Source organism: Schistocerca gregaria, chromosome 4, assembly GCF_023897955.1.
Source record: "Schistocerca gregaria isolate iqSchGreg1 chromosome 4, iqSchGreg1.2, whole genome shotgun sequence".
NCBI lineage: Eukaryota > Metazoa > Arthropoda > Insecta > Orthoptera > Acrididae > Schistocerca > Schistocerca gregaria.
Genome location: NC_064923.1, coordinates 479,322,797 through 479,394,885, shown reverse-complemented (window position 1 = coordinate 479,394,885; position 72,089 = coordinate 479,322,797).

The window sequence follows — 72,089 nt, the reverse complement described above, 5'->3', positions numbered from 1 at the left end:
TGCTGCCGAGATGGATAGCCCAGATGGACGCAGGCGATAGGCGGGCACCCGCGCCCCCGGCACTTTGCACAACAGTCCGCATTAATCAGCGGCGTGGCGCGCAGCGGGGGCAATTAGTGGGGGCGCTGAGATTGCGAAACCGGCCCCTCCCCCGCACTGTCTATTAACTGGCTCATTAGCCAAGGCAGCCACGCCGGGTGACTTCTGCCAGACGGTGTACTGTTTATCTGTTTTGTGTGGAGTTGCAGAAGGAAGTTGGGGGTGCAAAAAGCTCTGACGAATGGAAGTTTCCAAAGGTACGGCGTAAAATCCCATTCACATGTCTCTAGATCCGTCATTACATCTGAAAAGTCAAGTAAACTTAACCTCATCAGCAGACAGGTTCTTAGTACTTTGTGTATGAAAAACAGAATTTCATAACTTTTGAAAATTATTTAATTGCTTGTTCCACTGACTTCACATATTTTTTTAATGACAGCATTAGGAGAGGACGCTATCGAAGAGCTGACTCCTTCAATGTGCTGGCTAGATTTATCTGTGGGAGTTGACAATATGCGCACACTACCGGTTACGGAATGTACCCTGTCTTACCAAAAAATTCCCCATTTAGCTGGGAGTTGTTCCACAAAGACAATGAATAATAGTGAAAAAAGGTAGGATTGGCACGATGTTTTTGCAGTTGACTGGTACTAATGATTCATACATCTTACTGATAAGGGATAGTGATTAAATTCCTCCAACCCTCACTGGAAAGTACGAGCAGTTTCTACTACTTTGTCGTATCCACTATGGACGGAGACTAGGTATTGTTACGCGATGCAGTTCCATTTGCCTTGAATGAACCATCTCGAATTTCGTCTAACCTTACCCCTAGGGCAGGCCACTATGAAAAAATATTAAGTAACGATTTTCATTACTTGTTTTGTCATAGTTTGTAAGGCTATTGATAATTAGTCAAACGTTCCTTTTCTTCACTTTGTAAGGTCACATCCTTACTTATAGCCACCTCGGTTCCGATTACATGTTATTCGGTTTCAGATGACACACACACACACACACACACACACGCGCGCGCGCGCGCGCGCGCGCTCATAAATTAAGGATTATTCTGATACATGGTGAAACAACGCTCTGGTGAGCGGTTTGCGGGCTTAAATCACCTCGGGGTATGGCCATGCGGTGCATTTGACCTGCGGTCGTCACACGGTGGCGCTGGCACCAGAGGTGTGTTGGTGTATGTCAGAGTACGGTGCAGCGAGTAAGTGTGCAGACGTTTTCAGACTTGCTAATGGTGACTGTGTGTTGAAAATGTCAAGAACACATATGGATGACGTTATGAAGGGTAGAATATTAGGGCGGCTGGAGGCTGGTCAAACACAGCACGTCGTAGTACGGGCTCTACATGTGGCACAAAACGTGATCTCAAGATTAGGGCAACGGTTCCAGCACACAGGAAGCGTGTCCAGGCGCTACAGTACGATACGTCCACAGTGTGCAACACCACAAGAAGACCGATATCTCACCATCAGTGCCCGCAGACGGCCACGGAGTTCTGCAGCTAGCCTAACTCGGGACCTGGAACAGTAGTCTCCAGACAAATAGTCTACAGGCGACTGAACAGACATGGTTTATTCTCCAGGAAACCTGCAAGGTGCATTACACTGACACCTGGTCACAGAAGAGCCCGTAAAGCCTGGTGTCAAGAACACAGTACAAGGTCATTGAAACAGTGGTCCCGGGTTATGTTCACGGACGAGCCCAGGTATAGTCTGAACAGTGATTATCCCCGTGTTTTCATCTGGCGTGAACCAGGAACCAGATACCAACCCCCTAATGTCCTTCAAAGGCACCTGTACGGAGGTCATGCTTTGATAGTGCGGGGTGGGATTATGATTGGTGCACGTACACCCCTGCATGTCTTTGACAGAGGAACTGTAACAGGTCAGGTGTATCGGGACGTCATTTTGTACCATGATGTCCGCCTTTTCAGGGGTGCAGCGGGTCTCACATTCCTCCTCATAGATGATAACACACGGCCCCACCGAGCTGCCAAAGTTTAGGAGTACCTTGAAATAGAAGATACCAAGCGAATCGAGTGGCCTGCCTGTTCTCCAGACCTAACCCCATCGAGCACATTTGGGATGCTCTCGGTCGACGTATCGCTGCACGTCTTCAAACCCCTGCGACACTTCAGGAGCTCCGACAAACCGTGGTGCAAGAATGGGAGGCTATACCCCAGCAGCTGCTCGACCACTTGATCCAGAGTATGCCAACCCCTTGCGCGGCCTGTGTACATGGGCATCGTGGTAATATCCCATATTGATGTCGGGGTACATGCGCAGGAAACAGTGGCTTTTTGTAGCACACGTGTTTCGGGACGGTTTTCTCAACTTATCACCAGTACCGTGGACTTACAGGTCTGTGTCGTATGTGTTCCCTATGTGCCTATACTATTAGCATCAGTTTTGTGTAGTGCCACGTTGTGTGGCACAACATTCTGGAATTGTCCTTAATTTATAGCATGAGTGTATGTATAAACCTCCTACAATAAAAAATAGATACTTTGACACTTATTTAGATATGTGTAGTATTTAACAGCTGATTCAGTATAGTACGTTCACGAAAACTGCATGCTCCAATGAAGGGAAATAGTTGGTTTGTTTGGGCCGATGAGACACGTTTTCATTTTGTAAGTAGACTGTTTAGGTTTTCTTATTGGTAACGCCACGTAGCGCTCTGTATGAAAATCAGTGGCTGTACTGTGTGCAGTCTGTGGCTGGTTTGTATTCTTGTTTGCTATTGTAGTGTTGGGCAGCTGCATGTTAACAGCGCGTGGCGTTGCGCAGTTGGAGGTACGCCGCCAGCAGTGGTGGATGTGGGGAAGTGAGATGCCGGATTTTGAGAATGGATAATCTGGATGTGTGTCCATTAGCAACAGTACATTTGTAAGAATGGATGTCATGAGCTGCTATATATATTATGACTATAAAGGTAAAGACATTGTTTGTTCTCTATTAAAATCTTTCATTTGCTAACTATGCCTATCAGTAGTTAGTGCCTTCCGTAGTTTGAATGTTTTATTTAGCTGGCAGTAGTGGCGCTCTCTGTATTGCAGTAGTTCGAGTAACGAAGATTTTTGTGAGGTAAGTGATTTGTGAAAGGTGTAGATTAATGTTAGTCAGAGCCATTCTTTTTTAGGGAATATTGAAAGTCAGACTGCGTTGCGCTAAAAAAAATATTGTGTGTCAGTTTAAGCACAGTAATATATAATTTTTCTAAGGGGACGTTTCAGTTTTTAGAATATTTCATTAAGTGTGAATATTTGTGACTTCTGAGCCTACTAGAGTAAAATGGCACGCAACTCGTAGTCGTGCGGTAGCGTTCTCGCTTCCCACGCCCGGGTACCCGGGTTCGATTCCCGGCGGGATCAGGGATTTTAAATGCCTCGTGATAGCTGAGTGTTGTGTGATGTTCTTAGGTTAGTTCGCGTTAAGTAGTTCTAAGTTTTAGGGGACTGATGACCATCGATGTTAAGTCCCATAGTGCTCAGAGCAATTTTGAACAGTAAAATGCAAAAGATAAGGTTCTAGTTACGCTGTGAATAAAATGCTTATTACAATATCTGAGGATTTAATTACGCATTTTCTCCGATGGCCCATTGATAGCAAGCTTCACCTGTTCCTCTAAGACTATAATTGCCGTCAGAAATATTTATTTACAGCGCACTCTAGGCCAGTTTTGTCTTCAGAATAATTTTCAGATGGTCCTACAATAAAACACTACTAAGACATTGTTCTCGTATTCACGAAAATGATTTAGACTAAATTTTTACCCAAACATCCATCATAAAAAAGCTTGCTAATGCACAACTGGGCTTTTAATTCGTCTCCTAAACTAAATTTACTTTTGCCACGCTGTCGGGATGCGGTAGATAGGAATGGCAACAAAATAACAAAAGTTCTATCATCATTCGTTTTACATTACTCTTTTCATTATGCACTATCGTTTAATTATTACTAAGTGAGACGCCAAACAAATGAGACTACCAGATGCTTGCACTGTAGCATTTCATAGAACTGAGCTTTACAATTTCTTTCAAAAAATGATCGAAGTTAATTTATCTTATTTAAATGCTTTCCTGAAACCTACCAACTGTGGCTTACGATCATGAGAATGTACCACCCAAACTATCACATTTGCAACTCATAATTAAGTAATCAATTATACTCAGCATTTGTATTTCTCTCATAATGATCATAACAGTTCAGCGGCGGTGAGGCAAGCTACCATAGGTCTGGACCAATCTGCATCTATCTGACTAAAATAGAACAACTAAACCAAACCATAATTTATACAGAACAATCAAAATTTATCACTTTGTAATAAATATGATTTCTATTCCCACTTATTCTAAAAAAATCTAAGCTTTTATTCTCCCATATACATTAGCCAGCATATACAATGCCAAGCACTTCGTATCAAAACCTATCACAAAGAAAATATATCTAAAAACACATATAATCCACAAATTCATTTTCATTATGCATCCACATCGTAATACACATAACACAATAGTCGACAAGCATTTTAATGAGCAACAACTACAGTGTGCCGTGTTGACCGCACTTGGCACGAAATGTACAAGCCCTCGGAGGAGGAGATTAGTGTTTAACGTCCCGTCGACAACGAGGTCATTAGAGACGGAGCACAAGCTCGGATTAGGGAAGGATGGGGAAGTAAATCGACAGTGCCCATTCAAAGGGACCATCCCGGCATTTGCCTGAAGTGATCTAGGGAAATCACGGAAAACCTAAATCAGGAAGGCCGGACGCGGTATTGAACCGTCGTCCTCCAGAATGTGAGTCCAGTGTGCTAACCGCTGCTCCACCTCGCTCGGTACCAGTCCTCGCTCCACAAAGACAGCTATCTCCAAATTCAAACAAAATTTCTCCGAAATAATTCAACACTACTCTGAGCTAAACACTTATTATAGCGGGTTATTCAACTTTATCTCAGAAAATTCCGAAATTAAGTTTTCGTTACACCCACGTGCTGCGATACATTGAACACCACCACACAGCAAGGAAAACTGCAAAAATATGAAAACTGGTCCTGAATCGCTAGTTTCTACCCGTTTAATACACATCTAAAGTCGGCAACTAAATTAGAAATTCCACACTGTAACCCACAAACCCAAAAAAGCGCATTATAAACACATGTACAACTACTACACAAATAAAATATTGATAAATTTGGGAAAAAATCACATAACCATGCATCAGAATGAGACATTTTATTTCCGTGTTTTCTTATTGGACATTCAGCTTAATTTTACCCATACACAAAGCTCCCAGCTGAGGACCTCCACCACATTAAGTTACAAAGTGCTAACTAGCTAAACAATCAAAGTTATGAAAATTACACCATCTTCTGATATTTCCCTGTAAACACTGACCTTAATAAACACATTTCTACCCTGATCAACGGTGGTGTTGCTCATTTTGCTACAGCATTGTATTACCGAACCGATATTCTGCGTGGAGGCGGCTCCACACTTCAGCTTCCGGTGACAGTGACGAACAAGCCCAACTGGATGCCAACATACCCCTCTTTCAGAAACTGAGGACGGAGAATAGCCCTCACTGGCTCAGAGGCTTAACTCCCTCTAGACTATTGATACAGACCGAAGCCTCTGCTAGCCTGTTCGCTCAACCTTCCTTTCTACTCTATGTTTGTAAGCTAACATCTTCTACACATCTTTTTAGTCATGTGCTAGCTGTATGAACACATACCTTCTTTCACTCATTCATACACCTGGCTGGAGGTAAGGGACAAAATCAAATGGCTCTGAGAACTATGGGACTTAACATCTGAGTCATCAGTCCCCTAGAACTTAAAAGTACTTAAACCTAACTAACCTAAGGACATCACACACATCCATGCCCGAGGCAGGATTCGAACCTGCAACATTAGCGGTCACGCGGTTCCAGGCTGAAGTGCCTAGAACCGCTCGACCACATCGGCCTGCAGGTAAGGGACAGAATGAAGGAACTGTGACAAAATAGATAAGGAAAAACACTGTATGCAGACATTTCCACAGTCTACTGGCCACCTTGTGATGAAGTACAGCTTTCCAGCTTGCCTTTTTGCTACTAAAATTGTCATCATACAAAATCGCTTACAAATACACTCCTGGAAATGGAAAAAAGAACACATTGACACCGGTGAGTCAGATCCACCATACGTGCTCCGGACACTGCGAGAGGGCTGTACAAGCAATGATCACACGCACGGCTCAGCGGACACACCAGGAACCGCGGTGTTGGCCGTCGAATGGCGCTAGCTGCGCAGCATTTGTGTACCGCCGCCATCAGTGTCAGCCATTTTCCCGTGGCATACGGAGCTCCATCGCAGTCTTTAACACTGGTAGCATGCCGCGACAGCGTGGACGTGAATCGTATGTGCAGTTGACGGACTTTGAGCGAGGGCGTATAGTGAGCATGCGGGAGGCCGGGTGGACGTACCGCCGAATTGCTCAACACGTGGGGCGTGAGGTCTCCACAGTACATCGATGTTGTCGCCAGTGGTCGGCGGAAGGTGCACGTGCCCGTCGACCTGGGACCGGACCGCAGCGACGCACGGATGCACGCCAAGACCGTAGGAATCTACGCAGTGCCGTAGGGGACCGCACCGCCACTTCCCAGCAAATTAGGGACACTGTTGCTCCTGGGGTATCGGCGAGGACCATTCGCAACCGTCTCCATGAAGCTGGGCTACGGTCCCGCACACCGTTAGCCCGTCTTCCGCTCACGCCCCAACATCGTGCAGCCCGCCTCCAGTGGTGTCGCGACAGGCGTGAATGGAGGAACGAATGGAGACGTGTCGTCTTCAGCGATGAGAGTCGCTTCTGCCTTGGTGCCAATGATGGTCGTATGCGTGTTTGACGCCGTGCAGGTGAGCGCCACAGTCAGGACTGCATACGACCGAGGCACACAGGGACAGTACCCGGCATCATGGTGTGGGGAGCGATCTCCTACACTGTCCGTACACCTCTGGTGATCGTCGAGGGGACACTGAATAGTGCACGGTACATCCAAACCGTCATCGAACCCATCTTTCTACCATTCCTAGACCGGCAAGGGAACTTGCTGTTCCAACAGGACAATGCACGTCCATGCCACCCAACGTGCTCTAGAAGGTGTAAGTCAACTACCCTGGCCAGCAAGATCTCCGGATCTGTCTCCCATTGAACATGTTTGGGACTGGATGAAGCGTCGTCTCAAGCGGCCTGCACGTCCAGCACGAACGCTGGTCCAACTGAGGCGCCAGGTGGAAATGGCATGGCAAGCCGTTCCACAGGACTACATCCAGCATCTCTACGATCGTCTCCATGGGAGAATAGCAGCCTGCATTGCTGCGAAAGGTGGATATACACTGTACTAGTGCCGACATTGTGCATTCTCTGTTGCCTGTGTCTATGTGCCTGTGGTTCTGTCAGTGTGATCATGTGATGTATCTGACCCCAGGAATGTGTCAATAAAGTTTCCCCTTCCTGGGACAATGAATTCACGGTGTTCTTATTTCAATTTCCAGGAGTGTATTTAAACGGAGCTTACTTCCAGTACCGCTTCAGACAGGAGCACCTTAAAGTTCAATGTTTTTGTTGCTACATATACCCAGACAACATGGTCGGATTTCCATGACATTTCGAACACGTACATTGTATCATCCGGTAAAAAAATGATTAGAGGTACAATTCTCAGTAACAGGTAGAGTGGTTACGAGACTACATTGGCGTCCAGTGGTGTTACGAGGCATGGTAGGATATGTAAGCGCCATGAACAGCGTCAGATGTTAAGTCATCACTGTGAAGGACAGGGTGATAATGCGTACTAGTACGAGACAGCATCATCAGCAACCCAGACATAGATCCACTTGGACGGCTGGTCGAATCGCACAATATTCAGATTTGTGTAGCTTTCGGATGTGATCTTGGCTCGATGTTGGACTGCATAGGAACGTGAGGTGAGACATACTCATCGTCTAAGTTCCGCTAGACCAACTATGGCCGCCTGACGGAGGATCGCCACATTGTGCACTGATAGCATCGAAACCTTCACACATCTGCGCCTGCCATTTGAGAACAAGTAATGGACCCGCTTCAACATTCTGTGGCGTCTCGCATAATTGGTCGGAAACTAATAGCAGCTAGACTAAGGAATTACCGTTCCATGCGTAGGCTGCCGTTAACAAAACATAAATGGCAGCGTTTGGTGTGGTGTCGTGACCGATGACCATGGATTACGGACGAATGGAGTCGCATTGTGTTCATCGATGAGTCGTAGCTCGGCAGTACCTCGGACGACCATCGCCAGCGAGGAAGGCGGCGATATGGGGAGACGTCTCATTCCTCCAGTGTTTCGAAAGAGCGTTACTCCTGACGTCGTGGTGTGTGGAGCCGTGGGGTGTGACTTGTCACGGCTAGTAGTGACTAAGGAAACTCTCACGGCACAACTGTGCATCGTAGTCTTTCTGCATCCTCATGTATGCCGGCCGCAGTGGCCGAGCGATTCTAGGTGCTACGGTCTGGAACTGCGCTGCCGCTACAGTCGCAGGTTCGAATCCTGCCTCGGGCATGGATTTGTGTGATGTCCTTAGGTTAGTTAGGTTTAAGCAGTTCTAGGTTCTAGAGGACTGATGACCTCAGAAGTTAAATCCCATAGTGCTCAGAGCCATTTGAACCACCCTCATGTATTATCTCTCATGTGACAATATCGTGAATGCCAGTTTTCAACAGGAAATAACATATCTACACATGCCACCTGTCACCGTGTCTGCATGATGTTGAGGTACTTCTGTGGGTGACAACATCCCCAAATCTCTTCCCGATAGAACATGTGCGACCAGCTCGGACGTCAATTCCGTCACAGTGCGGGTATCCAGGATTTCAGGGACCAGTGGCAACAGTTGTAGGCCAGTTTGTCTCAGAAGAAGATACAACTCTGTAAAAACCTCATCTATCATCTACGTAATGAATGGATGCATCCAAACCAGACACCGATAAGTGAGCTGATTCTGTTTAGTTCTTTGTAAATTTGACTGGATTTTGTACTCACTCTAATATATCAGATACCCTCCCAAACTGTGATTTTTTTCTTTCCGGAGAGCGTCTGTTTGTTTCCCATTAGAAGTAAAATGATTTTGTAAATAGAATTTTACATTTTCATGAGACAGAGCGATCTCAAATGAATAACGCCTTACTCAGATTCGCTATATGTATTAATAGGGACAGTAAATCACGAAGAATACCAGTAAGTACTCCAGCAGCGGCTGACCAGCGCTGCTGCATGGCCGCCGCAGGCAGCGCACGCCAGGGCGGTGCTGTCACTTGTAGAGAGGAGTGATTACGTAATATTTTGAACAGGAACACATGTCCGGAAACGTACTGTTTCCTTGCTAAAGCCTTTTGAAAACATGTTTCCTAGGTAGGTTTGCAACAGGGAAGCCATGCTGGCGGGTGCTTACGTCAGATTCGGTGATGTCATTTGACGTCCATCCTGTGCCTGTGAGTATTAGAGGTGGTATGTAATGTTGGAGGTGGTATGGATGCAGTTGCTGGTCATCCACAACATACCAGACGGTGCTGGGAGAAAGATCCATTCTACGCGCAATCCCTCGTGTTCTTGTTGGCGGATTCTCTTCAAAGTGATGCAGTTTGACCTCTTCCAGTTCGAGTGTGCGGCGTCTCCATTGGGCACCACAGTCACTCCAGCTGACGGAGAATGTACCCCTTTCCCTGCTGCGTTGGGTAATTGTGGCGACAAGGGTATGCGATGGAGTCGGACATTGTGCATAACGGTCTTGATAATGGCGACTAATAGTTCTTTCATTACCGTGGGTTTCGCATACAGAAGGGTCAGGTCGGTGTAGTCTGCAAACGTGTATCCAACGATGTAGCTCAAACTCCAGCAGACATGTGAATGACGTTCGAACGACGTCAGAGATGTAGGACAGAAGTTAAATGAGATCGGTGAGTTCGACGTAAGCACCTCCCACCATTATTACCCTGCTACAGAACTACGTAGCAAACATGTTTTCAATCCGCTGTAGCACGGAAACAGTATGTTTCCGGACAAGGGTTACTGTTCAAAATATTACGTATGGACTCCCCTCTACAAACCCTACAAGCCTGTAATGGGAATTTCCAAACACCCTTCAGTCAGAAGCGGGGCATTAACCATGTGCCTATTTCTTCTGTAACATGTTTTAGAAACAAGAATGTTCGCGAGGCCACTGCGGCGCGGCGGGGTCGGTCCTCTGCGTTTTTTCTTTTTTCTTTTTTTGTGTTGCTATCGTTCTGTTCACCTACCTAGATAGGATTCTTGTCGATGTCCCTTCACTCTGTGGTAGCAGTTACGTGCTAAGCAGTGTAAAACAGAGTTAATGAAACCACCACGCAATACCTACCACACAGAGGCCGCGTAACTCTAGTTGAAAGTCAGTTCCTGAAAGTTCATGATTAAAAAATCGGGCGTTCGGGATCTTCAGTCTACTTACAGGAAAGTGTTTAAAATTAGATTAATTCTGCTTTTTATTCATATTGAAACACGTTAAATGGCTATCTAGTCCCTATTTAATATGGCATAATGTTATCATTCGAAGTTCATTGTGTGTATAACAAACATTCACTCGAAAAGCAGCCAGAATTTTAGTAAGAACGACCCGACTAATTTTCACGTTCTACCAGTCACATACCCACAATTATTCGCGAGTTAAACATTCTGTCGTTTCAATGGTATTCTTCGTAAGAGGTGCTCGGCAAAATATTCCGTACAAAGCAAGAAACACGTCACGCCGAGTTGTTACTACGACCAGCAAGTTCACATGCTCTTATCTCTCAAACAATTTAATTTAGAAACACCAAACTTTCATTAAATTGTTCGTAACTCCAGTCGCTTCAGTCACGATATGTTCGAACCGAAATTAGCTCACTATTTCCTCATCTTACAGAGTATTTTCAAGGAGCGATCTGACATCGTGTTAACCGTACACCGGCTAGCAAACCACTCCCCTCGAGGTACTCTCCTACATGCCCACTCCTCTTTTCGCGCGGGAGCAGCTTGATTCTGATTGGCTGTTGATCTAAATAACCAGTCAGAACCTTCCTTCCTGTACATTATCGCGGCAAATATTGTCTTAACCAATCAGTAATTTGATAGTAATTAATGTTAGCAAAACTTCAAATTCTTATATTTTGTTTAATAAAAATAAATGAAGCGCGAAATATTCTTCAAACTGATAAATAAACGTAGTTTGCCCGTAACATCCGTTCTGGCTACTTTTATACAAAAGCAAGAACACACCGACCTACGTCACCTGAATCGTTTGTACAACGTTTTACGTAAAATAAAATATTAAATTTTTACATATGTCCCACATACACTCTCTAATTCATTCTCACGCTCTCACACGGCAAAATATAATCAAATAATAATTTTGACCGATTTTTCTCGTACGTAATGCTCAGTGAATAAAGTTTTAAAAAGAACATTCTAATTAGTTGATTTTTATGCAGTGATAACTTTGGAATGGCTTCAAATAACAATGAAAGTCAATCTGTCATTGTTCCGAAATTGGTTTTAAAAAACAAGAGTAGGTTTTTGGAGTTTTAGGTAATTCTCTTTGTCACCAAAACTATAATAAATAAAAATCTGAAATTTTGACAGCATCATTCCATTAATAACAAAAGGCTGTACACCAGATTTGAACAACAATGGATGATAACTAATATGGATTATTTAGATTCGTAGAGGGTATGAATATTCGTATCGAATGAATTACGCTATGCAGTTCTCACGACAGGCAGCTATCCTGCAGCCAACGTACTAGACGGCAGCGTGCCTCACTGGAACGAAAGTCATCTCGTAATTACTTGCTGCGTTACAGACACCCAGCAGCCCAAAGCACTGGAGAATGTACTGTATTATCGGCCAGGACTGCGTGAGCGATTACAACAGGGCAACAATCATTTGGCCACCATGGTGCATCGGGGCGCCACTGCTGCCAATCAAGATGTTAAACGAGCATTGTTTATTGTTAATTCGTCAGTCATAGCATTGTGTAATTCGAGCTCTGACGTAACGCTCTGTGTTGCGTCAGGTCAGTCCTTTTATTGCACTGAATCTTGAACTAAATTGAAATATTTGAAACACACACAAGAGACAGCAAAGGACTTGGAAGAGCAGTTAAATGGAATGGAAAGTGTCTTGAAAGGAGGATATAAGATCAACATCAACAAAAGCAAAACGAGGATAATGGAATGTAATCGAATTAAGTCAGGTGATGCTGAGGGAATTAGATTAGGAAATGAGACACTTAAAGTAGTAAAGGAGTTTTGCTATTTGGGGAGGAAAATAACTGACGATGGTCAAAGTAGAGAGGATATAAAATATAGACCGGCAATGGCAAGGAAATCGTTTCTGAAGAAAGAGAAATTTGTTAGCATCGAGTATAGATTTAAGTGTCAGGAAGTCGTTTCTGAAAGTATTTGTATGGAGTGTAGCCATGTGTGGAAGTGAAACGTGGACGATAAATAGTTTAGACAAGAAGAGAATAGAAGCTTTCGAAATGTGGTGCTACAGAAGAATACTGAAGATTAGATGGCTAGATCACGTAACTAATGAGGAGGTATTGAACAGAATTGGGGAGAAGAGGAGTTTGTGGCACAACGTGACTAGAAGAAGGGACCGGTTGGTAGGACATGTTCTGAGGCATTAAGGGATCACCAATTTAGTATTGGAGGGCAGCGTGGAGGGTAAAAATCGTAGAGGGAGACCAAGAGATGAATACACTGAGCAGATTCAGAAGGATGTAGGTTGCAGTACGTACTGGGAGATGAAGAAGCTTGCACAGGATAGAGTAGCATGGAGAGCTGCATCAAATCATTCTCAGGACTGAAGACCACAACAACAACAGGAAAATACGAGGTGCAGTGTTCGAAATATTTTTCTGTGGTGTGTGTGTTTTAATCAAGTACTGTGAATCTGATCTGTGATTATTAATTAGTGCACCATTTAATTTCAGTTGAAAAATTATTTAGCAAAATAGAGTGGAATATTTATTCTTTGAAAGCTGAATCTTACAATCGCGAAGGGAAGAATTGATTTTAGCACGCAGCCAGATATAAATATCAGGCTATGTAATTGAACGTTTCAATTTAATAATCTATTGAGCATGTTCTGGCGGTTCAAATGTTACGTCCCTGTCGCTGGTAATTTCACCTGGATCGGAATTACGCTATTCTATGAGCGTCCAGGACTCGGAATGTGTGAACAGACAAGAAACAGTTTAAAATAATTCCTACACACTTTCCGATTGGAGAAAAGCCACAGCATTATACCTTTGAAATGAATCGGTCATTTTAAGAACATTTCGTAAACAGTGTAATACTTTAGGATAAATCAGGTCTACGTTATTCTGGGACTCGTGCTGTAGTAACTCAGAAGTCAAGAGCATTTGCCCAAAAAACAAACATCAGGTTTCAAGTACTGTTTCGTCAGGTACTACTACCACCTTGAAATAAGCGCTCGCTACACTGTAGATTCAACCTCAGCATTAATCACAAACACAAATTTGTATTCGGATTTCCACGGGGAAGTTGCGCTAGTGCAAAACCCGTGGCTTTCTTTGATGTGGTCGCCTAGTGAGATTCAAGGCTAAATCGCCCCGATGCATCCTGAAACACGACGGTTTGGTGCTTACCGGGATAAGACACTGAAGAAATCTACCTGCAGGAGCAATGTGATTGGGAAGAAGGGAGTGGAATGGGTGAGGAGGTACTTTTGGGCTGTGGAGGAGTACGTGTCTTAGATTACAGGCATTAACTGGAAAAGCTCAAAAGACAGTGTACAATCAGATTACGATAAGCACGTCATTATTAATTGATTTCTAGAGGGAAAAGTTTCCTGTTTTGGAACGTAATATTTAATATCAACGTATGGATGTAAGTGCGTGGGCTGAATCTCTCCAGGTGCACTGTAGCAATATATATGTGACAAAATATTGCGGAAAATAATTGTAGTGGTACATGTTTTGTGACACGATGTCGATCGTTCGTGACATCAGCGGCAAAGACTGATAACTGCTATTGATGCCACAATAGTGATTCGCGTCATCCGCGAGCAGAAATAAGAAAAACTTCGACAAGGAGACTCGCAGAAGTAAAGCAGAGAGGTACTGTGTGACTGGTACTTGATGTAATCTTACAGACCATATTCACACCGATGTCGAATTGTTCTTTAGGAAGCACTCACATCCGAGTTATTCGGTTCTACGGAGGTAAACATGATTTAACTGCGCTACAACAGCCTACTACACTGCCAGAAATTCATTCCTGCCTTTTGAACTTATGGAAAGGGAATAAATGCTCGAAGGATAAACACAATTGTGGAAAGACGTATTTATACCATCGACGTTTAAGACGTATAGAATCTTATTGTTAATCAATGGACAGCTAAAAGCTCTGAAATGTGTATTATTATATACAAGCTGTAAATAACGGGCGGTGGTAGGGTTCGGCCACCCCTTACCCCCGCGTATGGGCGGGGTGCCCTTGGTTTCTAGTAGCAGTTGGTTTACTTCTGGGATCTCCCAAACTCTGAGAATCCTGGTACTGTGACGGAACGCCTTGTTTCTTTTGAAGAACTGTAATTTTTTTCGTTCAATGAATACTTTTATTTTAAATCATAACTAATAGCACAGAAATCATAAAAAATTAAAAAAATATATTATCGTTAAACTCTAAAAAAAAAAAAAAAAACGTTATCATAAGTTTTTCGCAGAGGTCCACGGAACACAGTTTTTAGGAGCTCCGATTTATTTGAGTCCATGACAAATTCTGACTTTTCATTTCGTATTTACGTCAATGTTAGAACACTGTAATGATTTTTTGTGAGACAAAACTGATAACACAGCCCAATATATCACTTGCAGTTCATGCTTTATTAATAGTGTTTACAGATGAGGAGTAACTAGTTTCACATGATGCAGAAATCTGGTTTTCAAGTTAGTAACTTCAGTTTCGTCTACCGTGAGTTCAAGGGCGATGGGTTTCCGGGGTCGGTCGAGATAAAATTAGTTCACAAAGATACTTGAGATATTACTTTATTATTACTTATTTTTTGTCTAACATTTCAGAGCCAGTAATATCATCGTAATTAATATCTACTCGTTTTTGGAGTATCTCATAACCAGTAGTATTATCACAGTTCAGTGTTCCCCTCTAATGGAGTAGGAACGAATATTAAAGAAACTTAAATGTTTTGTATATTTCTCGTATGTTCGTCAAAGTCACATCCTTAGTTCTCCACGATATTTCGGTAAACAGATATGTTGCCGTCTTTAGGTGCTTCATCGCGATTATTACCGAGCATTTTCTTTTACTTTTTTTATTTTTTATTGCTCTTCTTCCTCTTATGTAGAAGAACGGCTGCTCTTTTCAAGAATTTCTAGTGAAGTTATTCTGTTCCGCATTTTCATTTTTGGTTTCTGCCGATACCTGATGTTGCTCTGCTCGTGTCGGTTTCCAACATAAGTCGGCCGTTACCTCCTCCACCACTCTTTTCCGTGCAGCCGCCGAGGTAGGGGTTGGCGGTGAAGACCTGCAAACTGCTGTCATCAGTCTCCGCGCAACCGGCCAATGGGTGTTGACCTCACTATGCGGGAACACTTGGGTTTTTCTCGTTAACTCATGGGCGAGAAACTCGACAATGATTTGACGAGACTCAACCTACAGTACTTCCTGTTCGATGGAAACTATTGTGAATAGACGGACAGTGTAACCATGGAGCGTCACCTGTCACCGGTTGCAGTGAATTCGTTCATGTAATATTTCGAAAAGAAGACCCTCGTACAAGCTCAGTTAAAACAAACCTGGATGACATGTGAGTCGGTTGAGCTCATGGACGGGACACCTTGGATGAATTTCTGAATTTCTCCATCAGGTCAACTCGTTCCACCTCATCATACAACTGACCATGGAGGTGGAAGAAAGAGCGACCAATCTGCGACCAAGACAACCTCCCAACAGAGCTGAAGCTCCAGTAGAAACTATGCCAAAAGAATGAGTACAGCAACAAACATATAAGGAGTGTGTTTAGACGTACCTAGGCAACAGGAGGAAGATCAAGTGGTGCCCTTCTGACGGCAATACCTCCAAAAAAAAGACAGCAGAATCTTAGAGTGACACTATTACAACTGTATAACTATATTTCGTCCAACCCTTCAGACCTCGACAGTAATAGGTTCAGTAAAGACTGATCTAGGCCTTCGTAAACCAGGTGTCTAACAAGTTCCATGCCTTGCGGCAATGCACACGCTGGGGAAATGTACACAAGGCAGATAAAAGGAGCCGTCAATATAGATGGGGAAATGAATGATGCTAGACCACCAAATTAGTCGTGGCTGTTCATAGTACAATATCTGACCATACTATAGATTACAATAAAACCAAGTGACTTAGGCAGTCGTCCTCCTTCTGGAATTGCGTGACTGAAGAGGCCATTAAAATTACGATACGAGACGGTGTAATTAACAAAAATAACTGCCTAGAATTAAGCCAGGCGTGGAACCCTGCATGGAGTCGGGGAAAAACGAAATATTTCCGAACGGTCTGGTCCACACCCGAGCAGCTGGGCACCACAAAAATGGTTCATATGGCTCTAAGCACTATGGGACTTAACATCTGATGTCATCATTCCCCTAGACTTAGAACTACTTAAACCTAACTAACCTAAGGACATCACACACATCCACGGCCGACACAGGATTCGAACCGGCGACCGTAGCAGCAGCGCGATTCCGAACTGAAGCACCTAGAACCGCCCGGTCACAGCGGACGGCTGGGGACCACAGTTCGCAGACTTGACCGCCTCCTCCAATTGCGGTAGCTGCACGGACTGCTACAGGGTCGGAGTGGAGGTTGAGGTGTGAGGTAAGTGGAGACTAACGTATATAGGACGCCAAACCGAGCACAGCTGCAATCATCAGGAATCACATAAAGATGACAGCAACCAAATAAGTAAAGCATTAACATTTTGCGACTGTTGTTATGGATTCTAAAATTTTTGCTCGTCTGCGGTGAAATTTATTCATCACAAATTTTTGAAGCTCACTGTTCCTTCGAAAAAATTTCCAAATAAAAGGTTATAAATGATCTATGTGGAATCAAGGAATTGGAAATTTTACTATAGAGGTTCTAATAGTAGTTTACTTCGGTTCGTGGGTAAAACAACTCTGACAGGTCTTAATCAGTGTTATTCCATCCATAGAAAGAGAAAAACCTTTCTAATACAAGAAATGTTCGGGCGATCAGAAGAAATGTCTTCCCACATTCATCCGAAGCAAAATAAATCCAGCGTTGTGAAGATGTTAAACAACATGCAATAAATCTAAAGTCTGACTAGTCTAATTTCGAATTTTGTTACAGAATAAAATTTTCTCTCAATATTTTAATGGATTCTCACTGTTACAGTATAACAAATTAGAATTTTAGATGGATAGCTATAGCCTAGAAAAACACCCCTTCTCTGAGTAATATACAGACGTTCTGTGACATTCGGTTTCCACATCTGGCCTTGGTACGAATGCTTCAGAAACGTGAGCGGACTTTGACGAGAAAATTCGCAGAGTAAGAGATCATAAATATGCAAGATGTGCGATATTCCCACATGCGAAGATTCTACCTTCCGTAGTTTTCTGCAATTATTACATGTGTAATGCCGCTCATTACCCTTAGACGAAATGGAAGAAGATATACAGCATATTATTTTCAGTGGTATTTATCGCATTCTCACGTGTTTCATTTGTCACCGGACAACAGACACTCGATTTCAACCGTAAACTGCCTTCAGAAATGAGTCCCATTACTTTCTCGCTCTGTGTTTCATCCTCTGTACCAACTTACTGTTCCCCTCTTCACTTTTTTTTTTTCGCGATGTGGGGCACCTCATCTCTATCTTGTACTGTGCTTGCTGCCATAATTTTAAACAGCATAACTATTAACGAAAGTTTTAAAAGTAAGAAAATAAAAGAAACGATATTTCTAGCGAGAGGTTATATCTTGAAACTGTCTATGCTGACGACCTGCCACTTACACAGCTTTTACAACGGTCTGCATATGTATTTCTGTCATGTGACTTGACAAACGGTGTCAGTGTTCAGTGCGTTGTGATGGATAGAGCTAAGTGGTTGCCCAGTCAGCGCGATAACTCTCTTGACGTCAAACAGGATTAAGACCTGTTGCTCGTTACTGGGTTACCTTGGGTGAAATTGTGCAGGAACGAAGACAAATAACTAGGGGGACAACCTGTGACGAAGTTTCACTGAGACACGAAAACAAAAATTTATATTCGTGGGATCGCTATTTGGAGCCTCGTCGTAGTGATAATGGGCTAGTAACTGCTTCTTTCACTGAGTCGTGATTAAATAACCACGATCCACCAAGAGACAGGAAAAACTTTTGCGCGGTAACCGTCTTTCTAATTTGCGTTACTGGCCTGTTCTGTTTGCCTGCTTCGTTGTGTAGTGCACATTCTACTATCAAACAGTATTCTTATTTCCCCTATTGGATGCTCTGTTTGAATGTGAGTGATAATATTTCGTGTAGGTACGACACCGATTTTTTAATTATAGGTAAAACACTAGTGCACGAAACGGATAACAAAACACACACACACACAAAACCAACGTACTCAGTACCAGGGAAGGTAACCAAAAGCATTTTTTTCAGGCCTATGCCCATATTTCTACTGGGTTATCAAAAGCGGGAATGCTAGGTGATTTGAATTTTTTTACTAAGGTAATAAGGAGGTTCTTACTATTACATTTATGGATTTGAGCTTTGGGAGACGAGAGGTAATTGTGTGAAAATTCCAAATGTGCCTTTTTCTCTTTTAAATGACTGAAATTTTATTAGATATTTAGATGCTGTAATTGAACATAATCTAGATTCACAGGTCCATACTACACACATCAAAAAGGTTTTGCATTACCTCGGTTCCGAGAGTTTTTGGACCTGTGTAAGGTGTCAGGCAAATCCAACACCTTCCATGAAAACCCTGACATCATAAGCAAATCCAGTAGTATGTCACATAGCTCCGAATAAATCGTGACATTAAATTAACCAAAGTAATACGAGTAACGAGTGCCTAAATGCATTTCATACCTTCCCATCGTGAGGCAGACGCAGTTCCGAGGGGAGAAACGAGAACAGAAGCCGAGAGCAGAACCGTGTTAAGCTAGAAGGCCCTACGATAAGGGAGCCGCCAGCCTACCTGTACGACTACCACCCGCACGTTTTAGCGTGAGACTTTTTTGCGTCTCAGGTACGTCAAGGACTACCCCCCAGCCCATGTTAAAAGCTAGAGCCATCCAGAAAAACAGTATAGATCTTACGATAACACAAAAAGGGCCACTAGCACCCGCAAGTTTTAGCGTGAGACTTTTTCGCGTCTCAGGTACGTCAAGGACCACCCCCCAGCCCATGTTAAAAGATAGAGCCCTCCAGAAGAACAGTAGATCTTACGATAACGCTAAAAGGACCACACTAGCTGCAGGTTTTAGCGTGAGACTTTTTAGCGTCTCTCTTACGTTGCAAACTTTAAAAACATTGCCCCACCACGAAAAGTATAACGTTTCTCATTGGATAGACAGAATTTTTGTAGGCGGAGCTTAAGGTTAACATTGAGACCCTGATTGGTCAGATGAAAACACAGCCAGAAAGTTTTTTTTTTAAACCAACTTCGGTAAATGGTAGTAAAGAGAAGTGAGGAGAGGAAGAGTTGTTTTCGAGATGGCGAGGTAAGCGGAGCTGTGCTGCCCGCTGTCGCCCTGACGCTGCCTAATCACCGACAAGGTAATGAACACACGCGATTCCGCATTTTTGAGCACATAAAGCTTCACTCAGAACTGCAGAAGTCTCATCTGTTACACCCCCTTTTTTGTGTAATACTAGCGTCAATCGTAAATTAAATCTCATGGTGTTCACATTTGCTACTTGAATTAAAAATCTGAAATGCGATGATTTTTTTTGTTATATTGTTATTGAGAAGCCACATCAGCCACTGTAATTTACGACAAGTTAGATAAGTAATTAAAGATAATTGAGGGTCACTTTAGACCATTTTGATAATTTGCTCTTTTGTGAAATTTATTTTAAACCTAGATTATAGATGTGATGTGGCATAGGTCATCTTTCGATCCATTGTATAACTTGGAAACCCATTCAGGGAATATTCGTTCACATTTTTGTTGAACGCAGTTGGTTTTTACCATCCTGCATTAAAACACTTCCTTTTATCAATAGTGCAATTTATAAACAATGTTTTGTGACTAGAATAAAATTTTCAATGGTAAACTTAACTGCTTTTTCGACGTTATTTTACCAGTTAACTAAAAATAGGAAAGCCTTGAATCCCTTCCACTAAATTTAGTTCAAGAAATGGCTCTGAGCACTATGGGACTTAACATCTGTGGTCATTAGTCCCCTAGAACTTAGAACTACTTAAACCTAACTAACCTAAGGACATCACACACATCCATGCCCGAGGCAGGATTCGAACCTGCGACCGTAGCAGTCTCGCGGTTCCGGACTGAGCGCCTAGAACTGCTAGACCACCGCGGCCGGCACTGAATTTAGTTAGTATTAAGATTCTTTTACAGGGAGTGCAGTGGAGCTGACGCAGAAATAATTAAGTATTTGGTTATATCATCGCTAGTCTCACTGAACTCTTCTCAATTCTACATGTCATGCCTGGTCTGGCGTCTCCTTACCAGCAACAGGTCCCAGGTTCAAACTAGTCAATTCCCTAAAAAAAACACGCTCAGAGCGTCGTTGCGCGAAAGTGGTAGGGAGACACGATATAGAACAAACAGACACCACCATGAATGTTAGACCTGTACTGAAAATTGGAATAGAGATATACGTAAACATCAGTTCCGCCATTTTTATTGCTCATGAAAACCATACATTGCATGTTATACCATCACACAGCGAGGTCTTCAGAGGTGGTGGTCCAGACTGCTGTACACACCGGTACCTCTAATAACCAGTAGGACGTCCTCTTGCATTGATGCGTGCCTGTATTCGTCGTGACATACTATCCCTCAGAGTGGTTGGTGGGCCACGTAGCCCACAAGCAGCCCTTTTCAATCTATCCCAGGCATAGCGTTCATGTCTGGAGAACATGCTGGCCACTCTAGTAAAGCGATGTCGTTATCCTGAAGGACGTCATTCACAAGATGTACACGATGGGGGCGTAAACTGTCGTCCATGAAGACGAATGTCTCGCCAATATGCTGCCCATATGGCTGCATTATCGGTCGGATGATGGCATCCACGTATCGCACAGCCGTTACGGCGCCTTCCATGACCACCAGCAGTGTACTTTGGTCCCACATAATGCCACCCCAAAACAGCAGAGAACCTCCACCTTCCTGCACTTGCTGGACAATGTGTCTAAGGCGTTCAGCCTGACCGGGTTGCCTCCAAACACGTCTCCGATGATTTTGTGGTTGAAGGCATATGCGACAGTCATCGGTGAACAGAAGGTGATGCCAATCCTGAGCAGTCCATTCGGTATGTTGTTGGGCCAACCTGTGCCGCGCCGTATGGTGTCGTGGTTGCAAAGATGGACCTCACCATGGACTTCGGAAGTGAAGCTGCGCATTCTGCAGCCTATCGGGCACAATTTGAGTCGTAACACGACGCCCTGTGGCTGCACGAAAAGCATTATTCAACATGGTGGCGTTGCTGTCAGGGTTCCTCCTTAGGTACCGGTCATCCACTGCAGTAGAGGCCCTTGGGCTGCCTGAGCGAGGCATGTCATCGACAGTTCCTGCCTCTCTGCATCTCCTCCATGTCCGAACAACATCGCTTTCATTCACTCCGAGACGCTGGACACTTCTCTTGTTGAGAGCCCTTACTGGCACAAAGAAATAATGCGGGCGCTATCGAACCGCGGTATTGACCGTCTCGGCATGGCTGAAGTTGCGAGATCCCCTCGCTTCTAAAGTGATACTGTTATTACTCAGCTCATATGTGACGTACAGTACAACTGGTCAGCATTTCCACCCGTAATCTGCGAGTGTAAGTCGGACCTTCCTTGATCCGCCTTGGTGGGTCGTGTCGTCGGATTTCCTCCTACCTGTACGCGGTGCAGCTCTCGTAAATGTCGTCCCGTGCAGATTCTTCATTGGCGCAATTGATGTCGGTGGAGCTAATTATCTGAAATTGCTGTCGATCAACATTGGGGTATCTATTTATTCAGAATGCCGTAATATCACTTTTATTCCTATTAGATCAATAATGAAACACTCATGTCACAAACTACTCGTACCATCGAACAAGACAGGAAGAGCTCCAATTGCCGACTTTGGCGCGCAGTCGGTATCTCTTACTAGTTTCGTCACAGTTCGTGGATTTCCGATCAAGTTCGTAATTAATTTGTTGCATTTGTTAATGAACGGGTGTGAATTTTAACGATTCAAAATTATGATAAATTATTTTAAACATTCAGAGGCTCCTCCTAGTATTCATGTTGTCATAAATGACTTTAATTATTATATATAAATAAACAAAATCGGTGACTTTGGCACCAAGATGGCGGTACTTCCCGTCATGTATATTTCCCAGGCTGACGCTTTTTGCTACGGTCCAGCGCCGAGCCCCACCCCACTACGCGCGACATATGCTCGCTTCGTCACCTAGCCAGCCAGCGTTGGAAATAATCTCCGACTCATGGCCGGCTACGGACTACAGCACTTCCTAGCTATCGTGAATACATCAATAAGAGACAATAATTTATTAAAACTGGTAAAAATATCTTCCCCACGCAAGAGGCACCTTACAAAGTGCAGACAACACGAGCCGTGTACCTCCTTCCTGGTGGAATGACTGGAACTGATTGGCTGTTGACCTCCTCCGTCTAATAGGTGCAACTCATGCATGACTGTTTATGTCTTTGGGCGGGTTTAGTGACATTCTGAACAGTCAAAGGAACTGGGTCTGTGATAAAATATCCACGTCAGTCTTCCAGAGTTCTGGGAACCTGGGTGATAAAAAAATTTTTTTGATGTGTGTGTTATCGTTGCTGACAAGTATTGAAATCGCTAATTGGTCTCGTATTATCAGCCGATGAATTGTCCCACTATAGGGAGGTTGAAGGGAATTCATTATCAGACACCAGTCACAACCCTTCCATACGTCGCCATGCTTAAGCACTCCACGAAGAACTACGTGAAATGCCGCTACTACATAAATTATTCCACAAGCGCGACCGCGCAGAACTGGGATGCTACCCACAGAGATGCTTAAGCACACAGTTTTCAAGTACGTCCGTGAGGCGAGCGAAAGAGCGGAAGTCGGTTCGCGAACTGTATCTACTGTGATATATTGCATTTCACGTCTTATCACCTTCCAGATGGAGAGCCGGCACGATACCTCAGCGTGTTCGGTCAGAGGGTTAGCTACTCTCTGCAATAAAAAACTGAGTGAACTGATCAACGAAGAATTTTAACGTGTGTCATCGGACGTCCACCCCGAACAAATTCTACGAACAATAAAGGACAAAATGAGATCAATCAAACCTCCACCCTCTACACTCCTCAGAACCGATCTTCCCGAAATGCCTCAAGCAAACTCTGTGTTTGGCTTCCCTAGTTCCTCTTTTCAGAAGCCTACCGAATCTACTGAGTCCTTTTAAACAGCTTTTCACCTTTCTAAGTCCAACACATTCACACAGCATGCCGTCATAGATACTGTAAAGGTAAAGAGAGGACGAGGAAGTGTGACATATTGAAAAGTAACCGAAATAAAAAACTTCTACATGTCCGTTAGCTGGGTTATTCGTGAAGCGTACTCACAGTACCGCTTCACTTTTTGCAGTAATCTAGCGGCATCGGAGGTGCAAGTGAATTTCTCCGGGGTCAAAAGCCATCATCCATCGCTGCGTTTGCGACATGCGACCGCTCGCATCTTGAAAATTTTGGTTTGTGGTTTCACAGTATATGTTAGTTGTACTACGATAACCTCTGAAACAAAATACCGATCACAGTAACTTAGCAAATAGTTACTTCCGTCTCTCCTTTTTTTGCTGTGAAGACCATCTCTGTGCCATAGCCTGGTATTTACTTCAGATCCTGAATGCGACATTCATATTAAAATCCTGCCGACAATACAGCTTGGGTCACCTTGTAGCATTGTACCCCTGCAAGAAGTACAACGGCACTTAACCGAGTACACAGTTTCAGTCGCCTACAGTGATGAGCCAAAACATTATGTCCACTGTTTTTTAAAAGCATTGTTGGATTAAGCAGCGACCAGATCAGATAATTTCAAATAGTAATTAGTCTTGATAGCAATTTATTATTAAAAATTAAAAATCAGATGTCAATGTTAAATGGTTTTGATCATACTTAGATCATCATCAAACCATGTTCCTGAGAAAAAAATTACTTTGTAGGTTACCTGTAACTCAGAAAAACTAATTACCCTTTGAGGGTTCTCTGGAATGCAGAAAAATAATTTTCCTCTGGTATAAAAAAAGATTATCTTTAAAAAGTTTGTATGGAATTTGATGAAATAATTCGCTCAGTTTGTTTCCCTGGAATGTAAAAAATAATTCTACTTAGAGAATTATTTTTGCGTTCGAGATACATAGTCTGATGATGGTCTAGAAATGATCGAAACCGGTTACCATTGACATTTGATCTTTTATTTATAATTTTAAAAAGTTGCGATCGATACTGATTAGTGTTTAAAATTACTGCCACTGCGCCCTGCAAGACTGAATGCTGACTGGTGGACTTGCAGGCACAAGACGCGGTAAGGAAAGTAGACCATATTCGCGTAATCTGAACCTGATGGAACACATCTGGGGCACTATAGGACACCTGCTTCGCATGCACAAAGCACTGGCCCGTATTTCATGGGAACAGCGTCTCGTGTGCGTATACATCTGGCACTATATACCTCTTGAAGTAGCACATACCTCCGGAAATCCACCAGGGGCTCGCTGAATCCATGGCGAGCGGAATCGCTGCTGTGTTGCGTTTGAAAGACGGGCCATCATTCTATTGAGAAGGTCGTATTAAAGTTTTATTTACGTCTCATTTCCTCTATTACATACTGTACTGTTCGTGATTCTTGTGGGGTGCTGAGATGTCAGTGTGCCCAATAGCGTACTTGTGTTCTCCTTTATTGCCAGATTTAAAATTTTCCGCCAAGTTCTCCGACATATTTGACAGTCGCCATTTCGTGAAAAAAAGTTCTCTTGTTTTGATTTGGATTTGCACATTCACACTAACTACCTATACCAAACACAATCAATAAGGTACTTGGTTTTAATTCAATGTTTTTATATTAACCAGCCCTGACACACACACGCGTTAGTGCACGACCTTCTGCGTTTCGGGCATGTGCGCCAGATCCGAATGGAAAGCACCCAGCGGATTAACGACTAGGTCCATGGCGCTGGCGACCATGTATGTTGTTTTTAGGTGGTTTCCCACAACCGACTAGGCGAATAACGGGCTGGTACCCACGTCCTACCTCAGTTACACGATACGCTAACATTTCGAAAATCTACACACACTTTTAAGTGGGATAGTACCAGACGCAGACAGTTGGGGTGCACAAATTTCGTAATTACTCAGAAGAGTGACAAAATTTCAGTCACTCCTCTAAGAAATTTTTTATAATTTTTTAATCTCTTATTTCGTTTCATCTGTTATGTAAGGAAAATAATAGTAAATCTAATACAGCATCACAACACTGCAACATGCACCGTTTGAGTCTTGTACTACTGTAATAAACGTGTTACACAGTTTCAAAATGTAGTAGCAAATATGGAAATTTTTGGCCAATGGAGGAAACAAAAGTCATATGGTTAAACGCAGTTAATATGTTGCCAAACTTAATTTCTCTCATTTCCCTAGCTTTATCGTATTACCATCGCAAGAAATTACAGTCAACCTCGTCAAATCTAACAACTGTCCCGTTTTCTCACTGTTAGGTGCGAAACTGAAGCAGATGTAACATGCAGTTTAATAACACGGTCCTTGTAAATGAACTGTGGCTTCGAAACCCGTTGGAAACAGTCAGAAAATAAAATTTGTAACACATGACAAAACATTATTAATTAATAATGCACAGTCTGGAAATTACAGTCAAGGACAGTCCACGACTGAATGTCTCTTAATAACATGAAAGGAGCTTCAGAGGTAGGGAACTGCAGGGCAAGCTGGAGTTCCGAAACTACTCATCAGTGATGCAAATGCCCGTAACAGTAAAACGTGCTGTCAAACGCATAAAACCTGTCCTGCGGAGCAGTGGATTAAATTGGTTTGGTCGGATGAGTCTTGTTTCACACTGTTTTCAACTTCTGACTGAGTTTAAGTCCCAAGAGAGAAATCAGATGGGGGCTCGGTGACGATATGGGCAGTCATATCGTGGTATTCCATGGGCTCCATGGTTCCTCTGCGAGGTCGCATTACTGCAGAGGGTTATGTGACCATCGTGGCTGGAGAGTTTCATCCCATGGTACAAAGTTTTGATCCCCAATGATGACGCTGTGTTAAAGGCGACACGGCCCCTGTTCATACGGCTCGCATCGTCCAGGACAGGTTTTATGAGCACGAAGATGGGTTGTCGCATCTACTACCCTGGTCACCACAGTCGCTACATCTGAATATTATTGAGCCTGTCTGTTCTACTTTGGAGGGAACGGAATGTGACCGCAATCTACTTCCAACATCCTTACCTTAACTTGCCACAATTTTGCAGGAAGAATAAGACTCTCTTGAGAAACCTACAGCCGTGTACCTATCCATTCCGATACGACTGGTATCTCTTTTGACTGCGAATAATTTTTCTACGCCGTATTACGCATGGCGAAGTGTTAAGTTTTTTATCTTTCCATACTTCTGCCCATCCCCTGTGTAATTTCCCAGTTGTAATATAATATCTGCGTCTCCCTCAAGGTCTTACTGTGATGCGTAAACTACTTTCCACTGTTCTTTGTTTCTGTGGAAACGTTCCACACATTAAGTCAGGCAGCCGCTGCATTTGTCAGTGTGATGTGGCTATTCCGAGCAGTGGCCGTGATATGGAAATAAAGTTTACCAGCGTCATAGCCTTGGTGTTAGGAGTAGATATCGCTATAGTGTGAAATCCTCTTGAAACTCGTGACTGAAGATTATCGATTTAACACAGGCTTATCCGAGACGGATAAACGAATCTCTTAATAGCCACTCAGAGAAAAGTGTTATCACATGCTCAGAACACAATAGGACGATCTTTTTTGGTTTTACATGATGATTAAAATTAAATGTCGTGTGACTGGCCTCCCATCGGATAGACCGTTCGCAAGTCTTTCCATTTGACGCCACTTTGTGGCGACATGCCCGTCGATACATGATAATAATATGTAAGTATTTCGTCCTTGAAGGACGACCACATGAGAGATGTAACTGGTAATTAAATACACGTAAGTTTTGTGACAGTAAATTATTTGTTATATCTTTGACGTTTCAGTAGTTCACACTACAGACTGTTGGAGGAAAATTACAAAGTTACGTCAGCGAGGAGCACAAGCGCCTGTTCCCGACAGCAAACCAAGTGAACGGTACGAAATGTTTCGTCTTTTGTTAGTAATAGAAAAATGTAGTTACAAACTGCACTGCTAAAGTTAGAAACAGTAGTTATACAGCAGTAATGTGTAATCACAAACAAAGGGGAACCAAACAGATGCGATAAACTGATACTCGTTGGATCTTCTCTCGTCTATGCATGAGGTGCTGCGCTCTTTCTTAACTTTTTACAAAGGTGTCACAGATATCATAGATGTAACACTGTATTATACAAATACATTTGATAGTAAAGAATGAAAATAATGGTTAATATTATTAATTAATAGACCAATATTATTAATGAAGAACAGTATTAGAAACTAGATGGAAATTCGTAACAGGAAAAGATAATGAAGTGTAATACGGGACAATGCAGTGATAAAAACTTAAATATGTAAAGATTGCCCATGAATGGTAACTTATACCTCATCATATAGCAGAAATACAATAAATTTATGCTTCTCATGTACCATTAAAGAAACGTTAGCAGCAGTGTGTAGGAAGTTGCACGTAAGTGATGACCCGAGGTTTAGATCATACGCGTAGGATATTCATGTATTAATAGCATTTAAAATGTCGTACCACGAACAGCCGCTGCTAGAAAAGCATAGCGATAAATACACTCTAATTATAAAATGCACATGGAAGGGAGTTATGCATGTTTTGTAGTTACTATAGGCACAAAGAGACGTAAATGGCATTATTATTATTGTTATTATTCAAGCCAGAAATGTCTATCGGCTAGCAGATACTAATTGTATAGTTATGTTGCTGCTTGCAGGGAAGTGTTAGTACCAACTAGTGAATCTAAGGAGAGTGCAATTTTCCCAAATGGTCACCCCGTTAGAGAATGAAAAGCAAATGTGGCATCATCTAAAGATATTAAACCGATATCCGATTCCCACACTGACAATGAGAAAACGATTCTATCGCTAGGTCAGAAATATTAAGTAGGTCCTACCTCGCAAACATTTTTTTAGAAGAGCCGTTATTGCAGCTTAGATAACCCGACTTTTCTAGTAGGTAATCGATTTCATTACAGTCCCATTCTCTCACTCAGGCCATGCAGCCTGTCGAGAAAGTTTGTCTTCCATACGTACAAAACACTAATTGCACTACTGTTTATAGAATGTAAGAGAAATTGGATTCACAGTTTTCCTGTTTTTTAGGAAGAAGACTGAATGGAACTCCACTTCACTAGGCATGGACACTCGATTATGGCAGAAATGGTATCATCATGAGCTGGATAAGATATAAGAGAGTCCGAATAGTGTCTGCTTCATTAGGAACAAACATTTGAGTAAAAATCACAACATTCGATTGGACATCCGAAGATGGCCTACAAAAGTGGGCGATCGGAAGAAGACCGCACGGCAGTCCTAGAATACTTGGAACAGACTGATAGCGCTAGGACCCGTTCCAGATAAGCGTATTGTTTGACTGTCGGCTAAGAGCAAGACTGAAAAAATCACGTGGAGGGCGAATCCTAAAACCCGACGATACAAGCCAGGTGATTCAAAATGAAAGTACGGATTTCAGTTGTTTATCACAGACAAACTGTGAAAGAAAGAAACATATTGTCAACCTCACTGGACAGAGGAAAATTCAAAGCTTTATGTTCCCACAGAGAATACACCATACACGAAACATTAGCACCCTGCCTTGCTCGGGACGCATGGAAGCGGCAGTCCACTCCGTTCTACAAACAAATCAATAGGTACCTTTCTAATGAATCTACAGTTTTGACAATTTGATTTATCAGATCTTGAAGAGTAGCTACCGTAGGTGGGACAAAGACTCTGTATGTTATGTACTCCACAGAAAAAAAGTGCAAGATGTGACGTCTGGTGGCATGGGCGGCCAAAGATGAGGACCATGGGTTGCTCGAGAAACATCGAAAGGGTAGTCCATTTCATTCCACAAACAAATCAAATTCCAACACACCAAAATGATTTCTCTTGTGGTGCTGTCGCAGTGTTGCTACAAAGAAACAACAGCGCAGCTGTGTCAACAACTTCGAACCTTAATTTATCAAGTCAAATGCACAATGTACTGCTATCTTTCATACACTCCTGGATATGGAAAAAAGAACACATTGACACCGGTGTGTCAGACCCACCATACTTGCTCCGGACACTGCGAGAGGACTGTACAAGCAATGATCACACGCACGGCACAGCGGACACACCAGGAACCGCGGTGTTGGCCGTCGAATGGCGCTAGCTGCGCAGCATTTGTGCACCGCCGCCGTCAGTGTCAGCCAGTTTGCCGTGGCATACGGAGCTCCATCGCAGTCTTTAACACTGGTAGCATGCCGCAACAGCGTGGACGTGAACCGTATGTGCAGTTGACGGACATTGAGCGAGGGCGTATAGTGGGCATGCGGGAGGCCGGGTGGACGTACCGCCGAATTGCTCAACACGTGGGGCGTGAGGTCTCCACAGTACATCGATGTTGTCGCCAGTGGTCAGCGGAAGGACCGGACCGCAGCGACGCACGGATGCACGCCAAGACCGTAGGATCCTACGCAGTGCCGTAGGGGACCGCACCGCCACTTCCCAGCAAATTAGGGACACTGTTGCTCCTGGGGTATAGGCGAGGACCATTCGCAACCGTCTCCACGAAGCTGGGCTATGGTCCCGCACAACGTTAGGCCGTCTTCCGTTCACGCCCCAACATCGTGCAGCCCGCCTCCAGTGGTGTCGCGACAGGCGTGAATGGGGGGACGAATGGAGACGTGTCGTCTTCAGCGATGAGAGTCGCTTCTGCCTTGGTGCCAATGATGGTCGTATGCGTGTTTGGCGCCGTGCAGGTGAGCGCCACAATCAGGACTGCATACGACCTATGCACACAGGGCCAACACCCGGCATCATGGTGTGGGGAGCGATCTCCTACACTGGCCGTACACCTCTGGTGATCGTCAGGGGGCACTGAATAGTGCACGGTACATCCAAACCGTCATCGAACCCATCGTTCTACCATTCTTAGACCGGCAAGGGAACTTGCTATTCCAACAGGACAATGCACGTTCGCATGTATCCCGTGCCACCCAACATGCTCTAGAAGGTGTAAGTCAACTACCCTGGCCAGCAAGATCTCCGGATCTGTCCCCCATTGAGCATGTTTGGGACTGGATGAAGCGTCGTCTCACGCGGTCTGCACGTCCAGCACGAACGCTGGTCCAACTGAAGCGCCAGGTGGAAATGGCATGGCAAGCCGTTCCACAGGACTACATCCAGCATCTCTACGATCGTCTCCATTGGAGAATAGCAGCCTGCATTGCTGCGAAAGGTGGATATACACTGTACTAGTGCCGACATTGTGCATGCTCTGTTGCCTGTGTCTATGTGCCTGTGGTTCTGTCAGTGTGATCATGTGATGTATCTGACCCCAGGAACGTGTCAATAAAGTTTCCCCTTCCTGGGACAATGAATTCACGGTGTTCTTATTTCAATTTCCAGGAGTGTAGCTTGTCTGTAATAAACGATTGAAATCTGTTCTGTCTTTTTCAATCACCCTGTATAATGACAGTGTGTTGACGAATTTCGCTGTTTTTATTCAGTATGTAATTTACTGTTCGCTGCATGTGCGAAATTCAAGCTAATCTAATATACAGATAAACATATCGGACCAAAAAGAAATGTCAGCCTGGAAACTGGGAGTGTTCAGAGAATATTTATCATGAAGATGTAAAAGAAAGGGCAACTATTGTCACAGAGAATGTTGAAGCGAAAATGTTCACGGTCTCCTGAATCAGTGGATCCAAGTCACTTAATGAAACACCACAGAACACCACAACCGTAGTGTACTACAGCCTTCACACATTGTCGATTAAAGGTCTCATTGAGCCAACTTTGCATCTTTTGAAAGGAGCAAAATCGCTACTCGTCGGACAACATTACATCCCCCTAATCAGCTCATGTCTAGGATCAGTACCGAACGAGGAGGCGCAGTGGTTAGCACACTGCACTCGCATTCGGGAGGACGATGATTCAATCCCGCGTCCGGCATCCTGATTTAGGTTTCCCTTGATTCCCTAAATCGCTCCAGGCACACGCCGGGGTGGTTCCTTTGAAAGGGCACGGCCGACTTTCTCCCCCGTCCTTCCCTAAACCGATGAGACCGATGACCACACAGTTTGGTCTCCTCCCTAAATCAACCCCCGCAACTCTAGGATCTGGGTTGTTTGGCCCATTGAAGACACCCAGCCTTCTGTGACACTGACAGCAACGGCACCTTGCGAGGTACCTGACACCAAATGTCAACTACATGAAGGTGCATCGTCTATGTTCACTCGGAAACTGGGTGATATGGGTCTGCATTCACTGCAATTCCTCATGGGTATGAAACTAATTGTCAATAGAAAGGAGTGACACTTCTCTCCAGTCCCAGTCGGTCAGTTTCCATTTATGTCCACTGTTCTTATGCTATATTACGTGCTTGCGTATGGCAGACTGTTCTTGTAGCACGTTGGACAGTTCTCGTTGATACACCAGCATATCGCGTTTAATTGACAGTGTGTTCATCCAGACTAAAACAGTCCCTTTATGCCACTCGATAGCATCTTCCGTCGACCCTCTCACTGCGATAATTCCTTGCAATCGTCTAACGAAATCATATTAATTCACTGCCCTGACTTATGACAGGCGTTCAATGCAAAACTTTTGTTTTATCAGGCCAGTTTCGGTTGGAAAAGTGCCGGGGCTATATGTAGCCTTCAAACTGGCGTCAGTTACGTAGGTTCGTTTCAAGCAGAGACTTGTAACCGAGTATCTCTTGGCAGAAATACCAGAGCATCGCAGAGATGCATAGCCGCTTGCAGAATGTCTACGGAGACCCGGCAGTGAAAAAAAGCAGAGTGAGCCCATGGACGAGGCGTCTGTCATCATCGCAGCAAGGTCGCGCAAACCTGTCGTATCTCCCGCTTGCCGGCAGGCCGCACACAGCTGTGACTCCTGCAATGTTGCAATCTGCGAACGCTCTCATTCGAGGTGATCGACTGGAAACAAACCTCCTCCATGACAACGCAAGGCCTCACACAAGTCTGCGCACCCAAGAGGAGCCCACAAAACATCATTGAACTGTTCTTCCTCATCCACCCTAAAACCCGCATCTCTTACCTTTAGACTTCCATGCGTTTAGTCTAATGAACGACGCACTCCATGGCAAGCAGTATTCAGATGATGGAAAGGTTACTATTGCAACAAGACGTTCGCTCCGAAGCGACCAGCAGAGTGGTATCGTGAGGGCATATAATCCCCCCCCCCAGTAAGGTTACGTAAAGCCGCCGCATTGAACGGAGGTTATGTTGGAAAATAGTACTTTCTAGGCAAAAGAGTGAGGGATAATATGGAGTTTTAGAATCCTGGATAAAACCAATCTGCTTTGAGAAGAAAACGTGTTCCAGTACTTACTGAGCGCTCCTTATAAATCAGCGTTGGAGGAATAGATGACGGGCTACACCATTTACAGCGCTCCAAAGTCACTAGTATATGTCCGCTTAAGGAGACTGATATTTTGTCCTTTATGTTTCGATACAATTTTCGTATGTGATTCATTAGAGTTCTCTTGAAAACGCTGATGAACAGAATTGATAGCTACCAGTACAGTTTTAAACGCTTGCTACAAACTCTTTCGGGCATTCTTTGGAGATACACTTGGACGAAATATACATTTAGTGGAAAATCTAAACTTTGCTTGCCAATTGGACGAACGACTCAAAAGTTGTATACTTTTTGCATGAACATCATCCGGTAACTGAGCGCGTCCTGCGTGACCCTGCGGTGTGGACCCACAGGTGCAGAATCACTGGAGAGTGTCCGTTTGCCGTGCAGCACGCAGCAGTTTCCTCCGTTTCCACCTCCGACGCAGAGACCGCCCTAGGGCCACTGGCCCTGCGCCGCCGCCGCCGCCGCCGCCGCCAATGGATTGGATCGGCCCCCAGGGAGCGACAAAGCGGCGGTTCGGGCACCTCTGCGCAGCTGGGCCAGATTCGGCGACCGCTCCCAGCAAAGCTGACCCCAGCGACCACGTAGTCTTACCAGCGGCTTACGTACTGCAGGGAACGATAGACGAGTCGTTACGTCATAATTCTACCCACCTTGCATTAGCGCTAAGCTGTAGGAGCAATTTATATGTAACTATTACAGTATATTGATAAATTTTACTTATGGACCGTCTGACAGCAACTGAATGAAACACAATTTTAGTGCCATACGCGTTTCGCCTTTATTTTCTACAAGGCATCATCAGTGGCCTGGAATATGTACATTTGTTAGCTATTTTATTTACATTTTTGTCACTGTCCCTAGAGGTTATAAACAGTTGTGGTGGTTGGTATTTCCTGTTAAGTAGTAAAGTTTTGAACTGTACTTACAGGTTGCGTGGACAGTTTCTTACATATTGCGCTCCTGTTGCATTTTTTGTGTTGTTCTTCTTCTTATGAACGCCACTTTGCGGTTTTTTTCCACATTCCACAGCACTATGCAATGAACGCTTGTTTTAATGCAATGGTTTGGTTTCTGTTGCCGACTGTCAAATGCTTTTGCCAAGATCGAATGTTATTGCCAAACTTATGAGTGTAACTATTGAAGTATCTGTGATCTGTTCCTGTATGCATTTGTGTGTGTGTGTTTTGGTGTCATATTACTTTTATTTTATTTTATATATAAATATATTTGTTCTGTGTGTGTGTGTGTGTGTGTGTGTGTGTGTGTGTGTGTGTCTGTGTGTGTGTGTGTGTGTGTGTGTGTGTGTGTGTGTATTTTGGTCTGGTATAAATATTTTTTTTGTTGGCTATGTATGTGTGTGTGTGTGTCCAGATGGTGTGGGGAAGAGTTTTTTTGTTTTACGTTATCATTTCCTTTATTAAGTGTAGCAGGGAGCCTGTGCTGATTTTTTATATGTAACTACCTCAGGACTCGGCGTATCATGGATGTTTGTTTATTACAATCTTCTATTAGTTCTCTTCCTTCCCCTCTCTCTGTCCATTTCCTCCTTCACCCCCTCTCTGTCCAACTCCTCCTCCTCTCTCTCTGCATCAATCTGCTCCTCTCCCCTCTGTGCCTGTGCGATCTTCCTTTGTCTTTTTGTCCATCTCTTACCCCCACCCCCCTCCATTCTAATTCCATCCCATTCTCCTCCCCCCTCTCTGTCCATCTCTTCCTCCCCTCTCCCTGTTCATCTCCGCCTCTTTACTTTCTCTGTCAATCCCTCCCGTCCTCTCTCTTTGTCCATCTTCTCCTCTTCCTTTTCTCTGCCCTCTTCTCCTCTTCCTTTTCTCTGCCCTCTTCTCCTCCCCCTCGTCTCTTCATCTCCTCTTCCCCATCTCTATGTCTATCTCTTCCTCTCTCTGTCTCAGTCCATCTCCTGCTCTTTCCTTTCTCCCCCCCCCCCCCCCTTCTTCTTCTCCCTCCACATTACCTAGCTCACACCACTAGGAAGCTGGTGGTTTTACCTCCACAATATTTATAGGTATTAAATTTGGTGTTTAGAATTAGCCTTTACCACATGATTTGCCCGCATACGCGCGTGTCAGATATATTTCACACATTATTAACGTATTCCACACTTATTTGTAAACATATATCACTTGTATCTGTAGCGCATTTCACCCTGGAGCTTCGTCGGTTATTCGTACATTGTCAGCTACACTGCTTCTCACTCCAGCCCCCACCCCTTTGGCACGTAACTGGCTCTTATCCTCTCAGCGATGATTTCCAGACAGTTCCTGACGTCTGTAACAAGTCTCGGTGAAATCGGTCCATTGATTTTGGAAGATATGCCAAACATATGTAATTCATATATACATATATCCATTTTTGTAATATCTACAGACATCTGTAAACCTAGAGCCCCCCCCCCCCCCCCTCGATGTCATCGGGCAGATTCTTCGTATTTCCAACAAAAACATACTATTGTTGTAACACTTCACATAGTCGAGCTTGTGGACATGTGATCTAAATTTTCCACATAAAATTTATTTCTCAATTCAATAAACTTTACCAACAGCCGTATACTTTAGGTTGTTTTATTTTATTTGAAACGCAACCAGTGTGGGCAATTCATTTGGCCATCTTCAGGCCCATGCGCACTTTTTCGAATCAACGAGCTTATCGTATAGCGCCAAAAAACTGGATACCGTGAATCCCCATCGTTGTGCAACTGACTCATACATTTACAGTACCCATCCAAGAAGTTCCGAGGCTGAATTTTTCCTGGCATATAAGTGACGTCAGCGCAGTAACTATGGTGACAGTTTGAACAAGGGACCGTAAGCCACAGTTATAATCAGCTGCAAGCAGGCAGTGTTAAATAGCGGGCGTGCGGCCACAGTGCGTCCATGTTGATGTGCTACAAGATGCAATGGAGCAATATCTCTATATCAAGTTTTCGAGACATTCTCCAAAAGTTCTGAAGAAGAGTAAACTGTGTGTAAATTTTTTTCGGCACATCTTGACTCCCGGACGCAATCAGCTGTGCAAGGACGCCTCCTGCGACTTGACTGAAATTCAAAACGCGAACAATTCTTTTCTAGAAAAAATCATCACGGGTGACAAGACTTGGTGTTATCAATGTGAACCTACCAACACACTGCAAAAGTGCAGAAATTCACATGAGGGATCAACGCTTTGACAACACGACCGACGGTCATGCAGGTGTAACGTGTTGGTTGAACAACATCCCAACTAAACTGACTGTTGCACGTGGTTTCATGAACGTTCTGTGAGCTGCAGTCAAGTCGGGAATGGTGAGGCAGTGGGTGGGATGGTGTGACCGGGGGTGGAGGGAAGATCATGTACAAACGCTGAAGCGTTAATAGCACCATTCTAACTTTAATTTTTTGTTAATCAGATCTCGAAACATTCTGGACTGGTGTCATTAAAACTACTGTCAAAGCAGTTGTAATAGCGCAGTGCGTTTTTGGACTACAGTTGACTACTCACTGTAACGAGATTGTCGTGATATTAAGATGATTCTGTGAGCAACTGAATCCGACCTTCATTTCCTAAATGTGCGAGCAAGACCAATTTTGTGCTTACAGGTGTAGTACTTAACTTATTGCAGCAAATAAAAATTTCTATCAACACGCTTAACATCAGGCATTGTATCCCGGATTTCCCACCAGGCCGCAGCATCGTCATGGCGTCTGAGATACTGCAGCTAGCACGTAATAACAGCACATCGGGTCCCCGAAGAGGACGTAAGCAGAGGATGCAACGAACATCCCTTCAGGCAGAGTTATGTACTTAAATACACGTATAGCCACTTTCCTGTTGTCTCTGGAAGCCTTTGAGTTTTTCCTGATCACTCCATTCAAATGCTAGGGTGGTTCCTTTGGAATGAGCACTGTCAATTTCCTTCTCATTCTTTTGAAATCAGAGTTTGTGTTCCGTTTCTAACGACCTAGCTGTCGACGGAATGTTTAAGTTTCCTTCCTTTTTTTGAAGACTTCAGGTCGCACACAATGTCTGACTATTACTTGTTGTGTCGGTATTCACTTTGGACTTATTTTGCACACTTAAGACGATCCTACTGTGTTTTTCACTCTCGTTTCTTGCCAGTTGTGAAAGATTGGTGCTAACATCTCTGTAAGACGCACATTATTACATCTGTGGCTGCGACATTTAGTTGTCACATGATCGACCTAAGGCACCAAAAACTAGCTGGAGACTAAGTAAATAATGACTTCAAAGCATCAGAAAACTGTATCCTTCGCTGATATCATTGTTAAATCATTACGGTCCTTATTTGTGAACGCACGACAAGTCTTTAACTCACAACTGGGACGCTGTTACATACCGATACGTTCTATAGTGTTGAGTGGAGCATGACATGCTTGTTGAAAATTAACTCTAATGCCGTATTTTCTAGTGCATGAATAACTGAAAATTCAACAGCGAGCGAAATTAGTGAACTGTGAATGGAATAAGTTTTTCTTACAAATTTACACGAGATGCAGCATGATGTAGGAGGCATCACTTCTTCATTGAAATTTAATGGTTCACGAGATTCGAGAGTGAGAAAGATAATTTGTACTAGTTGTCTCGTATTTGTTACATTAAAATAGATAAACTGGAAATGTTTGTCACCATTAAACTGTAGGTACTGAGCTATTATTAGTACTACTCGACCTAATCTTCTAACCATCATGTTTCATTCGTACTTTAGCTAAGTAACCTTCAGTGGCGCGGTATAAAGTGCAGATCGTACGAGGGGCTTCCAATAAGTAAAGCACATTTTTGCTGAAAGCAGGCTGGTTTTATTCGGGATTGCAATACACCTTATTATTCCTCACACTTTTGCCTGCCACATTTCATTTTTCAACATAATCTGCGTTGAGTGCGGCGGCCTTACACTGTCTTATTGAAGGGTTGTATCCCCGCGTGGTATCACTCTACTCTTCGTCGTCGTCGTCTAACCTCCTCATCACCCACACACAGCTTCCCGCGGAGCTCGTCTTTCATTGGGCCAGACAGATGGAAATCGGAAGGTGCAAGATCCGGGCTGTAGGGTGGATGATGGACCCAGCTGGCGCACACCTCTGAGTACCCCAACTAGTGGACGAGCATATCAGCACTACTAACAGAGACGTCCATTTGTGCAGCGAGTTGTGAACCTTGGATCAACACGAATGAGAGAGTCTGCACGTTCCCACATTGCTGGGATCACAGCGATGTGTGGCGGGTTGGCACGAGGGATATATGACAGGTTTGTGCAACCTTGTTGCGATTATGACAGTCGACTCAGCGTGATTTTGTTCGCTACCAGGTATTACTGGACATTCTACAAGCAGCTATGAATATCTCCGATGCCCTGGTTTTCCACCAAAAGAAACTCTCCTTGGAACGTACCTCCGTTACAGACGCCATTTTGAAAGCTATAGGGGCGCCACTTATCTGAACTTCATGAAACTGCAGGGGTCGAAACAGAAATATTCCGGTATGACCCACAAAAACTCTTCACTTTTTCGAGAGAAACTTGGCGAGAAAACAGTGTTGCATAACTTATTAAACGCACCTGGTAAAATGGAATTGTTAATTATATCGTACAGAGGCGAACAGCGATGGGTGACGGAATATCCCGTTTACGTCCCGCGGTCGAATTTTTGTAAGCTCGTTTTAGAAATATGCGTAGTCTCAGGGCCACTGGTTATCAAAGGTGCAGGTGATGACAGCGGAACTGACAGTGTATGACTCTTTGCGATTAAGCTGTCGAGTGATATAACGTTCACGATTACGTCACGCCTAACAACGTTCGAACCCGTCTAGTTTCTGTAACATGTACGAACGCAAAATTTAGTTCCCTTCATTGCCAACAACTTATGCGAGTTAGGGTGATACCGGGTGGACAATATATTTCTTGGTTCTGACAAGATACGAAAAGCAGTTTTTCTAATCGTATGAGCCAGTTTTAGGCGTGTTCTTGAGAATCTAATTTTCCTATCGTTAATAAGGTGGGCATTTCTTCCTTATGACAATCTTAATTATATGTACTCTATCTTCTGAAATTGTCAACGTTTTAAACATGTTTCTTACTACCAAACGTCCTGATAGTGAAGATGTTTGTGGGAATAAAGATAACTTGCCGTGTGTAATAAACATTTCTTCTGCTAAGAGACTGCAGTGCCCTACAAAGCATCTCATTTTAATATGAAAGCTGTTACAACTTTTGAAAGCACGTCGTAGATGGATAAAGATGAGAAAAATAGTAAGATTAGAGTTCAACGTCCCATTGACAGCACTGCCATTAGAGACGGTGCACTACGAAAGCACTGGGGAGGAAATAGGCCGCGGCCTTTTGAAGGAACCTTCCCGGAGTTTTTCTGTAATGATTTAGAGAAGTCACAGCTAACCTAAGTCTGGATGGTCCGAAGCGTATTTGAACTGCGGTCATTTCGAATTCGAGTCCAGTTTGCTAAGCACTCAACCACATCGCACGGTGATGGACATACCGAGTCAGGATGAAACTTATGTCTCATGTCATAACGATATAAGTGGAACAGATTTATCGGGAATTATGACTGATGCATTATACGAGTAATACTGCCATGTAACGTGCTGAAATGTCACACGTATTTCAAGTGTTGTGTATTAGTTTTCAGTTCACATGCTTGCTTTTAGCATAAAAAATGCGGATTTGATTTATCCCTGCAGAAAAATTGTGGCCAATTTTTTTTAGTTTACAATGTCTTGGGAAACTACAGAAACGGCCCCAGTCTAAAAAGGTGCAGTACAAACAGAGGAAAGTAGACCTAGAAACAATCGGTACTGTACTTGCAAACTGTCGTATCTGTGTTGGAAAAGAACCAGCGCTCCAACCTCTAATAAGAAGCACTGAAGCTCAAATAGTTATAGGTATGGAAATCTGGCTAAGGCCGGAAATAAGTCCAGTCGTAATTTTTACAGAGAACCTAATCGTGTTGAGAAAGGATGGATTAATTACTGTTGCTGGTGGAGTGGTTTACCGCTTTCAGACGTAGTTTACTTTGTAGTGAAATCGAAGTAGATTGTTCTTGTGAGTTACTTTGGATGGAGGTTACACTTTGCAACCGGAATAAATTAATAATTGGTTCCTTTCACGGATCCTCCGTCTCAGTTGCTGAACAGCTCGAAGAAAACTTGAGAGTCAGTCCAGATAGGTACAGGGTGACAATTATTGATCTATATGAAATAAAATCCTCATAACTTCTGACTGCACGGTTGGCCGCGGGTCATGATGGGAATTATTAGTTTGGTTCAGCGACGAATCCCACTCTCATTTGGATGGGTCCGTCAATAAACAAAACTGGCGCATTTGGGGGACTGAGAATACGTATTTCGCAATCGAGAAGTCTTTTCACCCTCAACGGAGGACTGTGTGTGTGCAATGTCCGGTCACGGAATAATCGGTGCGATATTCCTTGATGGCACAATGTCCACCGGACGGTACGTGAAGGTTTTGGAAGATAATTTCGTCCCCCTTTATCCAAAGTGGCCCTGATTTGGACATGACGTGGTTCATGCAAGACTCAGAGTGTGAAAATATGATGTTGGCGCCCACCTATGTACGGAGAAATGGTCAATATAATAAAATAAGAGAAATCAGAGCTCACACCGAAGGATTGAAGTGTACGTTTTTCCTGCGCGCAGTCTGAGAATGGAAAGTTAGAGAAATAGCTTGAAAGGCGGGCGCTTAATTGTCAGTTACGGAGTAATCATGTAGACGTAGATGTTTAATGTTTTCTAGGAAGTTACGGGAGTTCTCTTTTTATTTTCCAGAAGATAGAACAATAAGACGTTTTCTGGCCCTGAGGAACAATAAAGTAAACATAAAGCGGTCTGTAGAGCAAAATAAGAGAAAATCGTATTTCAGCAATGCAATCACTTCCCCTATTCACCACATTTGGCATACTTTGACTTTCGCGTATTGAACCATACTTCAACACGACCTCGTATGTACTTTCAGGACAACTCACATACGTGATTTTCAGAGCGATGTATGTCAGATACGGCTAGGAAAAGGCCACAAAAAATATCCTCTAAGTATTCTGGAAACACATTCAAACGTTTATCTAAAACAACTGGCCCGATGAGTTGATCATCAAAAATGCCACACCACACGTTCACTGAGAAATGTCGTTGAAAATTTGTTTCCACAGTAGAATGCAGATTTTTATCTGCATACACGCGAGAGTTGAACATGCCATCGATGCCGTTGGGGGTAAATATTGACTCATCAGTGAACAGAATGCGTGGAACACAGCGTTCCGTACGGATGTCCCCATTTCAGCAACAAAGGAGCTGTCTACAAGAGCTCCAAAATGCATTGCAGTTGACGGTGGACTTTTTAACGTGTTTTGTGAGGAAACATGCGCAAGTAAACAAAACATTAAATCACAATGTTTCACTACTGTCTCCTGTGTTTATAGTATTCTCCGTTGTTTTCATTAGTTTCCTCGGAAACTGTTAAGAAGAGTAGAGATGTTCATGTTACAGTTTTTGTTCAGAATCACTAATGCTGTGTCTCTCCTCAAAATATTTACCTGTCTCCCTGGCTCACCTTGTATATTATTACGTTACTGCTAGGAGTTGATTCATCGGACACCGCCGTACATTTAGAGCGAGGCTCCAACAGCGGCTTCAATATGTTTTCCCTCGCGCTCAGCTCCGTTGACCTCTTGTGTTTTTCACGGGACATCCTGCAGCTAAGAAATTCGGCCCGGGCGTATTGGTCGGCGCGGCGTGCAGACAGCCACTGACTGACGGCTGGGCGGTCCCCCTTTTGTGCGGCCCGACAGCCGATCAGCAATCACGGCCCGCCTCCCGGAATCCTGCCCACCATCAGCTGCTTTGCATTTAAACAAGATATTTCTTCATCTACTACACATGTCGAATAGTAATTACATTCGAGGCGGAATTTTTTCATTTCGATGTTCTCGCTACGGCGCACACGACACGCAGTATTTGTTTACTGGACTGTGGTTATCTGATAGGGCCCAGCGGTTTTTCATGTTACGTCAGTCACCGACACGGCGTATTACTGCGAATTTTTTTGTATTGTTTGTAAGTCAAACATTGTTACAGGGCTCAGTTGCGCTTTCTCTTTTGGAATTCCCATGCAACATGGCTTGCACAAAATTATGCTCCATCATTAGGGGATAATGATATAAACGAAGTACAGTTTGCTGCTTCGAAAAGGTGTGCAGCTGCATGGGCAGAATTAGGTGCTGGTACAGCTTACATCGGTACAATTGTTTTGAGTGTATAACATCGTAAAGTCACACAGACTAAGGAAGATTGCCTTCCATCTATACCGTTATTAGAAGAGAATATTTATACAGCACTGTATCTTTTTGTACTGTTCTCCTTTTTACCTAACGACTTGAGGGGTCGAACGAAATTTTCTGAGGGGCAAAAACTAAAAGATTCGATTCTGTTCCAGTCACGAAACAAAATTGGTTTCAACTGATCATTACCATTATCATAATTTTCTAAGACTCTAAGAATAATTATAAAAGTTATCAATAATTACTTTTTCTCAATTAGTAGCATTAAGGTAGTGGAGATTGCAGGTTCCTCACATTGTCCACCGACTACACACTTATGTTTTAGTTTGTCCCGCACATCGCTGATGATAATGGTGAGACATAATAAAAGCTAAATATCTCAAGAAAATGGCTTTTCTAATTTGTAGATAGTGCCGACAGTAGTCCAGAAATTGCATCATTACTCGCTTCGGAACAGATAAATGAATTCCTTGACAGCACAACACAGCAGTAACTACATAGTGCTGTACACAGATTATTATTATTATTATTATTATTATTGTTAATATTGCTATTAGTGGCTGTGTTCAGACACAAAGCGTTAACAGCCTCAAATCTTCCAATTACTATCAGTACGGAAGTATGGCGTGCAGCAATAGAGTGATTTGCGAACATTATGTATAGTGCACACATTTTAACTTGGTTGACTTTAAATGTGATTGCAGTAGGCAGGTCAAGCAAGTGCCACAATGGAGAGGAGTAATGCAGAGGAAGTATGTTTTGTAACAAGTGTCTACACTCTCTGTGAATAGTTGGCTTAAAATGGTTCAAATGGCTCTGTGTACTATGGGACTCAACCTCTGAGGTCATTAGCCCCCTAGAACTTAGAACTAGTTAAACCTAACTAACCTAAGGCCATCCACACACATCCATGCCCGACGCAGGATTCGAACCTGCGACCGTAGCGGTCTCGCGGTTCCAGACTACAGCGCCTAGAACCGCACGGCCACTTCGGCCGGCTGGATAGTTGGCTTTCCTATCTGAGAATGAACTGAGACGCAACCAGAATTCCTGGGTCATTCATTCGAAAACACACACACACACACACACACACACACACACACACACACACACACACACGCACACACAAACTAAATATCATTCATTTTTCATCATTTTAGAAATAAAAGTGTTCCGAGAAAACTCTTTTATTCTACAATTTAGTTACATGTTAAAGTTGGTGGTATGTGGGGGAAGGGGGGCGGAACGGGCCTCACGAGGGGGGAGAGCGGGGTTACTAGTTAATGTCTAATTGCACTCAACGGTAATGGGATACGAAAGGTTGGGAATCACCGATGTAGACAAATTATCCACCCCTTAGTGTCGCACAGAATTTGTTTGGGCGGAGAGATAGGCAGCAGGCTCTGTCACCCCTAGCCACGCGTTTTGTGTCAGCCTCTTCAATGTAATGAATTTCCTTGAGACAGAGAAGTTGCTGTCCATGCATCAGCATGGCTTTAGAAAGCATCGCTCCTGCGAAACGCACCTCGCCCTTTTTTCACATGATATCTTGCGAACCATGGATGAAGGGTATCAGACGGATTGACTTCCGGAAATCGTTTGACTCGGTGCCCCACTGCAAACAGGTACGAGCATATGGGATTGGTTCCCAAGTATGTGAGCGGCTCGAAGACTTCCTAAGTAATAGAACCCAGTACGTTGTCCTTGATGGTGAGTGTTCATCAGAGGTGAGGGTATCATCCGGAGTGCCCCAGGGAAGTGTTGTAGGTCCGCTGTTGTATTCTATCTACATAAATGATCTTTTGGATAGGGTGGATAGCAATGTGCAGCTGTTTGCTGAAGATGCTGTGGTGTACGGGAAGGTGTCGTCGTTGAGTGACTGTAGGAGGATACAAGATGACTTGGACAGGATTTGTGATTGGTGTAAAGAATGGCAGCTAACTCTAAATATAGATAAATCTAAATTAATGCAGATGAATAGGAAAGAGAATCCCGTAATGTTTGAATACTCCATTAGTAGTGTAGCGCTTGACACAGTCTTGTCGATTAAATATTTGGGCGTAACATTACACAGCGATATGAAGCGGGACAAGCATGTAATGGCATTTGTGGGGAAGGCGGATAGTTGTCTTCGGTTCGTTGGTAGAATTTTGGGAAGATGTGGTTCCTCTGTAAAGGAGACCGCTTGTAAAACACTAATACGACCTATTCTTGAGAACTGCTCGAGCGTTTGGGATCCCTACCAATCGGATTGAGGAACGACATAGAAGAAATTCAGAGGCGGGCTGCTAGATTTGTTACTGCTAGGTTTGATCATCATGCGAGTGTTACGAAAATGATTCAGGAACTCGTGTGGGACTCTCTAGAGGAAAAAAGGCGTTCTTTTCGTGAATAGCTGCTGAGGAAATTTAGAGAACCAGGATTTGAGGCTGACTGCAGTACAGTTTTACTGCCGACAACTGTCATTTCGCGGAAAGACCACAAAGATAAGAAAAGAGAGATTAGGGCTCGTACAGAGGCATATAGGCAGTCATTTTTCCCTCGTTCTGTTTGGGAGTGGAACTGGGAGAGAAGACGCTAGTTGTGGTCCGAGGTACCCTCCGCCACGCACCGTTTGGTGGATTGCAGAGTATGTATGTAGATGTAGGCGTAGATGTAGATGTAGATGTAGAACAGCACACGCTTAAAGGCGTTTGCTACATCACAAACGGCTCCTATATTGAGCAGCCGTAATGTGAGATAGTTCTATAGATGCGTCTTTAGAGTTTTTACGCATTCGTGTGTATAGCACAAACAAGACATCGCAAGATACACACCTATTACACTCACACGCAGCCGCGAGGGGTAGCCGCGCCGTCTGAGGCGTCTTGTCACGGTCCACGCGGCTCCCTACGTCGGAGATTCGAGTCTTCCCTCGGGCATGGGATGGGTGTTGTCCTTAGCGCAAGTTAATTATGTTAGATTAGTAGTGCGTAAGCTTAGGGACCGGTGATCTCAGAAGTTTGGTCCCATAAGACCTTACCCCAAATTTTCACTTACACCAACAGGTGCACTCAAGACAGAATGCTCATACACCATGGTAAGACGGACCACAGCCGCGCGGAGGAAGAAAACTCTGCCCAGTTACGATGCTGAATCAACCTCTCGAGCACTGCCACCCAATGATGCCATCCTACTGTTTACTAAAGAAACGAAACTCCTCTCGAACAGGCCACGAAGGCCCAACGGTACCGTCCGGCGCCGTGTCATCCTCAGCCCATAGGCGTCATTGGATGCGGATATGGAGGGGCACGTGGTCAGCACACAGCTCTCCCGGCCGTATGTCAGTTTCCGAGACCGGAGCCGTTACTTCTCAATCAAGCAGCTCCTCAGTTTGCCTCACAAGGGCTGAGGTGCATCTCGCTTCCCAACAGCGCTCGGCAGACCGGATGGTCACCGATCCAAGTCCTAGCCCAGCGCAACAGCGCTTAACTTCGGTAATCTGACGGGAACCGGTGTCAGCATTGCAGCAAGGCCGTTGGCTATACTACTGTTTACTATTATGTCGAAACATCTTTGGATGGATACAGAGAAGAAATGGTGTTCTCATCGAGACACAAAATTTATTATGTTCAAGGACTTTTGGGTACCCCGACCGTCAAAATTATGTGAGGCTGACGGCCTCACTCCTTCTGCGCGCACCCGCCCTTGTACGTAACTCTAGACATCCTTCATCTCGACGACGTTCAAAGACGCTCTCCCCTGACAGTGACGCAGAGCGTCGCGAGGTGGAGCCCGCCGGGTGCCCGGGCCGCCGGGGCTATCTCCGCCGTATATCTGTAAATTAGCTCCGCAGCCAGTCGAGGGTGAGCAACGATGATAAATGGCGCTATAAATTTGAGGGCGGCGCGCCGCTGCGCGCCTCCGCCGGACCCACCGCCGAGAATGAAAAAGGGCGCAGACGTAAGCACGCTGGCGCACGCGGCCACACGTGCGTGGCGCGCGGGAACATCGCGGCCCGACAATGGCGCAGATTGTGACCGGGCGATAGCCAGGCGTCTCTCCGACAATGCTCTACATCATTCCCCGGCAACTGGAAGGAGCGGGCCGGGCAAAGAGGCGCATGAATATATTCATAGGTGGAGATGGGCCCGCTGTATGTAAATAACGTGTCAAAAGCTCTTATGAGTACATAACCTCTCCATTATTCCCCGGCGGGGCGCAGACGGAGAAACGCGGATAATGGGAGGCACACCAATCTGAATTCATAAGCACCGGTGATAGCGCAGCGTGGTGCCGGCACCTCGCCGGCGTCTGCGGCGTCTCTGCCACTGGCGTGCTGCCTCCTGCAGAGAAGAGGTCAAGGTGCTCTGAGAACCTGTGTTGATCTGTCACTCGCGTCCCAAGACTCACCCGTCTCTGAAGCTTACCTTCGTCCTCCGATTCTTCTCCCCTCCCACTGCCCCCTTTCCCCTTCCTCGCGAATGGGCGAAACACTTTGTGGGGCGGCGAGTAAGTTACTTCACTGGTTTAAAGTTTTGATGCCGTCTTTAATCACGTGAGCCTGGCAACTAATTCGGTGGTCAGCCAGCCAGAAAGCAAAGGGAAACGTACTGACCTTAGTTTCCAGTCGGCACGGCCACATTGCGGTCCAGCCCACTGAAAGAAAACTGCATATTTCCCATTTCTTTGCGGAATCAGGACTATGACTTCAGTAAAAGTTTAAAGTTCCAATCAAGATTTAATTTAATTAAAGTTTCTCACAAACAACACTTAAAATTGCGTTTTGTTGAATTGAAAACAAGTCTTTCTAATCTAAAGCGTCTTTAGCAGTTCAGAGGAGACCTTTACGGTAACTTACTACCAGATTGTTTTTCGCCCTGCCTAACATCATTCAATTGAAAGTTCGCAATAAATGTTCAAAAATTAATGCTCGCCATAAAAGTGGAAATAAAATTCACCACTTGCCACGTGGAATTAAATTTCACGCGGACGGCACACTAACAGTTATTTTACCGAATTCTAAACGATCCAGGACGGTGTACAGTTCTCGCGAGTTCACTATCCCTTTTCACTGCCAAATATGCGCTTGTCACAGGTCGGCTCTGACGTCATCGGAGGCAGAGCGCGACCGGACGTTTAACTGGCGAGGACCCCACAGTGTCTGAGACCGAAGTGAACCTTCCTACTGCTTTAGAGGCTGTATTTATCAGTTGCCGGTGCGGACTGCCGAGAAAACATCTGTTGTCTCTGTCTATTTGCGTACGGTGGCAGTCTACAAACGACCGCTATCTCGAGCACATAATCTTTAATAATATAGTTACCAATTCCTTCAGAAACTTCTTAATTTTTGCTGGTTTGCAGATAAGCAGTTTGAAAGCACGTAGAAAGTTTCAGCTAGCTAAAATGAAAACTTTCCTTAACAGAATTTATTTAGTGGAACTAACGGTAGATTGTTACCTCTGAACCATACCTTTGCTAAGACTTATATCAGCTGCTATTTATGTTTTGCTATTTGGGGAGCAAAATAACTGATGATGGTCGAAGTAGAGAGGATATAAAATGTAGACTGGCAATGGCATGGAAAGCGTTTCTGAAGAAGAAAAATTTGTTGACATCCAGTATTGATTTAAGAGGAAGGAAGTCGTTTCTGAAAGTATTTGTATGGAGTGCAGCCGTGTATGGAAGTGAAACGTGGACGATAAATAGTTTAGACAAGAAGAGAATAGAAGCTTTCGAAATGTGGTGCTACAGAAGAATGCTGAAGATTAGATGGGTAGATCACATAACTAATGAGGAGGTATTGAACAGAATTGGGGAGAAGAGGAGTTTGTGGCACAACGTGACTAGAAGAAGGGATCGGTTGGTAGGACATGTTCTGAGGCATCAAGGGATCACCAATTTAGTACTGGATGGCAGCGTGGAGGGTAAAAATCGTAGAGGGAGACCAAGAGATGAATACACTAAGCAGATTCAGAAGGATGTAGGCTGCAGTAGGTACTGGGAGATGAAGAAGTTAGCACAGGGTAGAGTAGCATGGAAAGCTGCATCAAACCAGTCTCAGGACTCAAGACCACAACAACAACAAAATTTATGTTACAAGTCTTAAACTTGGTGTAGCTCTATTATTTCATATATTTGATCATTTGATTTAACCAAAATCCACTCTCATTACAATTTCAAGTACTTAATCTGCAACACCTAGGTGCATTTTAGTTACAAAATTAGTTTTTATTCAATTACTCAAAAACTATAAGAGGTAGATTAACGTGGACTCTCTGTTATTATTTTTGGGGTGTACTGAAGCACAAAACAAATTTTCAAGTTTCTAAGTCCATTATTTAGCGCCTCTGATTTTTCCAAAAAACGTGGATTCTGGCGTTAATTCTTGTTTTATGGTTTTGGGAACCAGTATCACTTATTTATAACTTCTAACTGCACCTTCTGACCAAATTCTGGCTTCCTAGCGTCATTATTTAGCGCCTCTGATTTTTCTCTTAAAACGGCATTTCTCCGTACACTATTAAGTTTAGAACATCAAGACTTGGCATTTGGAACATTATTACACTAAACTATAATTTGACAAAGTTTTAAGCATAAATTTTGATTTTCAATTTCATACTAAATTGTGGTGCAATACTTGTCCGATACATTCAGACGCGTTAAGGTGACGTAGCGCTACTAGCAGTGAAATGGGGTAAGTCCCGGCGCACTCGCTCGCCTCTGTATCTGATACAGCGCTTGGTTTGCTTCAAGTTGTATTTTACTTTACGTCTAGCTCCGTAGCACCAAATTGAGGAGCAAATCTCCAAGGTCATGGGCTCTGTTAGCACATGAAATTACAACATAAAAGTAATAACAGATTAAATAAAACATTTATGAATCCAAAAAAGACAAGCCATAAGCTTATGTAAATGCAATCAGCAATATAACAAGGAAATTAACTTAATTTTTAAGGATCTCCTAGACACAATAGAGGGAGTCACCCATAAGGAAACTCTTCAGCTTCGATTTGAAAGCTCGTGGATTACTGCTACGATTTTTTATTCTTGTGGTAGCTTATTGAAAATGGATGCACCAGTGTATTGCACACCTTTCCGCACAAGGGTCAATGACGTGCGATCCAAATTCAGAGTGGCTTTCTGCCTAGTATTAACAGAGTGAAAGCTGCTAATTTTTGAGAATAGGCTGATATTGTTAACGAGAAACGAAAATAAAGAATACATATGTTAAGAGAGCAATGTCAGAGTACCCAGATAGTGAACAGCAGTTGACAAGTTTTTCGCGAACTTAAACCACTTATTACCCGAACCACCCGTTTCTGAGCCAAAACTATCCTTACAGAATTGGAAGCGAATGAAAATAAGCAAAGCAGATTACTTTTCGTGTCGAACTACTACTTACTTCAGATACAGTTCGAACAGTAAAAACGGCAGCATTAAGTTTTTGAACAAGATCCTGAACTTGGGCTTTCCACGACATTTTGAGCTGCTCCGTTTCATTAAACATATGCCTGTCCTGTGAAATTAAAAGCTCGGGTTTTGTCGAATTGTGTGTTAGAAAACGTAATAGCTGAGTTTTAGTGTGATTTAGTGTTAATTTATTTTCAACAAGCCATGAACTTATGTTATGGACTGCACTATTTGAATCTGTATCAATATTGCACACAACATCCTTTAATACCAAGCTAGTGTCATCAGCAAACAGAAATATTTTAGAGTTACCTGTAATGCTAGAGGGCATATCATTTGTATAAATGAGGAACAGGAGTGCTTCCAACAGTCATCCCTGTCTGTTTTTATTATATGTGTTATCTGCACTATAAACATCCTGCCACTCTTGTTCCTTAATCATTCTTCGTCGCTTCGAAATACGTGTGTGCAGTGTTTCTGTTAATCTCACCCCATTTGACTGTTTCCCTCTCAGATCCTATATCATAGCCATTCTCAATACTATGTATAATGACCGTATGCAATCTGTTGTTAAAGTAAAGATGAACCACTTGTGAGCTACTCCCCGTATTTCATAATGGTCCAACTGGAGCAATATTTTGTGATCGACACTATCAAACGTCGTAGTTAAATCATTAAAGATATCTAGCGTTCGAAAACTTTTGTTTAATGAATCCAGTACGTCACAGAGAAAAACGAATATAGCATCTTCAGTTCTTAAAACTTCTAAAACGATCTGTATATTTGATAGCAAATTATGTGTAATAATTGATCAATTATCCTTACATACACAGCCTTTTGAACAATTTTGGCAAGCACTGAAGGCATAGAAATAGTCCTAAATTTGCCTACATTGACCCTTTTTTTTATAAAGCGTAGTTACTAGTGAGTACCTTAACGTTCAGGAAACTGACCATTACAAATATTGCTAAGTACGGGGCTAACATGTACAGCACACGCTATCATGTCCAAGAGAGTCCTTAGCCTTCAGTGATTTAATTATTGACTCAGTCCCCCCGTTGTCAGTATCACAGAAGAGCATTTCAGACATCAGTCTCGAAAAGGGCGTTATATGATCCACTACAGACTCTAAGTTTTTATTTACACTACTGGCCATTAAAATTGCTACACCAAGAAGAAATGCAGATGATAAACGGGTATCAATGGACAAATATTTTATACTAGAACTGACATGTGATTACATTTTCACGCAATTTGGAAGCATAGATCCTGAGAAATCAGTACCTAGAACAGCCAACTCTGGCCGTAATAACGCCCTTCATACGCCAGGGCATTGAGTCAAACAGAGCTTGGATGGCGTGTAAGGGTGCAGCTGCCCATGCAGCTTCAACACGATACCACAGTTCATCAAGAGTAGTGACTGGCGTATTGTGACGAGCCAGGTGCTCGGCCACCATTGACCAGACGTTTTCAATTGGTGAGAGTTCTCGAGAGTGTGCTGACCAGGTCAGCAGTCGAACATTTTCTGTATCCAGAAAGGCCCGTACAGGACCTGCAACATGCGGTCGTGAATTATGCTGCTGAAATTTAGGGTTTTGCAGGGATCGAATAAAGGGTAGAGCCACCGGTCGTAACACATCAGAAATGTAACGTCCACTGTTCAAAGTCCTGTCAATGCGAACAAGAGGTGACCGAGACGTGTAACCAATGGCACCCCATACGATCACGTCGGGTGATACGCCAGTATGGCGATGACGAATACACGCTTCCAATGTGCGTTCACCGCGATGTCGCCAACACGGATGCGACCATCGTGATGCTGTAAACAGAACCTGGATTTATCCGAAAAAAATGACGTTTTGCCATTCGTGCAGCCAGGTTCTTAGTTGAGTACACCATCGCTGACGCTCCTGTCTGTGATGCAGCGTCAAGGGTAACCGCAGCCATGGTCTCCGAGCTGATAGTCCACGCTGCTGCAAAAGTCGTCGAACTGTTCGTGCAGATGGTTGTTGTCTTGCAAACGTCCCCATATGTTGACTCAGGGATGGAGACGTGGCTGCACGATCTGTTACAGCCATGCGGATAAGATGCCTGTCATCTCGAGTGCTAGTGATACGAGGCCGTTGGGATTCAGCACAGCGTTCCGTATTACCCTCCTGAACCCGCCAATTCCATATTCTGATAACAGTCATTGGATCTCGACAAACGCGAGCAGCAATGTCGCGATACGATAAACCGCAATTGCGATAGGCTACAATCCGACCTTTCTCAAAGTCGGAAACGTGACGGCACTCATTTCTCCTCCTTACACGAGGCATCACAAAAACGTTTCACCAGGCAACGCCTGTCAACTGCTGTTTTTGTATGTGATATCGGTTGGTAACTTTCCTCATGTCAGCACATTTTAGGTGTCGCCACCGGCGCCAGCCTTGTGTGAATGCTCTGAAAAGCTAATCATTTGCAAATCACAGCATCTTCTTCCTGTCAGTTAAATTTCGCTTCTGTAGCACGTCATCTTCGTAGTGTAGCAATGTTAATGTCCAGTAGTGTAATTCACCAGCAATGTTCAGAAAATGACTGTTAAATACTGACTTATCAGTAACAGAAATATTTTTACTACAAACTAACATTACATCCGCTACCTCGTGGTGCTGACCAGGTACTTCCTTCATGTCTGACCATGTGGTTTTAATTTTATCCGTGAATTTGCTCTATTTTTTAGGCACCACATACTCTTTGCCTTTGTGACAACATTTTTACGCACCTTGCAATACTGTTTCTAAGGGGCTACTGTAGCTCGATTGTGACCACATCTAAAAATTTGAAGTAATTCCCATTTTGTTTTACATGATATCCTTACCCCAATATTCAGCCACCCAAGGCGCCTTTCATTGCTAGTACCCTGTTTAGAAGGTTCTAAAGGAAAGCAACTTTCAAAGAGTGCGAGAAATGTGTTAAGGAAAGCCTTATATGTGTATCTATGTTATCGGAACTATAAACATCCTGCCACTCTTGTTCCTTAATCATTCTTCGTCGCTTCGAAATGTGTATGTTCTGTGTTTCTGCTAATCTCACCTGAGCTGTTTACCTGCGTATGTTGTACCAGATTTGCATTAAACACACGAACTGATGAAATACGAAAAAAACATCGTATTCAGAGATTTAAGCCCTTGGGACATGTCTGATAAGTGGACGGCATTTAAGTATAGTATATATTTAACACACTCTTTTTATATATGCTTGGCTACTAAAACAGTGCGATGCGTCACGGTACGACATTGCCACGACAAAAATTAAAAATATAAGGCTCAAGCAGGTTTTAACGGATTTATCGATATCGGAGTATTAAAAGGAATTTACTACAAACGGATATTTTAGAAGAGCAGGAAATGAGCTAAGCCGAATCTTTACAAATTGGTAGAGGACAGATTCTCTCTCCCTCTTACAAAATGGCTTAGATGTCGATCACCTGTATAAACGTAAGGAAACGACAATAACCATCGAAGACAAGTAATTGATATATTGGTATTCGAAGGGATGCTTGCAGTTTCATCGAGCCCCTGGACTCTGCAAACCACAGAGTATGGCCGGAACGGGGAAGCAGTGTCGTGTGTTTGCTGAGCAGATGCGGAAACATGGACCTAAGATAATCTAGCTACAGCATGTCGATGTTGCTTCAAAGATATTATTATGCCAGAGTTCGATAAATCAGTCCAGAGTAAATAAGTTACCATACTAGAAATTATCAGTGAAATGCAATGACTTGTGAAATGGTCGTGTCGTGTAGCTAGGGCCTCCCGTAGGGTAGATCGTTCTCCGGGTGCAGGTCCTTCGATTGGACGCCACTTCGGAGACTTGTGCGTCGAGTGAAATGGTGAATGGAGACGACATAGACTGATTCCTAATTTTTTATGTGTATACAAAATTCAAGTTTTGTTATAGTCTAAAATTGGTTTAAAAACCTGGAAATAAAAGTTACCCAGGGAGCTTCAGCGCCATATTGAACAAAGCAGTCTTTGCAATACAGCAGACGACGGAGGAAAGGTAGTTAAAATCTCGTAGTCAATGGATGAAAGATTAAAGTTTAATGTCTGTGACGGAGTACTAACTGCGACGGAAAGCAGTAGATAAGTATGTTTCCATTGAGTGATCAACGATAAGGATTACATAAGCTCAGTTACAGGTGAGACAAACTAGACATCCTCTTCAGATGGACAGGAGGTGTATCGTTTAAGGACCTCCATTTACCGTAAGCCCACAAGATAAATCTCTATAGGGTGACTGTTGTCAACATTCATCTCAAACCATTAATGTCTTTCGAACACTTGTACACGGGCATATGTTGTGTTCAATAGAGACAGTCTTTCAAAGCAACTGCTGTATCTAGTATCTATGTTCAAGATATTTCGTGCATCATTTCCATATCGCTTCATTAAGAAGTATTAGCGACTAGCCACAAGATACCGAAGATAAGGTGCTACCTCCTTCCAAGTTGTCCCTTCCATATGATATCAGTATTTAGTGAACATTGGATCTACGTCTGCGGAAAGCTGTGGTCTATGCATCACTTTGCTAATGTTGCAAGGCGTCTCTCGTAGAGAATACGTGCTCAATACAGGAAGAGAGTGTCATGTATTACCGTCACACATCTGTCGCGATCCAACAAGTCGGCATCAGCTGAGCAGAGGTTGCCAATTGGATAGGATACGTAATCCACTCGTGTTCAAATGGCTCTGAGCACTATGAGACTTAACATCTATGGTCATCAGTCCCCTAGAACTTAGAACTACTTAAACCTAACTAACCTAAGGACATCACACATCACCCAGCCATCACGAGGCAGAGAAAATCCCTGACCCCGCCGGGAATCGAACCCGGGAACCCGGGCGTGGGAAGCGAGAACGCTACCGCAAGACCACGAGATGCGAGAAATTCCACTCGTGTCTTTCGTTTCACTCACAGACAGTATCTAAACCTTACCCTCAATAGAAACCTGATACGGAAGTGCAGCAAGACTGAAGAAAGAGCCATAGCAGGAGCGTACATCGACAGAGGATTGTCATGTTACCTGGTCAGTGCGAATGCACCAGCATGATAATTTTCACCAACAACAAGACTCAGAACTCATTTAAAGACGGTGCTGGATTACCAGACGATATACTGTAGCCAGATATCGATGTCAACATTATGCAGTCCCGGCACATTATTAAATTACGATCATTATTAACAAATATTACACTGAATATTTAATTAATTACACAACGTCAGTAGAACAACGATGAGAAAGGAACTGGCTATCGCTTATTCAAAAGCACAGTCTTGGCGAGCGTTTGCAGTATTTTAAGAAAATCATAGAAAATATTAATGTCAATAAAAGGAAAGCGATTTGATGCCAGTGTTCCGTAATTCGGGTCACTTTGCTACTTCACACACTAATAACTACTTGTTCAGCTAACGTCAACAATATTCCCAACATACAGCATTAGTTTCAGATGATTTTACCCCGGCGTAACGTCATGCGCCGGCAATTCGGCCAGGAACGCTACAGCAGAGAGGCCTTTGAGACTACGTCAGCCAATAGCACGCTGATGGATCCCTCTCTAGGACGACACAGAGACAGGAGCGGCCTCTACACGAAGAGTATAAGCGCCGCGCCGTTGACGTCGAGTCGACGTACGGACGCTACAGCAGTCAGCAAACTGCCTATTGGCTCCTGTCTCGGATTCTTCGCCCGACGTTCATCTGATGATTTTACTGACGTTTCGCCAGCACGAGTGGCTGGCATTGTCAAAGCTTCACCCACCACTGCCGATGGTGAACTGGAGCCGAGCTCGCGGCCGCAGACTATATGTAACTGGCGCGTCAACGTCCGAGGGCTTCTCCTTGGTCATTTTCGGTGAGGTTCTCCTCTTCCTACCTGCGACGGTCGTTCGCTGCAGCACGGGAAGCCAGGATCCGTTTACCTTAAGACTTTCCTCTTTATTGTTGAAGCTGTTCGCATTTTTTTTTTATTTCTACAGCTTCTCTGAACAAGCGGGTGTTATAGTGCTTCTCCACAGTCAGAACTTCCGTGTCAGCGAATTTTATTACGTGGTTGTGGTCGGTCTCAATCAGTGCGTGCTCTGTCACGACCGATTTCTCCACCTGCCCCAACCTGCAATGTCGCTTGTGTTCTTTGATCCTGGTGTTTATTGATCGTCCAGTCGTTCCGACATAAACTTTTCCGCGTGTGTATGGTATACGGCATACTCCCGACATTGCAAGTGGATCCCTTTTCTCCTTTGCCGATCTAAGACACTCTTTTATCTCCCTTTCATCAATCTTCTGCCTGATTTGTTGCTGTCAGCCACGAATTACTCTCCTGTTAGAGAACTTTAATCTCTCAGTAGACTCTGCATCCAACGTCCTCAATTATTTGTTGAAGATACTTCAAACTCTGTCGTCCCTTCAGTTTTTACCGTCTACAGCTCCCTCAAGTACCATGGAAGTGGTTCTCTGATGTTTTAACCGAAGTCCTACCATCCTGTTCCTTCTTCTGGAGCCGGCCGTTGTGGCCGAGCGGTTCTAAGCACTTCTATCAGGAACTGCGTGATTGCTACGGTCGCAGGTTCGAATCATGCCTCGGGCATGGAAGTGTGTGATGGCCTTGGGTTAGTTAGGTTTAAGTAGTTGTAAGTTCTAGGGGACTGATGACTTCAATGTTAAGTCCCATAGTGCTCAGAGCCATTTGAATTCGAACCTTCTTCTGGTCAATGTTTTCCACTTTCTGTGGAAATCTCGCTCATTTTTTATGTCATCAGTCTATATAGTTTTCAAGGTCTTTCCGCAGCACTACATTCAGTTTTTTTCGATTCCTTTATTTTCAGATTTTGCCGCAGTCCATGTTTCCTTCTACATAATTCTGTGCTCCGAACATACATTCTCAGAGATTTCTTCCTCGAATTAAGGTCTATGTTTGATACCAGTACACCTTGTGGCCAGGAACGCTCTCTTGTCTGTGCTGGTTTGCTTTTTCCATCATACTTTCTACGTCCGTCATGTGTTGTGTAGCTGCAAGGTGGCAGAATGCCTTCGACTAGGAAACCTTACCAGTTGGGATTGACGGAGGACATCGAAAGGGTGCAAAAAAGGGCAGCTCGTTTTGTATTATCACGTAATAGGGGAGAGAGTGTGGCAGATATGATACGCGAATTGGGATGGAAGTCATTACAGCAAAGACGTTTTTCGTCGCGGTGAGATCTTTTTACGTAATTTAAGTCACCAACTTTCTCTTTCGAATGCGAAAATATTTTGTTGAGCCCACCTATATAGGTAGGAATGCTCATCAAAATAAAATAAGAGAAATCAGAGTTCGAACAGAAAGGTTTAGGTGTTCGTTTTTCCCGCGCGCTGTTAGGGAGTGGAATGGTAGAGAGATAGTATGATTGTGGTTCGATGAACCCTCTGCCAAGCACTTAAATGTGAATTGCAGAGTAGTCATGTAGATGTAGATGTAGATTACTTCGTGGTCCCCAAATCTAATGTTAATTTTATCGCTAATCTCATTTCTGTTTTTCCTCATTACTCTTGTCTTTCTTCGATTTACTATCAGTATTTTGTGCTCATAACACTGTTCATTCCTTTCATAAGTAGTCAAAATCCCCTTGTTCTATACGTGTATGAAACGGAAAAAAGTTCGTTACTCTTACTGCCAAATTAACTTCTGTCCTGTAGTTAATGTTGACTCGCTGACTGTTGACGTTGTCGGTATTAGGTTTGAAAGTAAACAAATATCATTCATCACTCCAACTACTTTGAATCTCTTATGAGATTATTTTCTTTAAACTAGAATGTGAGATCTAGACGGAGGAAAGGAGTCTTCCCGCCGATAGGAACCATACAGTGCTTAATGCAATATCTGAAGTACTATGATTATTAAGGCGTCTCATTGTTGTTAGCAGAGGAGTCTCACTATTTTAGCTTGTGGCGAAACAAGCGCTGTATCATTTGAGAGATACAGAGGAAGTGAGTGCGCCGGGACTTATCCCAGTTCACTGCTAGTAGCGTCACATCATCACAAAGGGTCTGTGCGTAGCACACAAGTATTGCACCATAAATTAAGAATGAAATTAAAAGTTAAAGTTGCTTTTCCAAACTTGGTATGGAAATTAGTGTTTTGGTATATTAGGGTTTAAACAGTCAAATCTCAGATTGGTCAGATGAATATTTTTCCCGATATACATCACCTTAAGAAGAAAATTAGTGGCTCTAAATCCAAAAACTGGTCATAATGTGCAGGTTTATGTCAAAATTAACAGGTACAAGTCTCAACGTTATTAAAGCAGCATTTTGGTCAGATTCCACGCTTTTAGAAAAATTTGAAGCTCCAGATATTAAACTTAGATATATGAAAATTTGTATAAAGCTTCAGTTTAGTATAAAAACATTTATTGTGTAACCGCATTGAGCTACCTCTAATAATTTTCGAGTAATTTTCTGAAAACTAAATTTCGAATAAAAAGTCCTTATTTTTAGCAGATTAAATATCTTTTATATTAATACTAGAAAGTATTGGTTGCGGCACGTGATGAAACTTATTAAACAATAGAGCTATTAGGATGTAAATAATAACAAATACAAGGTCCCTTAAAATTGTAGTCCAGAGGTATGTTCTACTGTCAGTTCCATTCTAAAAATTCTAGACGGTTAAGTTCATATGTAGGCGAGCTAAAACATTTTTTTTAACCAACTTAACTACATTCATACAAAAATTATTAAGGTTCTAAATTGATTCATGACATTGTTACTAAATATTATGGGTCTGAGAAAGGGGCCATTTAGAGATAGAGAGATTTATTATTAATATTATCATAATGAATATTACGATGTGGTGCGTGTGAAACTTCACCAAACGTATCTATCAATTAGAATTCAAAATCTTCATTTATAATCATAGTCCTGATTCCGTTGAGCAAATAGAGCTGGGCTGGACAGGAATGTGGGCTTGCAGACTGGAAACTATGATCAGTATGTTCTCCATCGCTTTCTGGGTGACCACAGAAATAATTTACACGCAGTTGTACAAACGGCGAACAATGTTCCAATTTCCTACTACTTATGATTTATGATTGATAATTATGACAAATAATAATAATTCTTATTAACCGCCGCTCCACAAAAGGACGAAAAATAAATTTGTGAAGGAAGCGTTGAACACAGAGATGGGGACTAAAGATCAATCAAAATTACTAACGACTGACCATTGTAGTGTGGCTATCGGTTTTCCAATCCACATAACGAGTCATGTATCGCTCGGTTAACCATATAAATCATTACGGGTTTCTTAAATATGGGAGGCATGTTTCAGAAATAAAATAAGCTCAGCAACGATACGGTATACAGATGTTTTTGTCTTACATTGAAGTGGAATTATTACAGTCATTCGTACTGATAACTCTTTGTAGACCTCCTACGCCTACATGAACACAACATTTAGTGTTAATAAGTTTCTAACAGTTGGGGATCTTCGAAGTATATAAGCCGCATTGAATGCTTTTAAGTTCGAATGTGTACATTTCTGTCCTCGTATGAAGTCCGTAATGTAACCGATAATATCATACGCACGTAACACGCGTGAGTCAAAGTTAGGTACGCTGAAGGACATCCACAGCCACTACTTTTTGAGCACCACATACTTAGCAGATATCGTGGAACTCCACGGGCGTCTATTTGTAGAAGACCGAGGCCCCACTAGTTATTACGGGGAATGAGTTACGGCCGACAAGCCCCGATATGCAGTCACTGCGCTATCGTCTCGTAAATTTTGAATTCAGGAGCCGCAGATAGCGTTATCGAGATTACTGACGTCACATCCGGGCGCACTGGCCCATTCTCCTGCTAATTGCGAAGTTCTGTCCGGCCGATAGCATCTACAATTGTTTGCCGCTGTAATTTAAAACACTACCTCGACGTTAAGTCCACCCGTACAAACAGGCGCCCGCGCGAGTAATTTGCGGCTGTTCCTACCCCGTTACTCATTCGAGTTTTCGCTCCCAAGACAAACTTATCTGCGTTACGGGCAGGGATGTTAAGGGCGGCGCTAATGAGCATTTCTGCGAGATTCTATCTGGAGACAGCCGCTGCGCGTCCCCATCGCTGAGATAGACATCGCCGTTGATTAATCGACGAAAGTCCAATTCGTTACGGGCGCCATTCCTCCGCCGTCTGTGTTGCGTCGGGACACGTACTTCCGGCTTCCCCCAAATTGCTTCCGGACTTCCTGGCCTCGCGAGGTGTTTGTAATTGCTGGACTTGGAGACTGCCACTCATAGCGCAAAATACAGCAACGATAGTAATGAAACATTGCTACCTATCCCATATGTGTGACTGTTGAGAGAATACGTTTCATAGTGGTCTCGTGCAAGCCGGAAGTGACAGTCCCGAGTCCCACTTTGCGCACAAGAATCTGTTCTATTTGTGGTGTTATTCTGTTAGTGCGGTTAGCCATATTTCGTATCTTACAGTGTGACGAAAACATTGGTCCGATAGTAGAGCATCAAATTAGCTGTAATGCTGTATAACGGTTGCTAAACGTACTGATGAGGATTTTCGTATACATAAAAGGCCCATATGCAAAAAAATGAAATGCTAGGAACCCAAATGTTCCGACATCCCTTGGTTCTGCGATCACGAACATATCTAAATAAGCTCAGCACCTACATCTATATTCTGCAAGCCAACTTATGGTGTATAGCGGAAGGTACTTTTGGTAGCGTAATAATTACCCCTCCACTCTCCCATGCGCAAATGTTGCGTGGGAAGAGCAACCTGTTTTTTTTTCTTCTTTTTTCGAGGACTGTCCAAAAGCAAGTTCCGATCGGTCGTGAAATGGAAACCATTGGGCAAATCCGGTAAAGTTTGCACAGATGTGTTGGGCCGTGTCTCTAGTATGCCCGTCGATCGTGTCGCGTCGTTCTTTTCAGTTTCGAGTGAACAGTGAGCACATACAGATGCATAGGGAATAGCGTCCCCCGTCAAGTATGAGGGCCTGGTTAGAGATTTCGCCTGTGTCATACAGACCACATAACGCAACTGTCGACCAGTTCCTTCTTCACGCCAATTCTCGGCAGCACACTGCAGGGGCAATGAAGACGCTTCTTCAGCGTTTCCGATGAGAAGTGTTTGATCACCCACAATACAGTCCGTAATTGGCTCCTCCTGAGTCTCATATCTGCTCACAAGAACTGCTGGCTATGAAGACAAACTTTTTCCACAGACCAGTACAGATAACTGGCCGAAAGCACAGGCCGCTGCTTTCTGTGACGAGGATATTGGAAAGTTGATACAACACTACGACAAAACTCGTAGTTGGGTAGGTGACTATGCAGAGAAGTAAGTGGAAGGTGTACCTAACTGTTGCACATAAAACGTCTCTGGTTTTGACTGTGGCTTCCATTTCGCGACCGATCGTAACTTACTTTCTAGACAACCCTCATATATTCATAATAGTCATGGCATTAGGCTTGCTGGTCTGGTGGTAATGAGCATGCCAATCCGCCATCCTATTGAGCGACTTGCAGCAAGTCATTGAGCTCTGAATCTCACATGACATCTGTCATGGTTTATGCGCTGTAAACCGAAGTCATTAAACGTGTGGTGTGGGATAGTGAACCATAAGCACAGCTATCGCAGCCTCCTAACGGACCATTTTCCATGGATGCTAGAAGACGTTCCTCTGCAAACTAGGAGGGACCTGTGGTGCCAACATAATGGCTGTGCATACAATAGTGCACGAAATACAACAGCATGTCTTGAGGAATTGTTTTCAAATCGTTGGATTGGACGCAGAGGAAGTGCACATTTGCCAGGCCGTTCCCTGGATTTGGAGCCTGCTGAATTTTATCTACAGGGAAAGCTGAAAGACACTGTTAACGAGGACACACCAAATAGCAATTACACCCGATGATATGTAAAGACGTGTCACAGCAGCCTCCTCGGACTGAAGTGCTAGCAGGCGTTGAAAGTTATCTAAATAAATAAAATTACAGACTGAAGTTGCGTAAATAAATAAAAATATGTCTGAAGCACTCTGTTTCTGATTGTAAGCCAGCGCTGTGTTAATAAGTGAACTGTCGTAATGAAACTTGTACTGTCGTAATTCGAAAGACAAACTACACAGTAATAATAATTAACTATCGTAATGAAAAGGGCAGTCTTTCAGGCTAAAAGTTAGTAACCTGACTGCAAGAATTTTGTACATTATAAACTGCCTGAATAATTAACTAGGAGATGAAATCTAGAGAAATTGACTTTCAAAAATATGATCACAAAAACTGTCTCTAAATAACTTCAGTTGGCCCTGTTTGAATAAATAAAATAAGAAATCTACATCTTTTCTCCTTACCTCTATTCTGCACAAATCTGGATAACGCGTTGCAGTACTGCTCTGTCTTGCGCGCCGCTATACTAAAGCTGAAAATCACTGTATCTACACAGAGACACTCGAGAGGTGCAACGAATTTTCTGTTAATTGGAAATCGAACAGTTTATCGAACATAGTTGGTTCGATGAACCATTGAAAGGAACTGTAAGAGAAAGGTTGGTAAGAAAATGAAATATGCGCATAAATGACAACACTATGTTTTTTTTATATTGAGAAAAAGTGCTCAAGGCAGATTTTAAATTTAATGAACTTCTCAGTATCCCAAACGATACACTTTCCTATCTCTCAAATCTAACAACTTCCATTACAATAACTAAATTAGTTCGATGGCGCAGCAGTAGTGAAAAAGAGTAACGTCATTATTATATTTACCTGGAATTCCATTAGATTTCTTCCTTCTCAAACTGGTTTCATAATCATGTCGATTGAATACAATGATAAACTGAGGCATTAAATCTGAATCATAATATTTCCATAGCTTCCTCACTAACACTGCTTAATATTATCAGCCGAACTCTAACACAGCTGAACTTCAACTCCCTAACTCCACCAAAGCTAAACAGAGTCGCCTCCGCTGCACCCGCCCGCAGCTCAGAGATACTCACTTAAATTCTGCGATACAGCTTACAACGTCGCTGCTCGCTCACAATCGATTCAGATACCAGAAACCGAGAAACTAAAATTATACATAACACCTATCAGCGCGTAGCAGTCGTTCCATACCGGACTGGGAGGTGTACTGCCGCTACCAGTGGTCATTTTGAACGCAATCTATGATAGTCAATTGTCTCTTTACTGATCAAAATCCATATAACTAGTGTATCCGCTTGTGTTGTTCTTTGGTGTATTCTGCCATAGGTATTCTACAAGCATCAGAGTGGTAACGTCCCAAAGTGCGATACCTCGTAAACGACTCGCACTAGAATTATACAACAAACAGCAATCACATTATGATTTACCAACTTTTAGTTTGTTAATGTCAATAAGCACTGTTCCATTAAAAAAACTGTATTATTGCAAAAAATACATTTTATAAGTATTATTACAATCCGTTTATTTGTTAACAATCCCAGCTAGCGACTACCATTCCATTCTGTGAAAACCGCACGTCAATAGAACTTTCCATTTCCGCAGTATTTGCGGTGCTAATTTTAGGTGATTCACCCTGTATATTATGTTTCCGTTCTCCGAAGTCATAACAAGTGAGCGTAAACCATGTTAAACAATTCTGCAACTGACTAATGTCTGCGGTGTAACCCTATAATTATGTGCATCTGTTCAAATATCTTTCTTGAAAACGACATGACTTGAGCTTTTTTACGATCGCCTGGTCCTATCTTGGCTCCAGAGCCCTATGATAAACTTCTCACTTCGGTTTGCGAGCATTATCTAACACGTAGTAGACTATTTATGAGGATAAAGATGCATATATGTTCTGACAGAATTATCTCGAAATTCTCATTAACATAGTAAACCATCTTGGAGTTTTGTAGCATTTTCCTTCCTCGTCACCAAAGTTTTCTGGTTTTCAAATCGCTTCGGATAGTTTTCTAATGGTGTTTCGATTAGATTGTCACGAATTACCGAAAACACTTTTCGCTCCCCTATTATGTTGGCCATCCTGTGCATGCATACGGCTGAATACCTTCCAAGCCTATAGTGAATTAACTAAAACATAAGTAATGGAGAGACAACGGCGTATTTATCAACAGAGTCCAGTAGACGTGATAACATGGCCAGTACTGTCATAATTCTCGCAAACAACTTTATCTGTGTGCACGCTGCGAGAATTAAAATTAACAGGAAACGCGCACAAAGCGAAAGAGAAATAAAATTAACAGAAAACACGTTCCACATTACTTTTAATATTTTCTTTGAACGTAGAGCATCGAGGCCTTACAAATCAACAACATTCTTGAGGTTCCGGCAGCGTCACAACCCTTGAAACGAAGCTCAGTTTCTGTCAACAAGTCCAAGTGCTGGTGGTTATTTGCATTCCCACACGCCCACATTGTTGGATATCGTGTTATTGTGACGCGACAGTAATCCAAGAGCCATACTTGTCTGTTTTATATCTATGCATCATGAAATGAGTCTCATGTCTTGACGTAACTAAATGTTGAGTTTACTCATATTTCTTGTGTGGCTGCAGCGTCCATTCTTCTCTATATACCTAACGTTTTTTTAATGTGGTCCATTGTCTCTATTTTGATGAACCCTATCATCTTAACAATGGCACGTTTTCTAGAAAACTCATTGGAGTAATTTCTTCGTAACTCCTTTTTGTGTCTGGAGGCGAGTGCCACGTGATACAATTCCAAATGAAAACAGTTAGTGATTCTTGTAATATGTCCTATATTACTCCAGTAATTGAGACATTGATAGCAATCCATTCCATGGACGGAGACGCGAACACCTACAGCCATCTTGGCTGTTTTCCACATGTTGATACTATGACCTTCCGTTGGGATTATTTTTTCTCTTTTCTTCTTTCATTCCAGTATATGTCCTTGACGCCACAAACGTAACAGGACATTCAATGCACATTAATTATAGTCGAACACTCTCTTATATGTTTGCCTATACTGTGTTTATGAGAGATTAATTAAAATTCGTCTGGTTCAAGGTGTATCGTGGGAATACGGACGCTAAGTTTTAGGTACAGTTGTGTAGAACTTTTGAAAAGGTGACACAGTATACAAGAATACTGGAAGCCTGCTGAGGATTGCCACCAAAGGCATGAAGGCAGGAAGAGTAGAGTTTAACGTCCCATCGACGGCAAGGCGTTAGGGACACAGCGTAAGTTCTGACTGAAGGATAGGGAAAGAAAACAACTGTGTATGCCTAGTAGTTTGGTGAAACGAAGCATCAGTTCCGAAACAACGCCAAATCCCAGTCGGAACGTGCACAGCTCTTTGCCAGTAAATACTACTTGACTCTCTTTTGTAAAAAAAAGGAAAAAAAATAATGAAAGCTTAAATCTACATGGAACTGAATTGTTTGAGATGTTCTTAAAATAGTTTAGTCAGGTACAAAATGTAATATTAGTTAATAAAACCAAAAAATGGCTCTGAGCACTATGGGACTTAACATCTGAACTACTTAAACCTAACTAACCTAAGGACATCACACACATCCATGCCCGAGGCAGGATTCGAACCTGCGACCATAGCAGTCGCGCGGTTCCGGACTGAGCGCCTAGAACCGCTAGACCACCGCGGCCGGCGTTAATAAAACAGTCTCTCGCCCATAAAGCCCTAACTCTACTTAAAAGCTGCAACACACAGTGTTAATATGCTACAATTATATTTATGTTTTGTTGTGAATGGGTGTTCTAAGCTATAGGCCTTACCTTGTAATCATTCACAATTAAAGAGAGCTGTATGAACAGGGGCCCTATCGTCGTGGAACATTGCTTCACAATAGGACAACAAACATGTACAATGGGAAGCACCTGATCACCCAAAATTGTCAAATAATTCTTGGCAGTAACGCGACCTTGCAAAATAACTATGGTGCGCATGGAATACCACCTTATGGCTGCTCAAATCATCACCGAACAACCGCTTTGTTTCACCCTTGGGACTTAAACTCGGCCAAAAGTCGTAACAGTGTGAAGCAAGACTCATCCGACGAAACACTCTTCCATTGCTCCACAGTCCAGGTTTTAAGGTTTTGGTACCACGTTTTTTGTTAAGGGCGTTTGCATCACTGATGAGTGTTTTTGGAATTCCAGCTTGCCCTGCATTTCTCTGATTCTGGAGCTCACTTCGTGTTTCTGGCGCTGACTTCTGCAACTGTCGTCCGCTTATTTTTCATCACAATCTTCTTCAATGACCGTCCGTCATGTTCATTTAACACACGCTTTCGTCTGCTTTGTGACTTAGCGGATGATGTCTTTCCTGTATATGGCATACTTCTTCGATACAGTGCCTCTTGAAACACCGAACACTTTGGCTCCCGTTATTACAGAAGCACATACCATACGTGAACCAACAGTTTGCCCACATCCGAATTCACTTAGCGCCCACCTAATGCACTCATAACCAAGCAGAACACTGTTGTGACCGCGACTTGACACTTGAAAAGTATATGTTGAGGACGCTGCACAGGTGCCGTTCGTACTCAAATACAACAGCGCAACCCGCTGGTTTCCATCATGTATCATTAAGCACACATTTCTTGCAGTTCTCCACATTTTTTCTACCCCTGTGAACTATCATTTATACAACAACATCGTCTGCGAACAGCCTTATAGAGCCGCTGATACTATGGGGTAAATTTTTTGTGCATATTGAGCACATTAGAAGTCTTTTTAGGCTACCTTGTGAGAAACTTGATGTTGCTTCTATGTCTGTAGATCTTTAGGCTTAAAGTAAAACCTACTTGACGCTATTAGTCAAATATACATCGACTGAATCATATATCTGCGAAGATACTACGCATTATCACATCTTGGTTACTAGTCGACAGCAACGGCCTTGCCGCAGTGGATACACCGGTTCCGTAAGATCACCGAAGTTAAGCGCTGTTGGGCGTGGCCGCCACTTGAATGGTTGACCATCCAGCCGTCATGCGCTGTTGTCATTTTTCGGGGTGCACTCAGCCTCGTGATGCCAATTGAGGAGCTACTCGACCGGGGTCGGTCGAGAATAGCATTATAACGACCGGGAGACCGGTGTGCTGACGCCATGCCCCTCCTATCCGCATCCTCCTCGGAGGATGACACGGCGGTCGGATGGTCCCGGTAGGTAACTCGTGGCCTGAAGACGGAGTGCTTTTACTAGTCGACGATTTGGTACAGCGTTTGGATATCTGTGGAGATGAAATCCATGTTGTCGTTTTCATCTGCTATCTGCAAGATACCGTGTCCTGCAGGGCACAAGGCTAACGTAATGTATGGCCCATTGCTCCAAAGAATTCTATTAAGTTTCAGGCTAATGCGTAGCTCTTCAGTGTAAATGGCTATGGAAACGGCGTATTATACTGGTAATGCTTCTGGAACAGGTAAGACGCTGAAATTGTTTCGAACTGAGATACAAATATGTTATGCGCACACATCATGAGATGATGAGAACAGGATTGGAATTTAGCCCACAACACGGACAGAGAAATTGCTGTGATGAAGATTATTTCACCTTGGTTAGCCATTAGTGCCTCCAGCTGTGAGCTGAGTAACATGATGATACTGGTATAACTAGGCCTGAATCGCAGAAGCGGTTCAGAGACTTTTATGACTACCATTCCAAACAAGAATACCTTGCTCTAAAGAAACAGTTCGCACCTGTCGATAAACAGGCCCGATCACCTGTCTTCACATCAGGCGAGGTTTTTGGTATCTTTATCAGAGCTGGCTGGAGGCACTTCCCAGTGTCATTACATTATCTTCTAGTTACATTTTAGGACGAGATTAATGAAAAAATGCACAGAGTACCTTTCATCCCTTCTTTTCCAAGTCACGTAAAATGCCTGCATGTGACACCGACTATAACTCACTGCCAAGCGGCGGTGAAAGTCTCCAGATAATATCGCCCGGACATTAAGATGAAATGACAGGCGTCAGCGCCGTCCATTGTACACCTGTCGGACCGGTGCTTGTCGCTGTCAAGCGTCGCCTAGCACTGCCGACTGGAAGGGAAACAGGAAAAGGAAAAAAAAAGTAGAACTAACCACACGGGGCCCACCTGTCTTGTCTCACGGGACGCGGCCACACGATACACTGTATCACCTTCCACCACGAGGAGGCTACAAGCGCACCGCCAACGATTACCGCCACCTCTCGCCGGCCGCTGAAATTGGGCTGAGATGTCCGGGAACGGACCCATTATGCATCGCACGGCACCACCAATTTTGCTCAATTAGCTCTTTTAAGAACGACCCGACAGGTCCCCGCCCTCTGTCGGCCAGATACAATCTGCCCACGGCGACAGGCCCCCAATTTTTCTGCATATAATCTCTGTAAATAAACATCACTGACGCCGTCCAATCGTTCGGTTTTTTTTCCTCTAGAAAAGCATGACTTCCTCCACCTGTTGGGATCCCACCGGCAGCTCCTTAATGTGTAATTTGCGGCGCATAATGGAGGCGCGGTGTTTGGCGAGGGCCGTCCCTGCGCGTTACTTTTGATGGCGACGAAGCCGCCGCGTGTGTTTTCACGCATTTTTAATGCGGCCCGTAATTGCGGCAGCTGTCGGCTGCCTCGTTATAGCCACCGCCGGGCAGGTCCTCCGGTCACTTCGTAAAGGGGCGATTATCGCACCCTCTCCGTTCTTTCGTCCGTCCAGCAGTTTGTAGGCGACGTTCACTCGACGGCCGTGTTTAAGACCTTCCTGGGTGTCCTTAATGGTACTGGCGATACAAACGGGCCGACCTACGTTGTAGAGGCGAGATGATTTCTTTCCACCAGGATAGCTTTTAGTACTGTTCTGCTCCACCTCACAGTAAGTACACTGACGGAAAAAACAACACCAAATAAATAATTAATTCAGAGTAACGACATTTTGGGAATACATTTCTCTAGGTAACACTGAAAGATCACAAGTTAATATAAGCCATTGCAAATGTTAAATATTGGTACACTAATAACCTGTATAACAGCCAGGATGGTGAATGCAAACATGCAAATGTGCAGGCTTTGTGCTGTACGGGTGTCGGATGTCAGTATTTTTAAAATCTTTATTCAATCCAGTAAAATCATACATAATAACCCACCACCTTATACATTACTGAGTCGTAATATCTACAACACAATTCAATGGTAGAATGAAATTTTCACTCTACAGCGGAGTGTGCACTGATATGAAACATCCTGCCAGATTGTGTGCCGGACCGAGACTCGAACTAGGGACCTTTGCTTTTCGCGGGCAAGTGCTCTACCGACTGAGCCACCCAAGCACGACTCACGCCCTGTCCTCACAGCTTTAATTCCGCCAGTACCTCGTCTCCTACCTTCCGAAAGGCAGAGGTCCCAGTCCGGCACACAGTTTTAATCTGCCAGGAAGTTTGAATTCAATGATGTTAGCAGCACTTTCAATTTCTAGTTTTAGTCTACTTACTTGCTACAGGAAACGATGAGTTAGTTACTTAATGCGTAAGATCTATTCTCTAGTCTATTCTAACTATTCTAAAAGCTACTTCCTGCAAAGTTACAGGCGTGCCAGTTGTTGTATAAACGTACTATGCGGCCGTGCCCAGTGAGCTAATATCAGTGGGCATGCCCGTGGCACCGGGCTAATCCTTAGAAAAAAGCGGCAGGTTCTGTTTGGAGATGTCTTTTGTACTTCCTACTGAGAATTATCTATCTACTAGGTCGCTATCGGTGTCGAATTGTCAAGTTCGGGTGTTAGCGCACCTTCCCCCTGTCCCCCTGTTCCTATCGTCTCGGCGATTGGCCAATCCACGCCCTGGCAGAATGGGATAGGTCGCATTGAGTCATGTCGTGATCAATAGTTCATGTGTTTTCCCTACGATATTCTCGCAACACTTGTTGGGTTGCAACAGCAGTGTTTTTACGAGCGGTATCCTGTTGGAAAACACCCGGTGGAATAATGTTCACGAATGGCATCACAGCTGGTCGAATCACCAGACTGACGCACAAATTTGCAGTCGTGGTGTGTGGGATAACGACGATAGTCCTCCTGCTGGATTATGACACCGCATTCCAGACCACAACGCCAGATGTAGATCCAGTGTCTCAAGGACGCTGACAGGATGGTTGCAGGCCCTCAATTGGCCTCCTTCTAACCTACAAACCTCCATCACTGACGCCGAGGTAGAACACTCTTTCATCAGACATCACAGCATACCTCCAACCTAACCTCTAATTAGCTCTCACTTGCTTGACACCACTAAAGTCCCAAATGGCGATGCGTTGGGGTCAATGGAATACACGCTACACGGCGTCTGACTCGGAGTTCTCTATGAAGCAAGTGATTTGTAACAGTTCGTTGTGTCACTGTAATGCCAACTGCTGCTCAGATTGCTGGTGCAGAGACACTACGATGTGCCAGAGCCGTGAGCCGAACGTGCTGGTCCTCTCTCTCGGTAGTAGCACACGGCCGTCCGGAGTACGGTGTCGTTGCGACCGTACATTCTCGTGACCACCGCTGCCAGCAATCATGTACAGTGGCTGTGGCTACATCCCCGCCAAGTCGTATGTAATATCGCAGAAGGAACATCCAGCTTCTCGTAGCACTATTACAGGACCTCGTCCAAACTAAGTGAGCTGTCGATAATGGCGTCTTTGTTACGTTAAAAACGTCCTGGATTAACATCAGCTTACCACAGTGAATCTCAAACAACTAATATTCACAACCGGTACAGCGTTTACTTAAAGCTAGCCTGATTGGCATCTTGCCGGCCGAAGTGGCCGATCGGTTCTAGACACTACAGTCTGGAAGCGCGACCGCTACGGTCGCAGATTCGAATCCTGCCTCGGGCATGGCTGTGTGTGATGTCCTAAGGTTAGTTAGGTTTAAGTAGTTCTAAGTTCTAGCGGACTGCTGACCACAGCAGTTAAGTCCCATAGTGCTCAGAGCCATTTGATTGGCATCTTAATGGTGGCGCTATTAGCGCCACTCTTATGCGACTGGAAGTAAATTTGAATGGACGTCAACTTTCACTCGTAGAAACATCTCTACGAATTTTCGTTTATGTTGCCCAACTCCTTCTTGATAGTGCGACATTTTTCCCTTCGGTGTGTAATACAATTACGGAAATGAGAAATGTTACACACTGGTTCGATATTTATCATACATTGTGGAGTTGTTCATCACATAATCGATATTAAATAATTACAGCATTATTCGATTTGGAACAGTTGTCCCTCATCAACCTCAGTATGAGGCGTGAGTCCCACAGCAGCAAGTTCTCTCTTGTGTTTGTTGTGCCATGGAAATGAACTACCTTCCTGTGTCATCTTGAGAAGTTGCAATCCATACATGGAACACACTCTGTGTCAGTTGATGAAAATTCCTTTTTTGTTGGGGTCTGGTATTAGCATATACGTCTTCCCATGACATCCCAGACATTGTCTGGGGTAACATATGAGGTACCATGCTGACCAGTCAAGGATCCATATATTCCTCAGGGTCTTTCATTCATCATCGACATTCAGTCGTTCATAGTTGAATGATGGGGACCGTCTCATATCTTACTTTTCCATTTGGTACTCTGGTCACGAAATTCCGTACTCTGGTCACGAAGGATGGGCCGCAAAGTTCATCACTCTTGACACATAATGGTGAGCCTTGCTTCAACAATTACTAAACCAGACCTGTTGTCATATTCAATGGCTCACCAAATTATCCACGAGCGTCACCAACACAAAATTATTGTGGGAGACGACACACTACATACGGTGTAGGTCAAGGGTGTCCAAACGGGAGATCCTCTTGAAAAAAGTTCAAAATTAGGACCTTTTTGGGACACTGGATGACTCAAAAAAAGTGGTTCAAATGGCTTGGAGCGCTATGGGACTTAACACATGAGGTCATCAGTCCCCTAGAACTTAGAACTACTTAAACCTAACTAACCTAAGGACATCACACACACCCATGCCCGAGGCAGGATTCCAACCTTCGACCGTAGCGTTCGCGCCGTTCCAAACTGAAGCGTCTTGAACCGCTCGGACACTTCGGCCGGCGTCGATGACGCAGATTGTATATTTCACTGGCAGTTAAAACTCCTAAAACGTGCCAGTTTAAGCCAAAATCAGTTACAAAGCTCATCCTCTAGTCATCCAAATACATTCCTCCGGTTGTCAAAACTGGATATAAATATTCCAGCAACAAGTCTTAAGACTGTTTGATCCAACAGCAACTTCCAT